Below are 72,089 nucleotides of genomic sequence, written 5' to 3' on the forward strand. Positions count from 1 at the left end.
ACCCCCTTCACAGGTTGAAGCCAGGCCGACAGTGGCTCAAGCTACCACTGATGCTGTCAAGTCTGCGACAGCAGCCAATGTTGCTGTCAAAAACGCGACTGCAGCGCCTGCTGATGCGCCGGATGCTACCTCTACAACCTCAACCCCTTTTTTCTTAAATCATCCTCGAAAATCATCTACAGAAAATCTGAAAATAGGTGGCACGAATGCTGTTTTTATTGAAACTTGTTCTCCTAAGGACCAGGCACATAGTAGACCGTTGGGTTTTTCTGGAGGTTATGGACGAGTCTCGGGATTTAATTGTTCTGAAGATGATTTATCGCATCCCCCGGGCTTCTCGAATCAGCGGGTTTCGTTTTCGGGGAACAATCAAAGCATTTCAGGTGGCATTGAAAAAAATAATTCATTCCTAAATGAACTACAAAAAACTATTGCTGTGGGAGAATCATTGGGGTATAACATGGATGGATGTATGGATCGTGTTACAAAGATTTTAATATGGCACGTTGAGAGGCAAATTCCAAAATGAATTGTTTATCAATAAATATCCAAGGGGTGGGCTCCAGTGACAAGAGGAGTTGGATAAAAAAACTATGTACTCATCATAAAATTAATTTTTTAGTTATTCAAGAAACTAAGTTAGAGAGCATCAACTTAGTTACGGCTAGATCTTTTTGAGGTAATTCTTCCTTTATGCATGCTTTTTCTCCCTCTAGTGGAGCTTCTGGGGGTATTCTTGCTATTTGGGATGTGGATTTGATTTCTCAAAATCGGATTTCCATTCATGATGGATTTGTTGTTATTGAAGCGGTTTGGGTTCGTTCGGGTCTCCTTGTAAATTTTATAGTTGTCTATGCTCCTCAAGGGATAAGTAATAAAAGACTTCTTTGGAATGATATTTATAATTTTATCTCTAACTCTATGGGGGAATGTATCGTTATGGGGGATTTCAATGAAGTTAGAGACGAGTCTGAGAGATTGGGTTCGAATTTTAATATGTCTTTTGCGAGAGTGTTTTAATAATTTTATTAATTCTCTTGATCTTGTTAATGTTCCTTTGGGTGGCCCTCGTTTTAGTTGGAGCGATAAATGGGGCTTCAAATTTAGCAAAATTGATAGATTTTTGGTAACGGAAGGTCTTTTGGAATTTTTTCCTCATCTTTCAGCTATGGTCTTGGAAAAGAATATTCCTGATCACCGTCCTATTCTTCTCTTGGAGCATCGAGTAGATTATGGCCCAACTCATTTTCGTTTGTTTCATTCTTGGTTTGATATGGAGGGGTTTGATAACATTGTTGGGGAGGCTTGGGCTACCAATTTGGTTGCGATGGAGTGGACTAACCCTTGGGTTATTTTTAAGAAAAAACTTCAGTTTCTTAAATCTAAACTTAGGGAGTGGAACTCTAATCATCGGGATATGGTGGGTAGTAAAAGGAAGAAATTGCAAGATTTATTAGTCTATTGATATTAAGCTCATGGAGGATGAATCATTTTGTTCAAGTTGATCTTGCTCAAAAAGCTAAAATTCAGTGGGGCATTGAAGGGGATGAGAACTCTAAATTTTTCCATGGTATGCTTAATCGTAAAAGGAGACAAATTGTTATTCGTGGTTTGATGATCGATGGGGTGTGGGTGGATAATCCAGTCATGGTTAAAGAGGGGTTTCACAATTATTTTCAATCTTTATTTCAGAAGAGTTTTTCGTGGAGACCGGTAACAGATGGTGCTTTTTTTAGTACCTTATCGCAAGTGCAGGTTGATTATTTGCAGTCTCCTTTTTCCTGTGAGGAGATAAAAAGGGCAATTTGGGACCGTGGCTCTAGTAAAGCCCCTTTCCCTGATGGGTTTACTTTCAGGTTTTTAAAGAGATATTGGGACCTTGTTGCAACTGATGTTGAGGCTTTTGTTCATCACTTTTTCCATCATTCTATCATTCCTAAGGGGTGTAATGCTTCGTTTTTCACTATTATTCCAAAAGTGAGAGATGGTGATCCTCTATCCCCTTTTCTGTTTATTTTGGCTATGGAGGGTCTTCATATCGCTTTGATGAGGGCCTGTGCTGGGAATGCTCTCAGAAGGGTTTCGATTTCAGGAATGGAGATTTCTCATCTCCTTTATGCTGATGATGTCATGTTGGTCACTCCTTGGGATTCTGAGAATGCTAATTGTCTCCTTCGTATCCTTAGATGTTTTTACTTCGCTTCTGGGCTTAAAATCAATTTACTCAAAAGTAAATTGATTGGTGTTCGAATTTCTTTTTCCAATGTTCTTATGGTGGCTTACAGGATTGGTTGTGCAACTTCTATGCTTATGTTTTTTCATCTTGGTATCCCGGTGGGTCAGCCTATGACTCGAAAGTCCTCTTAGGTTTCTATGATTGATAGATTTCATTTTAATCTCTCAAACTGGAAGGCTAAGTGTCTCTCGTTTGGAGGTCATCTTACTTTGGAGAAGTCTGTCTTGGGCTCATTAGGGAGTTACTTGATGTCTGTTTTCCTTGCTCTTATTTCGGTTTTGAAGGACCTTGAAGGTTTGAGGGCGACATTATTTTGGGGTGCAGATAGTGATGAACGTCGTATGCATTGGGTTAGATGGGATAGATTCTTAGCCTCCAGGGATGAAGGAGGTTTGGGGATTGGCAATCTTTTCTCTTTCAATAGAGCTATGATTTTTCGGTGGTGGTGGAGGTTTTATCACTGCCCTGATCTTCTGTGGGTTAGAGTCATAAAATCTATATATGCTCGGATAGTGCTTGCAGGAATTTGTGATACCATAATTCTGGCCAAGGACCTTGGGGAGGGTCGTTCGCATGTTCTCTCAGTTACGCCAGAATGATATTGATCTTCAATATCTTTGCCCTATTAGAGTTGGTGATGTTACTCGCACCTCTTTTTGGCATGATGTTTGGAGAGATGATATGCCTCTGTCTGTCTCTTTCCCTAGAATCTATGCGCTAGATTTACATAGACATGATTCTATTACCGACAGGGTATCCTTGGGATTGGGGGTTAATACTCTTAGACATAATCCTAGAGGTGGAGCGGAACAGGAGAAGTGGAATAAACTTATTTGTCTTATGCAGGATTTCCAACTCATGCCAGTCCCAGATAGACTGGGTTGGGTTATCGATGTGTCAAACAATTTTTCTATTTCTTCAGCTCGAAAATTTTTCAATTGTTTTATGCTTAGTAACGAAGGTATTTCTACTCGTTTGAATAATTGGGTTCCAATTAAGATTAATATTCTTATTTAGAGGATTAGATTGTCTAGTATCCCTACTAGAGAGCGCTTATCTTATAGGGGTATCATGGTGGATTCTATTATTTGCCTTGTTTGTTCTTCTAGTGTGGAGACTGTTGACCATATTTTTGCTGAGTGTGCTGATTTGAGTGTTTTATGGTCATGTATTGCGATTTGGTGGGGTGTTAATTGTTCTTCTCAGTTGACTGTGGATTCTCTTTTCAAATGGGCTGATACTACCATCTGGTGAATTGGTCAGCGGAAAGCTTTTGATGATGTGATCTTGACTGCCTTCTGGTGCATTTGGAACTTCAGGAACGGTGTGATTTTCAGAGCGGATACGCCTAAGAAATCTATGATTTTTGATGATGTTGTTCATAAATCTTATGTTTGGATTTCTATTAGGTGTAGTAAAGCAAAGATTAGTTGGTCCTCTTGGCTTCATAATCCTTTTTCTGCTACTATTTTCATGGAACTCTTTTTCTAACTTCTCGCTAGCTTAATATTATTCTACCGTTCCAAAAAAAAAATAAACTATATTTCCTCTCTTTACCGATCTTTATATCTTTATTTTTACTATTTGTTGTTAAAAAAAAGATAACATTTACAATTCTTTTTTTTTTTTTTTCCATCCTTCGTTATTCTTCCACTAGTGACCATAGAAAGTTGTCACTAGTTTATCCAATTAGCGACCATAAAATGTTGTCACCGGTTTATCCAAATAGTGACCATAACAAGTTGTCACTAATTAGTATCCATAAAATGTCGTCGCTAATTTTTATTGCTATTTAGTGTATTTAACCCTATTAACTAACAATCATGGAACTTAGTCAATGTAAGATACACTATGATCCATTGATCACAATATGTCTCGTCAAAAGATAAATATAATTTGTTCTCAAATTAAACGAACCCACGATATATAAATTGTTTTCAAATAATAAAACCACAACATAAAAGCATCATTACAGATAATTATTAATGTCGAAATAATATTCAGATGGAGAATCATGTGCCAGTTGTACGATCTCAAACACGTACTCAAAACAAAGTAAAGAAGAAATTATACAAAATTAAAATAGCAACAAAAAATAAATTTTGGCCTTCAACAAAAAAAAAACACTCACCAAAGATCAATTGTCATTTGTTGCCACATGAATACAATAACAATGCCTCCTCCTTCTGATCTTATAAATATCTAAAAAACTGAACTTTATAAAACCATATGGGACAACAATTTGCAAATTCAAAGATATTAAGTTATCATCATTCGTTGTCCCTTCTGCAAAAAATGAGAATCCCACATCACATCAGAAATTAGCATTAAATTAGCCATAAGATGTTGAGGACATTAAGAAGTAACAGAAAGCAGTTGTTTATTTAACGAAATGATGAACCTTAACCATTAACAGGAACATCATCTTGAATGACCGAAACAAGATCCCATGCCTTGATTGCAACTCAACAGATCCCACGAATATGTACCTAGACGTTAAAACTTCCAAAATTATCCATAATTGCTGTCAAAACCCTAGTTAGATCAATTTAAATACCAACCTTACTGATATGACATGCCAAAATTGGAAATCTATGTAGATCCAAAGTCATACCTAAAACTAACAACACCGCTCCGACATTCGAGCTCCCAATAACCAAGGATAGTTGCCAAACCCTGGCCCGCTACGAACAATAGTTCCATAACCAACAATTGAGGGTACACATACCTAGAAACCAAGATATACAACATATAGAACTCGGCAAAAGGTTGATGCATCCATTGTACTTTCAACCGATACAAATCAAAACCTTTGAACAACCATAATTGTTGACAATGATCCAGCAAACTACTAAATAAAGCCTATATGGAACTACACATACCAAACTCAGAAGCTGATTGGCCGATTGACACCTGCCCATCCTAGACTAAAGATATCAATCCATAAAATGAGCTGACAAATCCCTCGACAATCGATACTCAACCTGAGCGGCTCAAATTCCACCTCCCTAATAAGATCCAAGGCACTTCTAAGAGACTACTGAATGCAATGAGTTCCTTGCCAAATGGCTTTCTGAGGTGAGAACATCACATGCATCCTTGAAGACATAAACCTGATGGCAACTTGTTTTGCACCCCTGTCTTGATCAATCTTAAACCAAAATCTGGCATACTCGAACTGCAGATTCATGTGACCTATTGCACCGAAACGATAAAATCAAACAATCTGTTCATCCTCTGGTCAGAGTACTCAGTTGTTCCGCACTTAGCATTCGAACCACCTTTAAGTGTCGTTTGCAAACAAATATCAAAACAACTCAACTAGTACATACTACCCTTGACTCTCAGAATACTTAACACAACATAAAATACTCCTAATCTCAGATGGAGACCCTAAAATTTCCCCAACACTACCACCTTGAACATTACACTTCCCATGTAGAGGCACAACCAATAACTCTGACAGGCCTATCACAACACCAAATCTACAACTAGCATCCAATGGACTAACCACCCATGTAGCCATCAATTTCTCATCAAGAAACCCATTGTAAGAATTAAAAAGAAAATAAGAGGCCTCATTCTCATAGTCGAGATACATCAAATTAAATGGAAATTTCCACTCCCGACTCGCTTCTCCTAATTACCTGAAACAACCAACTAGAACGTGACCTAACTAATTTTAAAGAAAGTAGAACCTTGATCTCATCCTATTACAGGCTCAATAATAATGACTCTCTTGCCCAAATCTAAAATATCTCAAGGCATCCATACCACAATAATCATCTTGTGAATTGTCAAACTTGCTGCCAAAAACCTAAACTATCTAGTCCCATGTTGTGTCTACATCCTATGTCTAAAAATCATATGCCCGCTCTCTACTTCCTCCAAACATGGAAAGCTGGAAGAACATAATCCCTATCCTCGATAATGACATCCTAATCCATCAGCCGATCACTCGGCCTCAGGCTGCAACCCTCGATCCAATCATCATAATTGCTTCCTTCTTGAGTTCGGCGACTTAACTAGCACTACTTTGAATAAGGCCCTTGAGACCTTAGATTCAACTAACTCACTCAGTTCGGCACCATTCAGACCCAAACTGCCACGACCACTAGGACTCAAATAATTGCGAAACTCATCATCAATCCGAACATCCAGAACCGAAGGGTCGATAAAGATCAGATCTACACTCAACCAGCTACATAGAAACCTTTTCGACTCTTGTTGGTCCTAGTATAGGTCCCATGCTTTTAGTAGTACGATCCCATACTACCTTTCACACCTAGCTATATTTGTCCCAAGAATTGTATCAAGATTCTAAAGGCACTACTTAGGTCCTCGATTGACCAAACTAACCACATATACCCGCTCTCAAACAAATATACACTGCTAATTTAGGATCTATCTTATGTAAGTGCTCATACAAGCACATTCTAACATTCTTCCTAGGTTACTAGGAATTCTCACCGCACCCTGCTATCAGCTGTAAAGGAAACTTCAACCAACGTAAACTAATTATGTTACAAATACAATCACATGCAACATATATTAAATAATCTTTCGACTGAAATATCCTTTACTACAACGGTTGGACTCAAACAAGAGCTGTGTAATAGAGCTGAATCAAACATTCTAAAACTATTTAATCTTTGTGGCATGCAACCTAACATATTCACTTAATAGTTAATTAACATCAATATAGGTTTCACATAGCACAAAGAAAGCAACATTTGAGCAACAAATCTATCAGGAAATAAGGCATCATAAAGATTTGGCAATTCTAGCATGTAATACCTAAAAATATCCTTGTACTCGGCGAGTAGGTCTCTTAAACACGTGGACTAACCCACTGCTACTCGGCGATTCAGGCAACCAACTCGTCAAGTAGACCTTGGAATCATGAGAATTTATAACCATAAATTGATAGTCGAGAAATCGGGGCGTTACACTACCTCTAGCATATATATCATACCATATCATATATATCATATCAACATGTGTGGGTATTCTCATAATCACTTACTCGAGCTAGCTTGATTGAATGCATCACACCCCTTTTCTTTATAAAATCATTTTAGAAAATCATTTTCTTTTAAAATATTTTAGAAATTCTCAGTTTGAGTTCAGACACACTTGGAAATATGTCTGAATCCTTCCAACCAAAGCTCTAATGCCAACTTGTAACGTCCCAAAAATATTAATTAAATATTTCGTTGTAGATCAACCATAACCATTCATTCATTTGTTTCAAAAGATAATTAGAGTAAAAGAATTATCAAAACATAATAGTAAAATCATAAACATTCAACGCATAATACATTTCCAGAGGATGCAGTTCAATCAAGCCATGCGTTTCCTTTTGAAATCAAAAGTACCTGAAATTTTTTTAAGCATAAATGATAATCACAAAGCTTAGTGAGTTTCCCAGAATACTACATAACCATACGGGCCTCGCCCAACAAAATAATGGGTCTCACCTAATAGGCCTCGCCCAACGTACATAGCGGGTCTCACCCAACAGGCCACGCCCATCATACATAATTGGCCTTGCCCATAATACAAGACGGGCCTCGCCCAACATACATAATGGGCCTTGTCCAACATACATAATAGGCCTTGTCCAACATACATGCTATAGTTACCCAAACCATCTATCATCTAATAGTATAGTGAAAAGACTCACTTGAACTACTCAACAGCTACCTCAACAACAAAATAGCCAACCCAAGCTTCCTAAAGCCAAACTGAGACCGGTCCTTAGTTAAATGCTCAATTCTACCTAAGTTTGACCAAAAGTCAAGATGGTCAAAAACTTAAAGGTCAAAGTAAATCGATGACCCACACTTCGTGGAAATTCCTTTTCCATGTTGTGTCACATCTAAATAAAATAGACGTGTTTCAGCGCACCACCATATCGTGGGACTTCCTTGGCCACGTCGTGGTTACATCTAGAAAAAAATTTCTTTCATTATGAGCTTAATCCTTAAAAACAAAAATTGACATCTTTAGATCTGGCTCTTAATATCTTCATAATGGATAAATTTTCTAGCTTTATCCATTAGGATGGTCTAAACAACCACGATCTAGTCTTTAAGTCTCAAAGGGACCAAAAATGCATCTTTCTCAACTTAATCCATTAAGTAAAAGTATCCAACCTTCAAATTTGAATCAACATGATGTTTAGATGGATAAATTTTCCAACTTTATCCATAAAAATGTCACAAACTTCCAAGATCTAAACATTAGTACACTAAAATCACCTAAAGGACCAAGATAAATTATATAGATAAAAGGGAAGGAAAAAGATCACAACTTTCATAGTGCATGAGGTCCAAGAAGAATTCCAAACTGATCAAAAGATGTCATAGTCCACTCAACTCCAACATCACCCATAAAATGGACCAAAAGTGCTAAAACCCGCTAATGAAGAGATCTAAAGAACAAAATAGCACGATGAGAATTATACTTACAATAGTCTATAAATGAAGTAAATTTGATGGATCCAAACTTGCAACAACATTCCTTGCAACTAAAAGAACCTTCTTGATCTTCAAGTTTCATCAAAACATAAGCAAAAGCATCCAAAAGAGGATATAAGAGATATAAGGAGCTCAAATCTTGAAGATGGAGGCTAGGGTTTCTCCCAAGGAGTTCTAGGTGTGATGATGGCTAAGAAATCACCCTAAAATGTGAATCCTTATAGTTAAATAACTTGGAAACCCTAAAAATTCATGGGTTAGGGCTACACAAATTGCCACCTCGTGGCAACCTATTTTCTACCTCGTGGCTAAACAAATGAGTCTTTGTTGGTTTGTCGTCACCGATGAGAAGTTTTTCAACATATAACAATGTATTTACTCTGACTGATGAAGATTCCTGTAGGAAACTGCTTATTGTAAAGACATAATAAAATGCTCAGCTCACTCATCATACTCATCTCAAACTTTTTTGGGCATAACATCAACAAAATCTTTGCTCATTTCTTCATTTATAGAACAAAAAATGATGTCATCAACATACTTGATCAAGAATAAATATGATCCTGATTTCTTGTTGAATATGGTGTTGTTGATATCAACCCTATTGTATCCATTTTGAAGTACATAGGTAGGTACTCAACGTATCATACTAGGCCCTGGAAGCTTGGTTCACTCAATAAATAGCTTTATCCAGCCTATAAACATGATCAGGAAAATCTTACTGTCGAAACCAAGGGTTGTTTGAGAAAAAATTCTTGTTCGATATCTCCATGTAGAAATGCACTATTAACATCCATGTGAAAAACTTTAAAATTCAAGAAAAATGCATAAGCAAGAAAAAGTCTAATAGGTAACTCTAACGAGACCACCAGAGGAGAGGGGATAGGTAACTCCAATGAGAGTGAAGGAGAAAGTGTCTGAAATTGGATGTGAAAAGTGATGGTTCCAAGCCTTCTGTTTATAGTAATTTCTCTAGGGAACACACCACACCATGTATAAGAGCGCTCCGTGCTTTTGCGCTATAGCTCCACCCGAGAGTCGACACGTATCACTTCCTTATGCAGTCATGCCTGCAGATCTTCTAAGAATCTGGTTACATGGGGGCCACATGGCCCGATTTGAGTGTTCCATGTTGCCTCCTACCCCTTATTTTTCTATATTTTAAAAAAATTGTATCTTTTACATACGAGCTCCATTTTTGACGTTCAGTATATGCATGCGTTTATATCGGCGAGTACTACAACTTTCCTTTAGATTTCATGAGCTAATTTTAACTTTATTTTTAGCTCATTTTCTTGTAAGGGGTGTAGCCTAAATGATTTTGCAAAAATCATAATTCTCTCATACGAACTCCATTTTTAGCTTTCTTCATCTTACTATCTTTATATTGAGGAGTAATATGATTCTCCTCTTCGATGTTTTGGATAGAACTCAGCCAATCTCCTTTTAAAAGTTTATGACATTTTTTTATCCTAGGGCTAAATTATTAACTTTGAAAAATCATAACTTGTCTATACGAAGGCAGATTCTCATAAAGTTTATATTTTTGAAATCTTGTTCATGTGTACTATTGGAATATATTAATATTTGTATAAACTACTACAACTTTTTTCACGCTAAATTCTTGGTTTTCTTACAACGCAATTGATTTTACTTGTATATTGAATTACGTAATATTGCAATTTGACTAAAAGTAGACAAATATTACATTTTTAGCCTATTATATTTGACGATTCCCACTATTCCTATATCCGGTTGGTGATTTATTTTCCGCGGTTGTTACAATACAACTTGTCAGCATTACATGGGTCGCGTTTTCCAAAACACGGTCATGTTTTTCCTTAAATGACCCAAAATAGCAATATAATTTATTAAAACATGTTTTAAACACTTAAAATACATTCCACGGGTCATGTGTTACAATACATGGTCGTGTTTTGCTTTAAAATGCACAATTACAAAATGTGCTTTCATGAAATTAAGCCTAATTCAACCTTCAACTTCATCGGTGTATATCTTTCACACATGGACTTTGTTTTAGCCAATTCTTTTGCTAATGTGTTCTATATTGTCTTAGACACTTCAAGATCAATAATTAGTCATTAGGACCTTATTAGATTTAAATTTCAAAGTCACAAACATTAACTATCGGGCAACAATTTTGTTAGAACCAACAACAAGTTCTTTTCCCAAAATAACACCACCTTCTCAATACATTAATTTACCAACATTAAAATGGCCTCACATTGGTGTTTTAACATCTGATTAGTTTTGTAGATATGGGGCTATAAAGCTTTGTTATTTGTGACATCCCCAAAATCTCGGCCAGAAAAGACCGATTTTCATTTATGCTTTTAAAATAATTTCAGAGTAAATCCTTTTGATTTGAAAGAGTTGCGGAATTTGTTCCCAAAAACAAAACATGATAAAACAATGTTTACCAAAGCATTTCATAAAAGAAATGTATTTTCATTATATAATCAAAACTCGGGGTGTCATGTTCCGATACAGACCAATAAGCATAAACGATAACATTACAAGTCATCCAACAAATATATACATATACAGACTTGTAAACAAAACAACTTGATGGTTCGTCCATCTTACTCCCTTGCGCCACTTCCTATAATACAAATAAAACTGAGTGGGTCAGGCTTGGGAGCCTGGTGAGCATATAGGGTTTTCAACCCACAATAAATAATTAAATTAATTATTATCAATCAACAATAACCCAATTACCCATTCCCGTTATTCTCACTTTATGTCCCTAAAATAACTAACACAAGGGACCTAGTCTAAGAATATTTCATCGGGGTGACAACACATGCTTCGGGGGTTCCTTAGCAATATAAGTCAAATAAGGCAACCATGAGGGGGATGGAATACAATGAATGAACACCCAATTTCATTAACACCTACATGTTATGAGCCTGCTAGCGTTCCACTGGACTGTCTAGAAAAGTCCGTGGTCGTCATCTAAATTCCGCTAGATGACTGGATCAAAACAACATCGAGGCCTCTCATCTGTTTATTACACACCAACTATCTACCCATGTTCTACCCAACATATTAGTAGATAAAAATATATATATTTTTATACATAGTTTAAAACCTGCATAGCATTCTCATTCAATACATATTCCAAAACAACAGATGAGACACATACACATAACACATATTTAATAGAGAATGAATCATATCTATGAGATAGAAGAAAGTGAATATACTTTCACGCATATAACAACAAAATATACACATAACACGTATTTTGTATTAAATACTTGATAATTATGCGTTAGAAGAAAGTAACCACACACTCACACATATAAACAACAATATACTTAGTACACTCAAATCATACTTGTATTATTATTGTGTTTATGAAAGGTAGTGTACACTCACTTGATCAGAAGATGACCGGACAACACTAAGACTTGCAATAGTAGTAATCCTCAGCAGATCTGGAAGATCTTTACAAAAATCGAACTTCTCGTGGGCAGAGCTTCGGCTCAGAAACCGCACTTCTCGGTATCTTCGGGATCTCGGGACTTGCTTCGGGACTCAGGAATATTACCGGGGCTTCGGGGTGGCTTCGGGGGTAAAAACGTAGAGCTTCGGCACAAAATGGAGGAGAAATGAGCAATTATGCCCGGACCCCTCGCATCCTATTTATAGGAGGCTGGGAGCCTCATTTACGTGGGGCGTACAGCAGTACGCGGGGCGTACTGGCGTCCGAAATCGTCACTGCATGCGTCATCTGAAGTGTCGACACTCTTCGCTGTACGTGGGGCGTACTAGAGTACGCGGGGCATACTCCGGATGAGCCCGGTGACTCGCCTTCAGATAAGGCCGGATTTAATAATTAAATTTAATTATTAATTATTTAATAACTTCGGAAATTCATATCTTCTTCATACGAACTCCGTTTTCGACGTTCTTTATATCCACGCGAAGGTCAGACTACGCTCTACAACTTTCATTTAGACTCCGTCGGCTAATTTTGAATTTATTTTTAATAGGCCGGGACAGAAAATTTCGTTATAAATTCATAACTTCTTCGTTTGACGTCCGTTCTCGCCTAACTTTTTATCGCTTTGATACTAACAACGAGATCTTCGATTCTCATTTAGATCACTAAGGCTAACTATCGCTCTAACGTAAATTTCACTTTTTTCGTCATTCAGCGTTGCCGGTTCTGTCGTGAAACTTGGACAGGTCATAACTTCCTCGTTATAACTCGGACTTCGGCATTCTTTATATTTTCGGAAACCTTGTTTCAACTACTACAACATTATGTAAAGATATAAAGTTTATTTTACACTTAAATTTTGATGCTTATTTTTATTCTTAATTAACCAAACCACATAATTAAGCAATTAAGCAGAAAACACATAATAAATAATACACTTCTATTATTTCAAAACGGGTTACAAAGGTTAACCTAGACTATTACATTGCTAAAAATGGCAAGTCCAGAAACACAGGCGTTACAATTGTCCCCACCTTAGGATGATTCTGTCCCCAGAATCACACCTCAACAAACAAATGCGGATAGCGACCCATCATGTCACTCTCCGTCTCCCAGGTGAGATTCGGCCCATTCGTGTGTTTCCATCGGACAAGCACTAACTCGACCATCTTACGTCGCAACTTCTTAGTCTTTCGGTCAACAATTGCCTCTGGTTCTTCAATCAACTTTTTTTTCTCATCGATTCTCACCTCCGAAAGTGGAATCATGTCGGGAACTTCCCCCGTGAACTTCCGTAAATAACACACATGAAAATTGTTATGAATTCCATTCAGTTCTTCTGGTAGTTCGAGCTTGTACGCTTGGTTCCCAATCCTCTGAAGAACTTTAAACGGTCCAATAAACCTTGGACTCAACTTTCCCCTTTTACCAAATCTTATAAGTCCCTTCCACGGCGAGACTTTAAGCAAAACCGAATCCCCAACTTCAAAAGTCATCGGTCTTTGCTTTTTGTCAGCATAGCTCTTTTGACGATCCTGAGCCGCTAACATTCTTCCACTAATTATTTTCAACTTTTCAGCAGTTTGATGAACCATCTCCGGTCCCATAAACTGCTTTTCCCCAGCCTCAAGCCAACAAGACGGTGTACGACACTTTTGTCCATACAAAGCTTGGTAAGGTGCCATCTAAATGCTCGAGTGAAAACAATTGTTATAGGAAAATTCTACCAATGGTAAATGTTCATCCCAATTACCTAGGAATTCCAAGGTGCATGCTCTCAGCATATCTTCAAGTGTTTGTATCGTTCTTTCACTCTGACCATCAGTCTGCGGATGGTAAGCCGTACTTAAACATAACTTGGTACCCATTTCCTCTTGTAGACTTTTCCAAAACCTTGAGGTGAAACGACTATCACGATCCGACACAATTGTTAGCGGAACACCGTGAAGTCTCACAATTTCCTTCACATAAGAATTCGCAAGCTTTTCCATAGACCATTTCTCCCTGGCTGCTATGAAATGCGCACTCTTAGTGAATCGATCGACGACCACCCAAATCATGTCGTGACCATTCTTTGTTCTGGGAAGTTTAGTGACAAAATCCATAGCAATGTCTTCCCACTTACCCATAGGCACAGGTAAAGGTTCTAAACTCCCATACGGTTTCTGATGTTGTGTCTTGACTCTTGCACAAGTCACACACTCTGCCACATACTTCGCAATGTCAAGCTTCATTGTCGGCCACCAGTAGTGGGGTTTCAGGTCCCTATACATTTTAGTGCTACCGGGATGAATCGAGTACATGGTTTTGTGAGCTTCTTCCATCAGAAGATCTCTGATTCCTCCTGTCTTAGGTATCCAAATCCGATCTTGGAACACCTTCAGTCCGTGACCGTTTACACCAAACACCAACGTTTTGCCCAAACGTTCCTCCTTTCGGTCATTCTTCTCAAAAGCTTCCTCTTGAGCTTTCTTTATACTTTCCACAATGGTCGAGACAACTTCAATTTTCAACGCTCTTGGCCTTTTCCTCTCAAGATTGACTTTCCGACTGAGAGCATCAACGACAACATTGGCTTTACCGGGATGGTAAAGTATCTCACAGTCGTAGTCCTTGAGTAATTCCAGCCAGCGTCGTTGCCTCATATTCAATTCCTTCTGATTAAAGAGATATTGGAGACTCTTATGATTAGTGAAAAGTTTGCACTTCGTGCCATAGAGGTAATGCCTCCATATATTCAGAGCGAAAACTACCGCTGCCAACTCCAAATCATGAGTCGGGTAATTCTTTTCATGCTCCTTCAGCTGTCGAGACGCATATGCTATCACCTTTTCTCTTTGGGTCAAAACACAACCCAATCCAACACCAGACGCATCGCTATAAACAGCGAAGTCTTCGACTCCATCGGGTAGAGAAAGTATCGGTGCCTCGCATAGTTTCTTCTTTAGCCTCTCGAATGCTTCTTTATGCTTCTCACTCCAAGCATAAGTAGCTCCTTTGTGGGTCAAAGCTGTCAATGGAGTAGCAATCGAAGAAAAGCCTTGGATAAACCTTCGGTAATATCCGGCTAATCCTAAAAAGTTTCGGATCTCCGTGGGACTTTTTGGTTGTTCCCACTTCATTACAGCTTCAACCTTTGCTGGATCAACCATTATCCCTTCTTGGTTGACCATGTGACCCAAGAATTGGACTTCACGAATCCAAAAATCACATTTGGAGAACTTAGCATACAGCTTCTCCTTCTTCAAGACTTTTAACACTTCTCGCAAGTGTCTGCCATGCTCCTCCTGGCTTTTTGAGTAAATTAGAATGTCATCTATGAACACTATCACAGATTTATCAAGGAACGGATTACAAACCCTGTTCATTAAATCCATGAATGCTGTCGGAGCATTGGTTAGTCCAAACGACATAACCAAGAACTCGTAGTGTCCATAGCTAGTTTTGAATGCAGTCTTCTCGATATCTTGCTCTCTTACTTTTAGCTGATGATATCCTAACCTTAGATCGATCTTCGAGAAATAGCTCGAACCTTGCAATTGATCAAACAGGTCATCAATCCTTGGCAACGGATATCTATTCTTTATTGTTATCTTGTTCAGCTCTCTGTAATCAATGCACATTCTCATACTTCCATCTTTCTTCTTCACGAATAACACCGGAGCTCCCCAGGGTGATGAACTAGGTCTAATGAAACCTTTGTCCAACAACTCCTGAAGTTGCATGATCAGCTCCTTCATCTCCGTCAGTGCTAATCGATAAGGTGCTTTTGCAATTGGCGTTGTTCCTGGTAACAAGTCAATTCTGAACTCCACTTGTCTATCAGGTGGTAATCCAGGAAGATCTTCGGGAAATACTTTCGGATAATCACACACCATTGGAATACAACAACATCACCTTCTTTTCCTTCTTAGCATCAATCACGAATGCTAAATATAATGTACATCCCTTGGTCAAACACTTTCTGGCTTTCATTAGGGAAATGATTCCAGAATTCACTCGGCGTTTGTCCCCATATACCATAAACGAATCTTTTCCATATGGGTTTACTTTAACTATCTTCTTCTTGCATAAAATTTTGGCATCATTGGCGCTAAGCCAATCCATTCCCAACACGATGTCGAAACCATTAAGTTCGATAGGTAATAATTCTTCGTGAAACTTATTCCCATTAAGGTCAATTAAGATGTTTTTCATACGATGGCTAACAGGTACAAACTTGCCACTAGCAACTTCGACTAATAAAGCGTTATCTAGTCTATCAACAGGCAGAGCTAGTTTTCTACCAAATTCATGCGATATAAAGGAGTAGTTGGCTCCAGAATCAAATAAAATTTGGGCAGGCAAATTGTTAACGAGAAAGGTACCTGAAGCGACATCAGCTTCATCTTGAGCAGCTTCCAGTGTCATCTGGAATGCTCTCGCCTTTGGCTTTGGTGGAATGTTGGGCTTAGCTGCCTCCTTCTTCTTCGGACAGTCTTTCAAAATGTGCCCATCTTCATTACAACCAAAACACATCCTTTTGTTGTTCGGACATTCATTGGCAAAATGTCCAACCTTCCCACACTTGTAGCAGGTTACATCCTCGCTACATTTCCCAAAGTGCTTTTTCTTACACTTTTCACACCACTTCGCTTCGCCTCCTTTTCCTCCAAAATTTTTCGACTCAAATTTCGAAAATTTGCCTTTCTTACCGGAACCAGATATTCCCTCAAACTTTCTCTTCTCACCAACCTCAACCTTGTTGGTGGTTCTCCCCTTTATCATGTTCTCAACAGACTTGGCAGCCTAGATAGCTGCCTCTAGAGTATGTGCCTGACGTACTGGCACCTCGTACTCCCATGGGAGTCCCTTCGCATACCGGTCCACCTTTGTCAGCTCGTCTGGAACGATACGCAAGGCAAACTCCATCTTATCGGTGAAGTTATTGGTGTATTCATCAACTGACATGCTGCCTTTCGTCAATGTCAGAAACTTGTTCTCTAGTTCCAATAGATTTTGAGCCGAGCAGAACTTGCGCTTGAACTGCGCCAAGAACTCTGCCCATGTCAATTGCAGTGGCTCATTTGGGCTTAAAGTCTTCCCTAGAGTGTTCCACTAACGAACGGCTCCACCTCGGAATTGACGCACTACATAGATAGTCTGCAACTTGCCTCTGCAGCCACAAGTCATGAAGGCTAAATCCATTTCAAAGATCCAATCCATCACTCCTATCGGATCCTCCTTTCCATTGAAGGTCGATGGTTTTCAAGTTAGAAAGTCCTTGTACTTGCATCCCATTCCATCATTCCTTCCATCATGGTTGTCTCACCTAACTATCGGCGGGTTGGCTTGACCAACTGATCCACTGAAGTTTCCACCTTCCGAGTGCCCTTCATTTAATTCAGGCTCTTCCACACGAATTGACAGTTCTTCACGATTTTGTTGAAGCAACCGTCTAGTTTCATCCATCTGACGATCCAACATTGTTTGAATCATCATTTGCACACCAGCCATGGTTATTGGCTCAGGTGCTGCTGCTACGACAGTTCTTTGCTCAATCACCGGTGGTTGATTCCTATTTTCATCAGCATTTCCAACTCCACTTCTTGTTCTCACCATTTTTGATCTACACACCGAATAAGGTGAAATTAGATCCTCATTCACGATAGATATTCAAATCATCCGTATCACTCTGAAACGTTTATATGCTAGTTCTAATATCGTAGATGTACACTTAGAATCGTACACACATAAAGTTTCTAGATCCGGTCGGCAACAGACCATAGATCCGAACAAATAATATCATATATGGCAACATATAACATTTAGCACATAAAGCATTTTAGGCAACTTTCCTAAAATAGACTAGTACTCGTGTCTAAAATATAACAGACACACATCTAAAAATTTCACTTAGCATTCTAAGTTTAAGTCTAGAAATCCTACAAATTCCTAGTTCGCTTAAACTAATGCTCTGATACCAACTGTGACATCCCCAAAATCTCGGCCAGGAAAAACCGATTTTCATTTATGCTTTTAAAATAATTTCAGAGTAAATCCTTTTGATTTGAAAGAGTTGCGGAATTTGTTCCCAAAAACAAAACATGATAAAACAATGTTTACCAAAGCATTTCATAAAGGAAATGTATTTTCATTATATAATCAAAACTCGGGGTGTCATGTTCCGATACAGACCAATAAGCATAAACGATAACATTACAAGTCATCCAACAAATATATACATATACAGACTTGTAAACAAAACAACTTGATGGTTCGTCCATCTTACGCCCTTGCGCCACTTCCTGTAATACAAATAAAACTGAGTGGGTCAGGCTTGGGAGCCTGGTGAGCATATAGGGTTTTCAACCCACAATAAATAATTAAATTAATTATTATCAACCAACAATAACCCAATTACCCATTCCTGTTATTCTCACTTTATGTCCCTAAAATAACTAACACAAGGGACCTAGTCTAAGAATATTTCATCGGGGTGACAACACATGCTTCGGGGGTTCCTTAGCAATATAAGTCAAATAAGGCAACCATGAGGGGGATGGAATACAGCGAATGAACACCCAAGTTCATTAACACCTACATGTTATGAGCCTGCTAGCGTTCCACTGGACTGTCTAGAAAAGTCCGTGGTCGTCATCTAAATTCCGCTAGATGATTGGATCAAAACAACATCGAGGCCTCTCATCTGTTTATTACACACCAACTATCTACCCATGTTCTACCCAACATATTAGTAGATAAATATATATATATTTTTATACATAGTTTAAAACCTGCATAGCATTCTCATTCAATACATATTCCAAAACAACAGATGAGACACATACACATAACACGTATTTCATAGAGAATGAATCATATCTATGAGATAGAAGAAAGTGAATATACTTTCACGTATATAACAACAAAATATACACATAACACGTATTTTGTATTAAATACTTGATAATTATGCGTTAGAAGAAAGTAACCACACACTCACACATATAAACAACAATATACTTAGTACACTCAAATCATACTTGTATTATTATCGTGTTTATGAAAGGTAGTATACATTCACTTGATCAGAAGATGATCGGACAACACTACGACTTGCAACAGTAGTAATCCTTAGCAGATCTGGAAGATCTCTACAAAAATCGAACTTCTTGCAGGCAGAGCTTCGGCTCAGAAACCGCACTTCTCGGGATCTTCGGGATCTCGGGACTTGCTTCGGGACTCGGGAATATTACCGGGGCTTCGGGGTGGATTCGGGGGTAAAAACGTAGAGCTTTGGCACAAAATGGAGGAGAAATGAGCAATTATGCCCGGACCCCTCGCATCCTATTTATAGGAGGCTGGGAGCCTCATTTACGCGGGGCGTACAACAGTACGCGGGGTGTATTGGCGTCCGAAATCGTCACTGCATGCGTCATCCGAAGTGTTGACACTCTTCGCTGTACGCGGGGCGTACTCCGGATGAGCCCGGTGACTCGCCTTCGGATAAGGCCGGATTTAATAATTAAATTTAATTATTAATTATTTAATAACTTCGGAAATTCATATCTTCTTCATACGAACTCCGTTTTCGACGTTCTTTATATCCACACGAAGGTCAGACTACGCTCTACAACTTTCGTTTAGACTCCGTCGGCTAATTTTGACTTTATTTTTATTATTTATTTTTAATAGACCGGGACAGAAAATTTCGTTATAAATTCATAACTTCTTCGTTTGACGTCCGTTCTCGCCTAACTTTTTATCGCTTTGATACTAACAACGAGATCTTCGATTCTCATTTATATCACTAAGGCTAACTATCGCTCTAACGTAAATTTCACTTTTTACGTCATTCAGCGTTGTCGGTTCTGTCGCGAAACTTGGACAAGTCATAATTTCCTCGTTATAACTCGGATTTCGGCATTCTTTATATTTTTGGAAACCTTGTTTCAACTACTACAACATTATCTAAAGATATAAAGTTTATTTTACACTTAAATTTTGACGCTTATTTTTATTCTTAATTAATCAAACCACATAATTAAGCAATTAAGCACAAAACACATAATAAATAATACACTTCTATTATTTCAAAACGGGTTACAAAGGTTAACCTAGACTATTACATTGCTAAAAATGGCAAGCCCAGAAACACAGACGTTACATTATTACATAATGTTTGGGTCAACATGCCAACCCCAATCACATTTGTTTTGGTAACTTTCAAAACTACAACCCTTGAAGATGGAATTAAAAGAAGATGTAGCCATGGATGCATAGTCTCAAATATAGATTTGGAATTTTACAAGTAGGGGTTGCAGGTTTTTACTTTGATTTCATGTGATTTAATGAACCAAAAAGAATATCGAAATGATGCTCATACCATAATCGGTTTATGGGTTTTATTTTTCTTTTTCTTTTTAATATATTTTATGATTCAGTAAATGTTGAATGGACACTAAAAAACAAGCTTAAGTTTTTAAATTTTGCATCTAGTTTCCATTTTATGATTTTACATAAGGTATTAATACCATTTTGGATCATCCCTTTGTATTTTCTAACAATCATATTCTCCCAAAATATTATCAAAACATAAAGGAGTATGGTAGTGGGTGTGGCAGTAGTAGGTAGAGGCGGACCCAAAAAAAATTAATCAGGGGTAGCACTATCACACCCTTGGCTGAGGTGGCGGAACACGCCGGGTTGTGCGACTAAGTTCATGGATCACAGATAAACTGAATATATAGCACAAGTACAACAATAAATAAAACAACATTTATATTCTATCATGGTGTTGAATACATGGTTCTTATAGATAATAGTATAATATATGAATTGCCTTGAATAGGTAGGTGGACATAACATAAAATAGTAAAGTAAATTGCCTGAGATCCCTGAGTATTCGTCGTCTGAATTTGCTCGATTACTGATTTCCTAAGAATACATGTAATTTTGAGGGTTAACACAAGGTTAGTAAGGGTCACCGACTTTTCGCTAGCAACAGTAATGATACTTTTAAAAGTGTTCAAAAAGTATTTTCTTTATAAGTAAACAATATTTAAATAAGACTTAAAAAATCCAAATAATTTCGTGATATATGTAACTTCATGCTTAAAATGGCCTTTAAATGAACCAAGTTTATGATTTGTAGTAAGAGAGAGAGAGACAGAGAGAGAGAGAGAGAGAGAGAGTGAGAGATTTGAGTTAGCGTTTATAGTGAGTCCTATAACCAAGCTATGTGACTAAGTGTACCCTGCTACAACGCTTCATTTGATGTTGTAATAATAATTGTAGACGCTTATCACCTGATTCGATCGATCGGTCTACATTGTAGCTAGCAACCGCAAGTGGGGATGTTAACCCCGTATAAATCTATACATATGTGTCTCACTCCGAAGATTAACAGTTATAGTAGTGTGGGTATGCTAAGTGTTTAGACTCAGCTAATGAATAATGTCTCATTAAAAAGCTCTTAACTAAAAGTTTGTGAATAACTCTCAGCCCTAACTTAATTATGGGTAACTTTTAGGCATAATGAATTTCATGGTATCAAGTTTATAAATGTCGAGTATGTTTGACATGTATGTAAAGTATAAGACACTAAATTTTATAACAAAGTATGTTTCCTCTATAAACTCCATAGTAAAAGGCATATGTGATTTCAATAGTTGGATTATTCTAGCAACATAACATACTAGGATATTGAAGTTTAAAATGATATTTTTTACTTATAATATTATAAGTGTTAAAAAATGTTTTGTAACTACTATATACAAATGAGGGCTAGACATGAAACACCAGAGCGTATGATCATTTTAGCAATTAAGCCGTTCTGAAATCCAACAACCCAAGCGACCCTTCAAACCAGATTCCACGTACCGTAAGCAGTGAAAATGTAGTGTAATAATATTTTGTATATAATTTATAATACTTAATACATGTATTCTTCCCCAAAATAAGTAAATACAAAAGAGGGGGCGTAACACGCACCTTAAAGTGTGATTGTGGGGTTGTTTCGAGTATTTGATGCGAGGAACTGAGATGTGGCGCTTCTAAAACGAGCCGTAAGGATTAATTTAGTTTCCTAGGAAATTTCGATATAAATTAATAAGTATGGGTTGTTTGGTAATTTAACTAAATTATAGGGCACATTTACTAATTTAAATAAATTGAATGGGACTAAATTTGTTAATCGTTTCCAGATAAGGGACTAAAACGGTTTATTCAAATTCCCAATTTGAGTTTTGGACTTATTTTGTAAATAATTTCTCGAGGGAGTGTTCAAAATAATTAAAATGAAATGGAAATTGAGAATTTGGGATCTATTTTGAAAACAATTTTCAGGGAGGGGGTTGTTTGGAATAAAACAAATCAAGGTTTGAGGGATAACAACCGTTTTTGTAAGAACTTTTTAACAGAGGGTGTTATGAATTAATTTGTAATGTAAGTTTGAAGGATATATACTTTTTGTAAAGGTATTTCACGAGGGCTTATAAAACAAGATGAATATTGTGAAATGTTCTGTGTATTGAAACAGCCGATGTACAGGGGATATATACACAAAGATGAAGGGTAAATAAGGAAACTAGAATACAAAAAAAGCATGTAATCAATCAACTACAATCAAGGACTGCAATCAAATAAATACAATCAATCTAAACTAAAATAGAAGATTATAAAGAAATCTCAATACCCTCACGCAAGCTCATGGTCGATTACAAACAAGCAGCTTGTATCATAAATTTTTGAAACGAGTAGAACTAACAGCTTTGGTAAAAATGTCGAAAATTTGATCGACTGATTAGATATGAAGAACAATTAACTCACCAGACTGCACTTGTTCTCGAACAAAGTGGTAATCAACTTTAATGTGCTTGGAGCATTGGTGAAAAACCGGGTTAGTTGTGAGAAAGGTTGCACTGAGATTGTCGCACAGGAGAAGAGGTGGTCCATCTAAAGGAGTTGTCATCTTTTTTAGGAGTTGTTGAAGCCAAATAAGTTTTATGGAGGCAAAGGCAATGGCTTTGTATTTAACCTTGGTACTAGAACGAGCTACAACTTTTTGCTTTTGGGATGCCTAACTGACCAAGTTATCTCCAAAATAAATGGAGAAACCATGTTGAGAATGAAAGTCATCCGGATCTGATACCCAATCGGCATCAGTAAAACATACCAACCTTGAGTCTTCGGATGGATGAAAGATCAATCCGGTATCAATGGTTCCCTTGAGAAACGCAAAATGCATTTTATTGCAGCCCAATGGCTCTCAGAGGGGTTGTGTATAAACTGACAAACTCGATTGAGATAATAAGCAATTTCAGGGCGAGTAATGGTCACATATTGCAATGCACCAACAGTGCTACGATATAATTGTGTATCACTCAATGGATCACCTCCGATATGTAATCTGGAACCAGGTTCTGCAGGAGAGGCTATATGTTTGGCTCTTAACATTTTGCTTCGTTCAAGAAGATCCAATATATGTTTTCTTTGTGACAACAAAAGTGAGGATGAGGACCGATGTACTTCAATGCCCAAGAAGAAAGTAAAAGCACGTAAATCCATTAGAGAGAACATAGAGTTGAGATATTTGACAAAATCATAAATGTAGTAGGAATTGGAGCCTCTAATGATAAGGTCATCAACATAAATGAGATCAGAAACAACATCATTGCCCTATCGTTTTATGAAGAGATATGTGTCTGGGAAATACAAGGTTTGAACCCATGTTAAATCAAGACTGTTGTAGCTTTTTAAACCAAGCTATTGGAGCTTGTATAAGGCCCAAAAATATCCTTTTTAAGTTTGCACACATATGAGGAACGATCAGAAGCAACAAATCCTTGTGGTTGTTCCATGTAAACGATTTCAGACAAGACCCCATTCATAAAAGTGTTATTGACATCTACGTGACGAAGAGGCCAATTACGAGTGACTACAATACTTAGAACAAGTCTGATTATTGCGGGCTTAATAACAGGGATGAATGTTTCAAAATAATCAACACCCTCTTCCTGATTAAATCCTCTTGCCACTAATCGAGCTTTGTAGCATTCAACGGTTCCATTTGGATTCTTCTTAACTCTATAAATCCACTTACAACCCACAATATTAGCAACATGGGGCCTGGGAAAAAGTTCCTAAGTCCTGTTAGATATTAAAGCATCAAATTCTAACTGCATTGCATGTTGCTAATTATGACTTTTTTGTGGCTTGTAAGAAGGTTTTTGGTTTAGTATCAGAAGTGTCATGTGACAGATGATACCTAGTAGTAGTAAAAGATTTTGGCTTCAAAGACTTGGTAGAAGCTCGAGTTACCATAATATGATCTGAATTTGCTGAAGGACGGAAATATGAGGGTGCGTTAAGGTATGTATTAGTCGTAGGAATGACATGTGGTGGTGGTGAATCTACTAGGGGAGAGTTAGGTGGAGAAACGACAGAATTATATTCAAATGATGTGGAATCAGAAGTGGTTGGCGATATGGTGTCAGGGGAGTTAGAAGAAGAGCTGATAAATGATGTATTGGTTGATATAGATTTAGAATTGATTGGTGATGTGGAACATGATTCAGTGGAAGGGATGGAAGTGCCAGTGATTATTGGAGAGGAGAAGGATGATGAAGAGGCACTAAGGGACCCAATCAGAGAGGCTTCATGAAGAGTATGAAGGGGAATTTCAGAATGAATATGATGTTCTGAATTTTATTTAAATTATGGTCAGGAAAAGGAAAAGACGATTCATCGAATACTACATGTTGAGCAACATAGGTATGAGATGAGGAACATGAAAACAAATATAACCTTTATGTTTGGCACTATAACCTAAAAAAATGCAAGAAATGGGTCGGAATTCCAGTTTATTACTGTTATGTGGTCTAATATAAGGACAACATAAACAACCAAAAGATTTGAGAAAGTGGTAATTAGGTTGCCAATTATATAACACTCATAAGATGATTCATGTTTAAGTATCGGAGTAATGGTTTTGTTATTTGTGTAAATGGTGGTATGAAAAGCTTCTTCCCAAAAGGTAGCAGGAAGCTTAGAGTGTGCTAAAAGATCAAGACCTTTTTCAACAATAACACGACTATGTCTTTCAGAACCACCATTTTGTTCTGGGGTGTGAACGCATGAAACACAATGGTCAATTCCATGTGTCTGAAGAAAAGACGAGACATTACGATATTCAACCCCCTCCCCCACTTTGAACAATGAAAAATCAGAAAACACTTGAGATTTATTGGTAAGAAAGTAAACCCATATAAATTTCGTGCAATCATCAATAAAAAGAACAAAATAACGATTACCATTCAAAAAAGATATACGAGGAGTGCCCCAAACATCTGAGTAAATTAAATCAAAAGGTTGTTTTGAAGTAACATGACATGATGGTAAATGAAGTCTTTGACTTTTACCTAGTTGACAAGTGGTACAAATAGGTAACAATTTATTTGTAGAAATAGGTAAATTATAATCAGAAAAGGAGATGACGTAAGATAGATTCATGATGATGAGTTAAGTGATGGTGCCAACATGCGAGAGAAGCTCGTTCACCCACAAAAACACGAGGAGGATTGGAAACAGATGGACTGATAGGAAGCCGATATAAACCATTCTCAACAACCCCCATTAGTATTATCTGCCCCTGCAAATTCTTAACATAGAAAAGATTAGGATGAAGTTACAAAAAGACATTATTATCCTTGCATAATTGAGAAACACTCAAAAGATTTTTGGAAATTTTTGGAAGAACAAGGATGTTTTTGAGATATAAAGAATTTGAATCATGTGTAGTTGTTAAATGCGATTGACCAATATGAGTAATAGGGGGGGGGGGGGGGACTGTCCATTTCCAAAAACTAGGTTACTAGTACCCGTATACTCCGATTGAATGCTTAAACTGCTAAGATTAGTTGTAACATGATTCGTGGCACTAGAGTCAACAACCCAAGGATTAGTTAGAGATGAAGGACTGTTGCCATAAACCGCATGTGCCTGTTTAGAGATGTGAGATGGCTGGTTGTTTTTGGCGTTGACGATCACCAGATTTTCGATTTGTAGCAGGAACATAAACAAATTAAGGTGTTGATGGCCGTTGCATGCCTCATGATAAGTCTTATTGAAAATCTGACAAATGGACTAAGGGTGTTCAGATGGAGGTGTTAAGGTTGGACCAGAAGCTGAACGTCCAATCGAGAGCCTCTTTGTTGTGATGTTGGCAGAAAATATTGAGGTATGATGGTTATCATCTTCAAGGTGTTGCTCTTCATGAAGAAGGAGACCAATTAAATCATTGGAAGTGATAGGCTAGACTCGAATGCTTAGAGCTGATTTAAAGGCCTCGTATTCTGGACCAAGACCAAACAAAAGAAAGGATATAAAGTCCTCATCTGGAACAACCGTTAAACATTTAGCTAATGAATCAGAAATTGCACGTTTCTTCTCAAGATACTCGAGAATTGACATTGAACCCTTAGAAAGAGACTAAAGTTGCTGTTTGAGATGCATTTGATGTGCCCTAATTTGAGAATGAAACATTTGCTCGAGCATAAGCAAAACTTCAGAGGTAGTAGTAGCAGGAGCAACATGACCAAGTAATGGATTTGTGAGTGTTGAACGAAATTATAGCATGACAAGTCTATCCTGGCGTTTCCATACCACAAAGGCTGGGTTGGGATCAGCAATGGTGGAGCCTTCTTTGGGTGCTAAAGTTGGTGATGGAGCTGTAGCAGAAGTCAGGAAGGAGTTGAGTTCATAAGCCTCAAGGGCGGAGCGAATAGTTCCACGCCAAAATGAATAGTTGTATCAGTCTAGACGAACAGGAAATGTTGGAAATTGAAGAGTGGCAGAACCACCTCTAGCAATAGTGAATAGAATCTGAGATGTAGAAGAATTAGAGTTTTGACTATCAGAAGACATGATTGAGGATGCAAGAAGCTCTGATACCATATAAAACAAGAAGAATATTGTGAAAATTTATATGTATTGAAAAAGCCGATGTACAAGGGATATATACACAAAGATGAAGGGTAAACAAGGAAACTAGAATACAAAAAATAAAAGAGAATGCAATCAATTAACTACAATCAAGGACTGCAATCAAATAAATACAATCAATCTAAAGTAAAATAGAAGATTATAAAGATATCTCAATAGGGCTAAGATTCGATTACTTTAAAATGAAGTTTCAACAATAGAGGACTTGATCAGCTCCGGTGATTAAAGTCCTCATGCAACAAAAAAATAATATATGTATATAGGAATGGATCTTTGGCTGTTTTGTGATTGACGGAACTAAAAAAAACATAGTAATAATAAAACTGAGGTGTGGATTTCTTACTAAGCAGCACAACAACAGCCTAGGTGGTGGTAGTCGGTGATCTTCGCAGTGGCAGCAGGGCGTCCGGTGGTGGAAGGAGGGCTCCGGTAGCCTCCTCCTACCCGTTTTTGCTTCTTTTGTTTCAAAAAAATGAATAGGTAGGAGGTAAAGGAGTGGGGCTTAAGGAGGGGTTATAAGGTGGTGGTATGGTGGCTTTTAAGTGGTGGAATGGTGGTGTGTTGGTGGGGTTATGTAGTTATACCGACAGAGAGATTTTAGAGAGAGAGAGAGAGAGATTGAAGAGAGGTAGAAGAGAAGCTGGAGGTTGTGGTGTGTTGTGAGTCCCTTATGCACTCTATTTATAGTGCCAACCCACACACACTCTTGTTTGAGCCGTACCTCAAACCCCCCATGCTTGTACTCTTTTGATGTTATGTGTAAGAAATGTGGAGAGGGAAAAGAAGTGTACACATGGGAATGGACAAGGTATGGAGGCCAAAATGTGATCATTTAGCTTCTTGAATCATATGTGGGCCCCATATGAGGTTATACCCTCATTAAGTGCTCAAAAACACCCATAATCGGGTGAATCGGAATTTGAATATCGAGAAAATTTATTTCAATGTGCCATTAGATAGAGTTTAATTCAATGATTTAAAAAACTCAAACGAATTAATTTTTTGAGTTACAGAACTTCAAGATATCGCATTTAAAGTTCTGCGTCTAAATAACGCTCGATTTTTCGATTTTCATGAACATTTTTGCTAAAAATATTTTGAGTATTAAATTAAATATTAGGTTATAGCTTGAGCCTAAAACCGCTCTCGGAATTTCCATCGGAGGTGTGTAAATGCCTTAATGGATCGATTTTGTTTTACGTGATTAAAGAAATTCAATGTTTTACTATGTGTTTCTTAAAATTGTCGTATATTTTGCATACGAACTCTATTTTGGATGTTCTTTATATTTATGGAAATATGGTAATATGTAATATAATATTTTAATGGTTTCCTTTCTCGAAACTGCTTAACATGAAATTTCAGTTTTTTAGATGCATTAATCAGTGTTGTAGTTTGAGTGGTTTGATTCGGTTGACAGTTTACATATTTGGAAGTAAGGTGTCATCTAACATCTTATAATATTTGGAATGAACACATTTATTTTACTTTTGATGAACTAAAACTGAATAAGTTCAATTATAAAAAAGATTTATTGTAATTTAGGCGTTCACAGTCTATGCCCTAAATTCTGGGATGTCACAAGCACCAAAAAAAAATTCCTAATAAGATATAACTAGATAATTGGATAAAAAACCATTGAAAATTATGATTTTGTTAGATATAACAAAATAATGTGTGTGTATATATATATATATATATATATATATATATATATATATATATATATATATATATATATATATATATATATATATATATATTTAAAGTTATTGTAACCCCCCAAAAATTTTTCAAAGTTAAAATGTTGTGATTTTAAAACATTTGGGTGTTAACCCACATTTAATAAAAACTCTGTCCCATAAAAAAACCTTTATAATAAAAACATTGGATGTTACCATTAAGAACCATACAAACCATAGCATGCAAATGAGAATTACATTAATACAATAATTAAGTAACTTAAGAAGTTCCACTCCATTCTGTATCTCTTGACTTCTAACGTCTACTATCATCCTCTCTCCTTAACTGTAACCTGAGATACATGACATTAAGGGAGACATGTAAGACAATAATGTCACTTGCGCTATGTGGGTTTATGACCCCAAACATTTATCACATTTAGACCATAAAACATTTTCAAGCATTTCAAGGAAAACTCTTTTCATACGCATCATAAATACCATTTCACAATTTATCATTTCATTTCAAAAGACATCTTTCTAAATTTCGTTCTCTTTTATCAAGGGTTAATTTTGGTATTAAACCATTGCTGATTTTTATAATTAGGGTACCCCCCCCCCCCCCAAGTCTAGACCAAGGTGGAAAGAACAAATCAATCCACCAAGACATTGTGCTAACTAGGATATCTACTTTGCGAAGGGAAGGCGCCACCCGATCCCTCTAGACCTCATACAAGTCATCATGGCCTGGGGATCTTTCATTCTTTCCTTACTTTCTAGTTTTTGTCATTACTTTCGTTTCTTATCATTACTTTCCATGTTATGCAAATTTCATACTTTAGCATCACAAGACTTATTTCAAAAGCAAGACATCTATACTTCAAACAATCCAAACATGTTATCAAAAACATTCTTTCTTTCAAAAATGTACTTTGATTTTAAAACATGTTTCCTTCAAGACATTCTTTCAAAATACTTTTTCCAAAACATTTACAAATTTCTTTTCAATACATTTCACATATCAAAACATTGCATTTCATTATCAGAAAATCATTTTGCCATGTACAATAAAGTGGGAAAAATGCCAACATGTACTCACTTAGTTCTATAATGTATATTAGCTAATCCTCTTCTAGTTCCTTTTCTTAGAGCAACACTTCTCAAGCACCACCTATATAACATAAATGTGAAGGTCAAAAAAATGACCAAAATACCCTTTTAAGTTTTTTAACAGCTAGATATCCCTTATTAGCTTATATACTTCCTAGTAGCTTATATATAAAGTTCGAAGGCAAACGGAGGTCATTTACCAGGTTTTCAAAGAAAAGAATACATTTACTAGACTATTTGACATGTCCCCGTGTCAAATCTACAGGTCACGATTTTGTGCAGAATTTTGCTAAAAACTTTCTAACTTGTTTTCTAGACCTCCAATGGCTACCAAACTTCACCAAAAGGTTTTTAAGGACATAATAAGGACTATCAACTTCTAAAATACTCGATTAACCCCTATCATAATGATGACTTAATCATTTATAAAATTATCATAATGTTAAGCTGATAATGCTTTTAATCAGTAAAAAGAAATGGTTCAGAGCTCATGTTGATTAGGAACACTCTTTATCCAATATGACTCATTCCCAAATAATTTAATACATCATTAGGTGTTGTCAAGTACATAAAACCATAACCAATATCATTATAGGTACCTAATGTAACTATGGAACCCTCAATTCCATTCCATGTTCCCAATTACCCTTGGGCCAAAACAACCACTAGAGCTAGAACTTCACTAGCATTCCTTCATGTTAATGTTCAAATAACATATATAGGGTGTCAATTCCTGTTCACGAATGTCATTCACTTCTTATCTGTTTATAAACATATTTCCCAAAATACCCTTTTAATCGGTAACACCTTTTATCAATCTAGGAATCAAGTAACACCTTATGTTTTGATTTCAAATCATTACAAGAATACTCATTCATAATTATCAAATTCCTTTACACATTAGTCTCACAACTAAAAAGGACTCCATTGGTTTCATCATATTGTCCCCAAATCCATTTCAACCGTAACTTATACATGATTCTACCATCATTGATGTGGTTAAGAATTCTAATCGGATCCAGTGTTACTAAACAACATCTAGGTATTGTAACGCTTGGTTCATGTAATATTTCTTTTTCAAGTTTTAGGGTTTTGTACCGCAACTCGACGAGTTAGGGAGCTCCAACTCGTCGTGTAGAGATTTTTTTGGACGCGTGTTAAGGACCTTACTCGACAAGTTCGGAGCCCCAACTTGACAAGTAGGCGTTGGAAAGGAAAACCCTAATTTTTTGGGTTTTTGCACCCTATATAAAGAACTTATGGATCATTGTGGCTTCCCTTATCATCTCTACAGTCTAGAAGCAAGCCCTAATCAAGATAACCCTCCATATTGAGTGTGTGCAAGTCTAAAGAGTGTGTTTGGTACATTATTTATGAAGAACTCAAGGAATCAAGAGCTTGGAACAAGAAGGGGCTTAAAGATCCAGCATATAAATGGTGGTAGCAACCATTTGAAGGTAAAAAGCCATTACCTTGATCTTTCTTTGGTTAGATCTCTCCATTCAAGAGATTAGAGCCTTTTTTGCCCATGTTGGACCAATCTTTAGAAGTTGGGAATGAATAGAAGTTGTAACTTCAGATCTGAACTCTTCTAGGCTCTTATAATCATAAAGTAATTGACCTTATCAAGCTTTGGCCTTTCATCATGCCCTAAACCTATTATCAAGTTTGGTTTTAGCATTTTTAGCCCCTTGAAGCCTTGCATGCGTGTAAAGTTGGCAACTTTACGTGGTAACTACACCCTAGGGGACGGGATCTATAGTTTGGAGCTTTAGATTCAACTAAAAAGGGCTGAATAGGTTTAGACTAGGGAAAACTCAATGAGTTGCCCTGGAAACTTGTCGAGTTGGATCGACTTACCCCGCTTTCTGAATATTGGGTGAACTCGACGAGTTGATGAGATAACTCAGTAAGTTAGCTAGGGTTTTTCCAGGTCTTCTGAATACTGGAGGAACTCGACGAGTTGGGGTCAACATGGATTGTTAACCATAACTGTGGACTTTGACCTTGTCCATGGTTGACCAAGTTTGACTTTAAGGGTATTTTTGGTATTTCAAGATTTTCACAAAGTTAATTACATAATGGTTGTAGACATTTGAGTTGGAGCTGTAAGTTGGGACTTATCTTATCAGTTCATCATTTCTTGAGAGGTGAGTCTTCTAACCATACCTATGGGTCCAAGGCACTAAGACCCGCCCATTACATGATATATGGATTGTTAGTTGATTATGTTATATGTCGGTATGACATTTGTTCAAGCTTTGGCACTTCTTCATGCCCTAAACCTATTATCAAGTTTGGTTTTAGCATTTTTAGCCCCTTAAAGCCTTGCATGCATGTAAAGTTGGCAACTTTACATGGTAACTACACCCTAAGGGACTGGATCTGTAGTTTGGAGCTTTACATTCGACTAAAAAGGGTTGAATAGGTTTAGACTGGGGAAAACTCGATGATTTTCCTTGGCAACTCGCTGAATTGGATCGAGTTACCCCTCTTTCTGAATGCTGAGTGAACTCGACGAGTTAATGAGACAACTCGGTGTGTTGGCTAGGTTTTTTCCAGGTCTTCTGAACACTGAAGGAACTTGACGATTTGCTAGATGCACTCGACGAGTTGGGGTCAACATGAACTGTTGACCTTGACTATGGAATTTGACCTTGTCCATGGTTGACCAAGTTTGACTTTAAGGGCATTTTTTGGTATTTCAGGATTTTGACAAAGTTATCACATGATGGTTGTAGACATTTGAGTTAGATTTGCAAGTTGGAACTTATCTTATCAGTTCAACATTTCTTGAGAGGTGAGTGTTCTCACCATACCTATGGGTCGAAGGCACTAAGGTCGGCCCATTACATGATATATGGATTGTTAGTTGTATGGAAGTCCGCCCCCCCCCCCCCCCCCCCGGGGGGGGGGGGGGGTCCCATGGCAGTAGATTAGGACCATGAGGAGGTTCCTATGGCATTTGGTATAAGTTATTAGAGGGTTTCCACAGCTTCCTAGTATGTATATATGTTTATCTTGTATGTTATTTCTATGGTTAGTGAAGAATGTGTTGAGGTTCCCTCGACATGTAGCCAAGACCACATGGGGGTTCCAGTGGCAGCTAGCAAAGACCATGTGGGGGGTTCCCATGGCAGATAGTTAAGACCACGTTGGGTTTCCAGTGACACTTAGTATAAGACCTTGGAAGGTTTCCATGGCAGGCTTATATGTTTATATGCGTGGCTTATGTATTATGAATAGCTTATAGAGCTAATATGGATTATGTGATTATGTGGATTTTGTGGGGTATGCTCTAGGGAACTCACTTAGCATTAACTTACGGTTTGTTTTTATATTTCAGGTACTTCAGTGCCTAAGGCAAGGGCCTGGCTTGATGGTACAATGGGTACTCTCTCTAGCATTTCATATGGGTACACTTTGATATTTGAAATAAAATGTTGATGTTATGGATTTTGAAAAAAATTGTCATTGAGATTTCATGTTTTCTGGGAATGTTTTGATTATTTAAAAATGAAAATTTTGTTTGGAAATATGGCTCATTACAAGTTGGTATCAGAGCCTTGGTTTGAGGGATTCATACACACTCTCAAGTGTATCAGGCTCAAACTAAGGAAATGGTAAAATTGTTTTCAAAAATCAAAGTTAAAACTTCTTAAATTGGAAAAGGGAGACTGCAATACGTGTAATCGGCCATGATCAAGTAAGTAGTTCCCCAGTATGTTACAAAGAGGAATCAAGAATTGTTGAGATCGTTAAATCAAGAAAATGAATCATACTTTTTTCCAAAATCAAGTCTTAGAGTCATACTCCAAGATTGTACATTGAGTGACATATCTTAAGTAGGTTTATAATGCCTCATGAAATGTGGAGTAGAAATGTTTCTCATTCTTGCACATTTGAAATTGGTATTTGTGATGTTTTGGACAAAACAAAGATCAACTAAGACTAATTACATGAAGTGTTATCTTGATATGATCTCACACTTTTAAATATTTGATTGTCAAGGAATGTTTCTTGACAAGAGAACCTTATATGTCAAGAGGTTAGTGGGAGTCTAAGTGGCCTTGAAAAGTTTCAAGAACTAATCAAGAATAAAGCTTTAGTTATCACTAGCACAAGACTAAGGTTAATAACCTATCATGTTGACATATTCTTGTTTCTATGTGTATTCTAGTTAATTTGACTATGCATGTGAATTGTATGAGTTCATATTTGAATGCGTAAGGCAAAGCACCTTTATTAGTGGAAAGTACATTGATTTGTATAGGTGAGCTGCTCAATAACCTGGAAGAAATGGCAGGACCGTTGTACTACCAGATGGCAAGAAATTAAGATTAAGCAAGTTCAGTCCATATGAGTTTGAATTTGTCATAAACCTTGTCGTGAGATAGTGGTTGAAAAATACAGATTTATATGGATAGGAACATATACACCATAAAATCTAAGTGGCAAAAGGTTTCTCTCCAATTCATGAAAATGATTGTGAAGAAACGCTTTCACTAAGTTGATTTTAAAGGATTAGAGTTAGCAGTTGTGATAATTGTGGCATCCCTCTTCATAGTTCGAATTGTGAGAAATGAAAAATAGTTTGAACATTCGAGATTTATTATTTTAAGTTATGTAAGGTTCAAACACACACTTGTGCTATTTTATTTGAAAGGTGTATGAGCTTGAGAAGTCTGGAAAAGACTTATCAATGCACCAAGTATCAGAAATCTGAACTTTTGTATGAAAATCAATAAGTATTGATTTCTTGAAGTCTAGATAATTTCTGGATACATGTCAAGGCTAGTGGGAGCTAAGGGTTGTGCTAAAGTAAGCAAAATTTTTGTGCTAGAAAGAGTATAGTTGTTAAGCTAGTGGGAGTGCAACTATTATACTAAGTATTACAAGGTTGTAATACTATTTATAGGAAACAAAGGTTACAAGTTTGGATATTTTTTTGCTATAGTAAGTCATAGGGAGAATATACTCATACTTCATTTTGAATCAAAAAGTTTAGATTGAAATTTTAACTTAGTCATCGAAACATTTGAATATTATGTTGAAATGATTCAGCATAAGGAAATTATATATATTGAAATATTATAGCAAGTGACTGATAAATATTATGTCTTTATGTAAGACATTATGTATCGAATCCTTGGTATATAGGATATATTACATATGCTATAATATTAATCTGTTCTAATTTCCCAAATGCCTAGGGCATTAAGTGGGAAAACGGACTAGAACTAGATAGGAATAAAATGGTTAAACAATTGTCGAGGACAATCTGAGGTTTACCAAAGATTGGTTGCTTATGGACAGTTGGGAATATAATATAATTTTGATAGGACCATATAGACATGTTCTAAAAAGAGGTAACTTTTGTTTAGAAGTGATAGTCGAAATGGGTATATGGAAATCTTTCCATAAGTGGAAGTTAATAATAAAATATGTGTAAGATTAGAAACCTTAATGCAAGAAGGATGTTCAAAGGAATGTACTGTGAATGTGAGACTTCGTTTCCATGGAATTGATCTCCTTCGAAATACTTTGTAATATATTTTGCCAAGTCTCTGTGAATTTTGTGCATAGTCATTACAAAATGGTCATTTCATATAAGCTTAGAATCTAACAGATTATAGTAAATGGCAAGAATTTGGGATTCTTACATTTACGATGAGGATTTGGAATTGTGAAAAGAGTAATATTGGAAATGTTCCAATTGATCCATTTCACAAAGAAAGGACCATAGGTAAACATAGTGTGCATGCTTGGAGCATGGATAACTATTGTTTTAATTCAAGTATTAAGTTAATTAGTTGAAACATTATATAACGAATAATGTGTAATTGATATGGTGATTAAATAATAAGTGTTTTATTTATATTTAAAATTTTTGAAACCATATTGGATTCAATTATTCTTGTGTTTCACTTTGCATGTTTTACTTTCCAGATAACAAGGTTATTCAAACATCGACATTCAATTATACTTTGGAAGTAAGTAATGAGGTAAGACTGTCATGGATCTGACTGTAGATTGTCTAAGTGTTTACAAATAGCACAAGTTTGCTGCAGTGTTCATGAGTACTCCTGTAATAAGATTTGATTATTGGATTAAACCCATGCTCATCTAAATTACATCATGGATTTCATCACGAGTAATTGTGAGACGATAATACCTTATATTCTTGAAACCAAGACATGTGAGTTCTAGTTTACAAGTCGGTTGCACATTGATAATGTGTAAACGCACCAGTAACTAGGTGTTATAAAACACATTGTTGTGTGATTTGATAAGTAAGTAGAGCAAGCATATGAGTCGAAGCTTATCCGTTCCTTTTACCTAATGTGGGATAAAAGCGATATGTGTGGGCCCCTCGACGATTTAGTGATGACAAACCCAGAACGCTTGACAAGCCTAGACTGATTTGATTTGTTCAATTGGTCAGTTGTCATAAATTGGAAATCGGGAAACAACACATGAACAGAGAGAATGATTATAATCCATGTCTTAGTTCATATAATATTTTGTAGAATGGAGGAATATATGATCCTTTGTCTAATGGATCCATTAGAGTTCGACAATGGATTTTGAGTGCTACAATTGCTGGTCGGTTTTTCAAGTCGTACTTGCAGTTATAATTATTAGACTTATCCAAGTGGGTGACTGTTTTATTAGGTGTATAAGCCCATAACTATAATTGGTATGTCCTTAACCCGATAGTAGCATGGTCCATTTTAGGTTGCGTTCACCAAAGCAATTTGATAGGAAGGACATTTGAGAAAGACATTATTTGTGATTCATTAATATATTATAAGTATAATCTATTATTTGAGAAATCATACTATTTAATTGGTATTGATCAAGAATTAATTTGGAATTAATTTAGTGATCAAAGGAGAATAAATAAATTTGCAGGGATTGATTAGGTAAATCAGTGATATTTATAGTTTGGGCTAGTGATCCATGTTGATTAGAATTAGACTAAATCTTTATGAGAGCCCATGAAGAGTTAGTACAAAAGGCTAATGAGTTATTAGTCCAAAATCCCAAGTGAATTAGGGTTTACAAGTTTAAAACCTAAGGATTCCAAACTATAAATAGAGCCCCTAGCTTGCTAAAATCGGTCCATATGAGTTCCAAGAAGATCCTAGTCGATTTGTATCTCCTAAACCTCTCTCTCATCATCCTCCATTTGCTTATGGTGTCTTGTGACTTGTTTAAGGCATCACACTTGTGGTGATATGCTCTTGAAAGGCCAAATTTAACAAGCTACAACAAAGAGGTAATCATCTAACTAGTGTTTTATGTTGTATATCTCAAATTGTATGCTAGTTAGGTTTAATGCTTTGGAAAATGAAAGTTGGATGTATAACTAGAGAAAAATTAGATCCAAAGCATTAGGGTTGTATGTGCACCATAGGAGTGTTATAGTACTTAAAACCCAATAGCTAGGGGGACCAGGATCAGGATCTGGGCCGAGCTACGCTATTGAGCCCATTGATGAGAGGTTGCATAAGCTTACCGTAGCCGAGGTTACGAGGGGAATCCTTGACGCTACCCTAGTGATTTTTAGGATAGTCAAGGAATGGATGACGGAGATCATGGAGGAGTGGCTCAGGTCTTTATGAGCCGAGGTTGTTGCGAGGCAGGTTGGGGCCCAGACTTCCTCGTTCAGGGAGTTCAAGGCGTATGGAGTGCCTGAGTTTTTCGGGGTCAAGGACCCCATATCTAGTCGGCGCTAAGTGGCAAACATGGAGAATGCCCAACGCACAAGCTTTTTCCCCGATGTGGAAAAGGTAAGGTTCGCCTCATGTATGCTGAGGGACTGGTGAGAGGAGGTGACTAGACAGGTGGCAGCAGTCGGGGTGGCTAAAATGACATGGGTAGAGTTTGTCAGATGCTTTGATCTGGAGTTTGCACCATCTAGTGAGATGCAACAGTTAGTGAGGGAGTTTCAGGAGCTCCAACAGACCACTGTGACTGTGGCAGAGATCAGTGCAAAGTTTTGGGAACGAGCGCTATTGATCCCGCAGTATGTTGTGGATGAGGATACGAGGAGGACGAGGTATCATTCCATGTCGAGGGATGATATCCGTGAGTTCGTGAGCTTTATAGGGTGCAAGACCCTGAATAGAATGGTGGAGAAGGCCCGAGAGCGGGAGATGGAGTTGGAGCTTCTCACTAAGCGGAAGACAGAGCATGTTAAGGCAGTTGTGGGTCAGGCTAAAAAGCCTAAGACCGTTGATTCTTTGCGTAGGGGCCAGCAGGGTCGTGGACGGTGTGCCAAGTGCGGGAAACCGCACAGTAGAGTTTGTTGAGGGACGGGCCCAGTATGTTATACATGTGGCTAGCCGGGCCACAAAAGCAAGGACTGCCCCAAGAAGGGCATGATATGTTTCCACTACAACCAGGATGACCATAAAAGGCCGATTGTCTGAGGCTGCAAGGAGGAGGAGGAGCAGTGGTGGCACCTGTGCCCGTTACGATGAGGATCACACATGGCCGCCCTGCCAAAGCGGATACTTCTATGGTGAAGAGCCGTGCATTTCAGTTAACTACCGAGGAGGCTTGGGCAGCGCCAGACATCATGGCTGGTATGTATTTTATTTTTCATGCTTGACATTGATGTGTATTGCTTGTGTGTGTTTGTGTGACTATATATATATATATATATATATATATATATATATATATATATTTATATATATATATATATTTGTGTGGTCCTGTATAGGGACCTTTTTAGTTAATGGTATGTCGACTCACATTCTTTTTGATTCAAGAGCTACCTAATCGTTCATGTCCCTTGTGCTTAGCAAGAAATTTTGGGATCCTCTGGGGACTTTGGATTCCCCGCTTGAGGTTAAGATAGCAGATGATTACACTATGAGTGTTGCGAGGTTTTATCAGGACTATGTCTTGAATGTTCTTGGGGAGAGGTTCCGTGTCGACTTGGTTTTGATACCTTTATGAGGGTTGAAGTTGATCGTTGGGATGGACCGATTAGGGGTGAACAGCACCATGATAGATTGTGAGCGCCAACTGGTGAGAGTTCTAACCCCAAGTGGGGGAGAACTAGTTATTCATGGAGAAAGTCCTTGCGGGAGCCAACCCTTTGTTTAGCTGCGAGGGCTAGGAGACTTCTTCATCAGGGTTGTTCAGGAGTCTTGCTGTAAGTCTCAGATATGAGGTTTGAGGCCCCAACAGATTTCGGAAGTGTACTGGTTGTAAAGGATTATCGGGATGTCTTTCCCAAGGAGTTGCCTTGGGTGCCCCCTGAGAGGCAACTAGAGGTTCGCATTGATTTGGTGTCAGGTGCCACTCCGATAGATAAGGCACCATATCGGCTAGCTCCACCTGGGATACAAGAGTTGTGCATGCAGCTTTAGGAGCTGCTAGATCGAGGGTTCATTCATCCGAGTAATTCCTTGTAGGGAGCACCGATCCTGTTCGTGAAAAAGAAGGATGGGCCACACAAGATGTGTATCGATTATAGGGATCTGAGCAAGCTAACGGTAAAAAACCGTTATCTTCTCTTGAATATTGATGATCTGTTCAATCAGTTGCAGGGTGCGTCTTGATTTTCCAAGATTGATCTATGGGTTATGAGTATAACATCATTCCTATGGTGTTCATGCAACCCTAAATGCTTTGATCTTGGTTGGTGCGGATTCTTATCAAGACAACACTTCACACAATTGGTCTTAGTCGGTCTTTCCCATATCCAATACATCATAACTTACCAATTTCAAATGTGTAGGGATAAGAAAACTTTTCCTACTCCACACTTGATGAGTGTTTTAAACTTAATGAAGACGTATCTAGTGCACTAAGATTTACTTAGTGGATCAATTGTGATATGGTTTCATAATCAATGAGACAATCATAAAACATGATACTAAAGTACTCTCCCATCTTTTCAAATTGGGGAAACTTTTATCTTTCTGCCCAATTGATTCTTCTTATTTGTTCTGCCATTCATTGAAACCTTTCAATGATTCAGAATTACACTTAATCTTGTAAGCATAACCATAAACTCTTAGAAAATCATGATGAATAATCTTATTGTTATTTGTGATGGACTTGAGCAGTGCACAACATTGCGTACCAGATCTCCTAGTCTTTCACTTGACTCACATACTTATGTGAACAAGGAATTCGTCTTAATTTCCTAAGTACCAAGATTTCCATACATCACATCACTCAAATCAGATGATTCCAAGCTTTTGTCCAATTGAAACTTGGGCAATGGGAATCTTTTCTTACTTAGAAAATTATGACACTACCATAAATTGCATAACTAAGAATCACATCCATTTAATTAAGAATCACATCCACTTAATATTTCTTATAATAGAAACACACAAGCATCAATTTCACAAATGACATTGTAAGGAGATATAAATAAGACAAAACTCAAAATTTATTTTACTTATAAAAAGGTGCAGAAAAATTATCCTCAAAACACAAATTCAAATGAAAATTATTCTATTACATATTCCTAAGCAATCTATCGTAACTCTAAACAGCAGCTCAAAAATCCGATCATCGAATCATGCGATCGAAATTCATTTCTTCGTGATCAAACTCAGCTCACTTCTTCCTTTAAGCTTCCTTTCTTTTCTTTTATTCTACAACACATCAAAATACAATCTTATCACTGAAGGGTTTTGAGCATTCTAACACTCCTAAGGTGTACATGCAACCCTAGAAACCTTGGATCTATGTTTTACTAAGATACATGAAAAAATGATTTTCCAAGGTTCTTAACTTAACTAGCATGGCATGGGGAGCTTTAAAACATAATTGCTAGTAGAAGAACATACCTTTTAGTTGTTTGGATTCCTTGAAAACCTTGTGAGCCTAGCACCTCAAGTGTGATGCCTCAAATGTCTCACACAACACCACAACACTTAGAATAAATTTGAGAGAAGTACACTTACACCTCAAAATTGGCTAGCCCTCTATTACTTGCTTGTAGTGGTTGATTTTGCTAGACATGGGGTCTTTATATAGTTGTGACACAAGTAGGGCTACACCATGTAAACCCTAATTGTCATGGCTTTTCATATTCCATGATCCATGTGTTTCTAACCTCCATGGACTATCCATGGAGCATCTTATGGGTTTTAACCCAATCCATACAAACCATGGATCATTAGCCCAACTATGCAAGAATAGATGATTTACACAATCAACCCCATATATTTAATTAGGCTCTTTTTGATAACTTAATTAATTCTAAATTAATTATTGATCAATACTAATTAAATAATATTATTAATATATTAGAACTTATAATATATTAATAAACCTTAAGTGTTATTTCTCTCATTTAGTCTATCCAATTGTTGGCTTGTTGCAATGCCATGCAACCCCAAATGGACCATGCTAACCGGGTCGAGTACATTCCAGGAATAGTTATGAGCTTAAACACCTAATCTAACAGTCTCCCACTTGGATAACTCTAATAACTATAACTGCAACAATGACTTCAGGAACCGACCAGGAATCGTAGGTCTTTCAAGGTCTCGCGGAACTGAGATGATGATGATACGCCATTTAAGATAAGTGATCATATAGTCCTCTGTTCTAGATATCAGCCGGACAAATACATGGAACATTGTCTTGTTTATTGTCCAACAGTTTGTTTCCCGATATCCGATTTGTTTGACATAGAACTTAATCGAACACATCAATTTAGTTCTGACCGGGCCCGGTACATAGGTCAAAACAAAATCATCGAGGGGCCCAGATATCGCTTCTAATCCAAGAAGGAACAGATAAACTTCGACTCATATGCTCGTTCTACTACTTGTTGAATTATACACAAAGGCATGTTTTATAACTCGAAACATCGAGTTACCAATGTGTTTTCGTACAATCAATGTATAACCAAATCATAGTCAACAACTCATATCTCTAGGTTTGAAGACTTATATGATATTACCGTCTCACGATCACTCGAGATAAATTCCATGAAGTGATACAAGTGAGCATGGGTTGAATCCAATACTCAGAACTTATGAGCACTCATGAGTGTTGCAGCACCTATTTGCTATGTCCAACAACTTAGACATCTACAAGCAAACTCATGACAGTCTTGATTCATATCTACTTCCAACATATGACCGACTATGGTGAATTTGAATAATATGATATACCATAACATAATTATTCTGGAAGTCAAAACATGCAAAATGAAATTATAGTACACGATTGACAAAAGATAGAAACACTTATACTTATAAATAAACAACAACTTTTATTTATCATCAACTGTCAATTACACTTTACGAATTTCAAAGCTATCTAACTACTAAAACTAATATCATCCTTCAGCCCTATGCGCCTCGCATGCTGGAGATGCTTAACCCTACCCAGTCCCTTCGTGAGGGGATCTCTTGGGTTCTCATCCGATGATACCATATTTGTCACGAGGAGTCCTTCTTCTATTTGATGTCTGATGAAATGATATTTTCTGTTGATGTGTTTGGATCTCCCGTGATCCCTTGGTTCCTTGGCTAAGGCAACTGCACTTTCACTATCACAGAAAATTTCCATGGGCTCCTTTATAGTTGGTACAACTCCAACGTCTCTAATGAAGTTCTTTAGCCATATTTCCTCCTTCGCTGCCTCGCTTGCCGCTATATACTTTGATTTGCAGGTTAAATCAGTCACTGTCTCATGCTTGGAAGTTTTCCAAGTAATTGCTCCTCCGTTTAAGGTAAAGACCCAACCTGACTGAGAGCAGACATTATCCCTATCAGTCTGGAAGCTAGCATCACTATACCTTACTACTCTCAAGTCATCACTCCCACTGAGGGTAAGGACCCAATCCTTAGTCATCCATGGGTACTTGAGAATGTTCTTTACCGCAGTCCAATGAGCCTTGCCAGGGTTCCCTTGATATTTGTTGACCATGCTCAATGCGAAGGCCACATCAGGACGAGTACAAGTTATAGCATACAAGATTAAGCCTACAACTGAAGCATACGGTACTCGACTCATCTCATCTATCTCAGCCTGTGTACTCGGGCTCTGAGTTTCACTCAATCTGGCGTTACTATGGATTGGTAACTCTCCTTTCTTGGAGTCTGGCATGTTGAACCTATTCAGCACCTTATCCAAGTAGGTACTCTGACTAAGTCCAATTAGTCTTATAATCTTGTCTCTCAAAATTCTTATCCCTAGGATATAGGCAGGACTTCAGTTCTTGCAAGGTTGGGATGTCATTTCCTATGAGTAGTATGACATCCACATACAATACCAAAAAGCTAACTATACTCCCACTAGCCTTGACATATACACAAGATTCATCTTCACTCCTCGAAAAACCAAACTCATTGACATTCTCATTTAAACAAAGATTTCATCTGCGAGGTGCTTGTTTCAATCCATAGATGGATTTATCAAGCTTACACACTCTATTAGGGTATTGTGTACTGACAAAACCCTCTCACTGACAAATGTAAACATCTTCAGCCAAACTTCCATTATGAAGGCGGTTTAACATCCATTTGCCATATTTCATAATCATGAAATTCAGCAATGGATAACAGGACTCTAATAGACTTAATCTTTGCTACTGGTGAAAGGGTCTCATCATAATCAACTCCCAGAGTTTGAGAAAAGCCCTTTGCAACCAGCCGTACCTTATAAGTGTGTACATTACCATCCATGTCGGTCTTCTTCTTGAAGATCCATTTGCACCCAACTGTCTTACGATCTAGCATATTGTCAACCAAGTTCCAAAATTAATTTTCATACATGGACTGTATCTCGCTGTCCATTGCGTCTTTCCATTTAGTAAACTCGAGGCCTGCCATGGATTCCGTGTAGCTGTTAGGTTCATCCAGACCTATCATTGTGTTATCACTGATAAGTATATCACCTTCCGCAGTAATATGGAAGCTATAGTAATGCTCAGGTGCATTCCTAACTCTCGTGGAACACCTCAGAGGTATAGACTCATCAGTTAGATCAACAGGACTTTCCTCCTTAGGTTGATTGCTAGGGTTTGAGGTTCCTTCACCACTAGACTCTTGAATTTCTTCAAGGTCAATTTTCCTCCCACTGTTTCCTTGGCTTATGAACTCTCTCTCTCTCTCTCACTCGAAAGACTCCCCTCCTTTCATTAAAGACCACATTATCATTGGCTCTGTAGAAGAGGTAACTAAAGGATTTTTGTAGGTATCCAATGAAAATACACCTCTCACTTCAGGGTTCGACCTTATCATGAGTCCCACGCCTCATAAAATCCTTGCAACCCCAAATCTTGATGTGATCCAGATTGGGAACTTTTCCGGTCCACATCTCATGAGGTGTTTTGGCAACCTTTTTTATAGGGACTACATTAAGAATATAGGCGGCAGTCTCTAAGGCATACCCCCAAAATGAGATTGGTAGCGAAGCTCGACTCATCATGGAACGAACCATGTCCAAGAAGGTTCGATTATGCCTCTCAGCCACACCATTAAGTTGTGGTGTCTTGGGAGGTGTCAATAGTGAGACAATCCTACATTCCTTAAGATAGTCAAGGAACTATGTACTAAGATACTCACCACCTCAATCGGATCGAAGCATCTTAATGTTCCTACCCAATTGATTCCCTACTTCCTGCTTAAACTCTTTGAAGTTTTCAAAGGTTTCTGAATTATGCTTGATTAAGTAGACATATCCGTATCTACTAAAATCATCAGTAAAAGTGACATAGAAGCGGTTAGCATCCCTTGAGGTGGTTTTGAAGGGTCCACACACATCAGTGTGTACCAGATCCAACAAACCTTCACCCCTAGCACAAGAACCAGTGAAGGGTGATTTTGTCATTTTTCCAAGTAGACAAGATTCACAACTATCATCCGACTTTAGATCAAATGACTCGAAGACACCATCCTTTTGGATTTGGCCTATGCGTTTCTTGCTTACATGTCGAAGACGACAATGCCATAATGGTGCTTTATCCAAGTTGGTGGAAGAATCAATACACAACACATTATTTCTTAGGTTATCTACAACATACACAACTTCATACACACCATCAGAAGGTAATGCTTTAAAATAAAGAACATTATTAAAGAAAGCATTAATACTACCATATTCATTATCAAAAGAAAAGGTAAACCATTGTTTGTACAAAGCATGAAAAGAAATAATATTCCTCGCCATTTCAGACGAGTAACAACATTTGTTCAACTCTAATGTTAACCCATTACTTAGCACCAAAGTATAAACTCCAATCTTGGTGACAAGTGATATTTTCCTATTCCCCATGATTAAGCTTATTTTCCCATGCTCCACATCCTTCCTTCTTCTTAGTCCATGCAAGTCAGAACAACTATGAATACCACAACCGGTATCAAGGATCCAAGAATTAGAATGGGGTGAGTTATTAGACAATATAGTGTAAGTACCTGCATGGCTGGGTTTCACTTTCCCATCCTTCACATCTTGTAGATACTTTAGGCAGTTTTGCTTCCAGTGCGACTATCCGTGGCAATAGAAGCATTCAGCCTCTTTAGGGTTAGCAGAAGGGGTGACGGAAGCTTTCTTGGTTCCACTTGAAGAGGATCCATCAAGGGACTTTCCCTTGGTACCCTTCGAAGGGACTTTACCTTTTCCTACCCGTTCGGCTAATGACTCTCCACCAGTCAAGGAAGTGGTGGGTGAGAGTGGACACTCATTAATGAGGCCTACTAACGGTAAAACAACTTTTAGTTCATATATATATATATATATATATATATATATATATATATATATATATATATATATATATATATATAGAGAGAGAGAGAGAGAGAGTCAAAATCAAATAAGAAGGAAATTTTGGTAGGAAGGCAAGAAATTTTTTATATGCAGATTTTCTTAGCAAAAAAATGAAATGAATCCTTAGATGACTTAAAAGTAAGATGATTCACAAGAAAAAATTCCAAAAAAAACACCTTCATGATTCATTTCTAGGTAAATCAAGAAAAAAAAATTCACTTTTATGACAATTTTAATGAATATCAAAAAAATCATCATAAAAATGAATCATCGAAATGTTTTTTTGGGATTTTTTTGGTGAATCATGTTATCATTGATTCATTTGTTTTGTTTGCCAAAAAAATAAGTCGAAAAAATATTTCTTACCTTCCTATCAAAAAAAATTCTTACCGGATCTATCTATATATATATATATATAATATTATAAAGTATAAGGGGTTAAATTTTAACTTTTAAAATTCTAGGGGTTGAAACTAAAGTTTTTAAAGGGACTTTTCAAGTTCCAAAACTTGAGGGCAAGTTTTGTAACTTTCAAAACTTTTCATATTTCATAACTTATGAGTTAATGGATTAATAAAATGAAAGACTTTTCATTTTATGTAACCTATGTGTTTAATAATTGACTTTAAAAGTGTGACTTTTGGTAATCCATAACTTGAGGAAAAATTATGGATTCCATTAAAGCACATCAAGATCAAGAATTAAACTACAAAACAAGTTACAAATAATTCCTATGATCTTCTAAACTCAAAAGTTCATGAATGGTCATATCAACAATTTCAAGAATCTTAAATAAACCATACAAAACTTGAAATTATGATATTAGCCATTGAAAATGAATTAGCACACCCATTACACCATCTAAAACAAGTCGTACAACACCAAAATAGTTTAGGGTAATGTTTTTAGTCCATTTCCAGCAGCAAAAGTCGCAAAACTGCACTCTAACAAGCCAACTCGTCGAGTGCACAAACTGACTCGCCGAGTTGGTTGAACAAAGACATGGACTCATCGAGTCCTCCCATGGACTCGGCGAGTTCACCCAGGCAGAAAATAGTTTTGTCGACTTTTTTAACAAGTTTGCATCAAGTATCAAATAAACAAGCCTAGGCTCTGATACCATTAAAGGGTTTTGAGCATCCTAACACTCCTAAGGTGTATATGCAACCCTAGAAAAATTGGATCTATGTTTTACTAAGATACATGCAAAAATGATTTTCCAAGGTTCTTAACTTAACTAGCATGGCATGGGGAACTTTATAACATAATTGCTAGTAGAAGAACATACCTTTTAGTTTTTTGGATTCCTTGAAAAACTTGTGAGCCTAGAACCCCAAGTGTGATGCCTCAAATGTCTCACACAACACCACAACACTTAGAATAACTTTGAGAGAACTATACTTACACCTCAAAATCGGCTAGCCATCTATTACTTGCTTGTAGTGGCTGATTTTCCTAGACATGGGGTCTTTATATAGTTGTGACACAATTAGGGTTACACCATGTAAACCCTAATTGTCATGGCTTTTCATATTCCATGATCCATGGGTTTGTAACAGATATGTGCATATTTAGCCATATGTTTAGTATAGATTTTTATCAACTATTAGCCAATTATTTGCATAATATGGACAAAAGTTACTTAATAATGTCTAATTATATTTTTAGTCCAGAAGACATGCTTGGAAGCAAAAAGAAAGAAGGAGAAGCAATTAGAAGCTGGAGAATGAACAAAGAAGAAGAAACCTGGAGCTACTCGGCGAGTCCAAAAGCTACTCGGCGAGTTCCAATGAATGTTCATGAAGTAATGTCCAGAATCCTTGCCATACACATATTTCTCAAAGGAACTCGGCGAGTTGGATACCTACTCGCCAAGTTGCCCCTGTTTTGAGAAAATTATAAATAGGAGATCTAATTCAGAGTTGAAGAGTTTTTTTGGCTTCTCTGGAGAATAACTTGCGACTGAGGAAAACCTTGGAGACCTAAAGAACCCTAATCTTTGATCTTTAGAAGACTCAAGGCGAATTAGGTTAAACTGTACACTTATTCATAGAAGTGAATCATGTTTAGATCAAATAATTTTGTTTTTAGCTTCTCTTATACTGTAATCATGAGCTGAATTTTCGTAGTTTCTGTTTAGGAAAGACCGAATTACTCCTATGGTTTGATTCATACTTTGATTGATTGATTATTGGTAATTTTATTAAATTAAGTTTGTTAAACACCCTTATGCATTAACCATAACTATTTTCTGTTAATTGGGAGACAATTAGGCTGCATGAACATCTCTTAATTGTTAATCTCATATTATGTATGTGAACACTTTATTATATGCCTAGGATTAGTGAATATGAAACTAGGATTAATTAGAGAATGGGTAAATTAATGTGTGAGCTTGTTTGAGAAACCAACAAACAAGAGGTTAGTTGAATTACTAATTTGATTAACCAATTACAATTCTTATTTAATCTAAATATTTGAACTAGGGAATTAATTAGTTTAAACACTTGATCACTGCTTGAATTGATTAATTTTCTAAGGGTTGGTAATAGCGAATGTGAATCTAATCACTATACTTGGTAACCAATAACAATTAATTTATTACTTTATCATAAAATTAACCATATGAGTGAATTGGTTGGACCTAAACAGAAACCCTTTTATTAAATTTGGTGAATTTTTACTTGCTTTAGTTGATTAGTTAATTATGTGTTAGGTGGTGTGTTTAAGTTTCTAGTCTTGTAAAACTAAAGAAAACCCTTTACTTTTATTACTTGTTTAGTTAAAATTAGTTATTAGTTTAATTTTCGTTCCCTGAGTTCATCACCCTACTTATTCTACTATACCACTAAAAGACAGGTTCACTTCCTTTGTGTGCTAAATCTGTATTTTTAGAGTAGGAATAAACCAATGTATTTTACATACATCAAGTTTTTGGCGCCGTTGCCAGGGAACGGTTCAAAAATTAAATCTAATTCCTAGTTTTATCGATCCTTTGTGTGGCTGCATTGCTGATTGGCAGTTTAGTTTTTTTTTCGTTTTGTTTCATTTTTTTTGTTCTTTTTACTCGTTTTTCTTTTTTTTGTTGTAGAATTTTCATGACCAAAGGATCCAACACTCCCCTGGTTCCCCCTTTTGAAGACCCAGAATCCGTGTTGAGGAAAAACAAAGGCAAAGACTTTGAAAGCTCGAATACACCTAAGAATTCATTTTTGACTAGCTTGAAGACAGTTTTTGGGAAGAAGAAGAAGAACAAGAAACCAGGAGAGACCAGCAGTAGAAAGAGCGAAGAAAGTAAGCTAGAAGATATTGAAGACAATCCAAAAGAAGCCAAATTTGAATACGACTACGAAACCGAATACGAAGAGGAAAGCGATCAAGAAGGAGACTTGGACAACACCATGTACAACATCGATGAAGTCCCCATGGGCAAATGGAAGAAGATCATACGAGATGATACCAGCCCGGGACTTGTGCAACCCGCAATTCCCGCAACTGCCACTTTTGAGCTTAAGGGTCACATACTTTCTCAACTCAAAGAGATCCCCTTCTATGGAAAAGACCAAGAAGATGCTTACAAACACTTGGATGAAGTCAATATGTAGCTGATTATTTTAATGTTTCAAACGTGCCTCACGAAACTCAGCTGCTTCGCATGCTTCCGGTTACATTGAAGAGTGCTGTAAAGGATTGGCTCAAGTCACTTCCCCCCAGATCCATCACTAGTTTATTGATCAATTTTTCCCACCCTCCAAGATATCTAAGTTAAAGAAATCCATAGCCAACTTTGAACAACAAGCTGGAGAGTCACTTCATGAGGCTTGGGAGAGGTAAAAAAGTTTACTAAGGAATTGCCCACATCATGATCTTAATGGTCAACAAGAAGTCTCCATTTTATATGATAGAGTGAATTTTATAACAAGGCAATTACTTGAATCGCAAGGTCCACTCACAAAGAAAGCACCCCGGTGATAAAAAAATTAATTGAAGAATTCTCTAGGCATTCTAGAGAATACCACAATCCAAGGAATGATGTGACGAGGGGATCAGCTTATGCAGCTTCAGAAGATTTGTCAGTAGTTATGGCTATGTTGAAAAACATAGATAGGAGGATGGATAAAATGGATCAAACAATACATGCTATTCGGGTGGGTTGTGAGAATTGCAATGGACCTCATCTTACTAGAGATTGTGACTTGGACGAGAACAGGAATAAGAAGGTACAAATGTGCTATTCAAGTGGTGACAAATATGATGATGATTGGCAAAAACCCAAGAAAGAATGGCTCCCATATGATGAGTACAAGAAGGCTAAGGAGGAGAAGTATAAACAAAAAGGAAGAGGTTTTTACCAAAAGGAGGAGCCGGCGCAAGAAAGAAAACCAAGTTTGTAGGAAATGCTTACTAAATTTGTAGCTGCTTCAGAAAAGAGACACAATGACCATGATGCGGCAATACAGAAGACAAGAACAATACTTAAAAATCAACAAGCATCTATCCACAAGATTGAGACGAAGCTCGGGCAACTTGCCCAACAAATTAATCAAAGATCACCGGGAGAACTTCCTAGTAAAACCGAAAACAACCCCCAAGGCGCACATATAAATATCATGACAACTACAAGTGGGAAGATAATTACCCCTCTGGCCCCTATTCAGAATGAAGAACCCAAGAAGTTACAAAAGGAGGATGCAGAAAAACAGAGCCAAAATAAAAATTAGCTGAACCCAGAACCTACTCGCCGAGTCCAGAATATGGACTCGACGATTCTGATGCCTGATCAGAAAAATCAGCCTCCTGCAAAGCCATATCAGCCTCCATTGCCATATCCAGTCCGAGCTAAGCAAGAAAAGAATGAAGAAGACTACCAAAAGTTTCTAGACCACATAAAATCTCTTTAGATTAATATACCATTCATCGAAGCAGTTGCATAAATGCCGAAATACGCCAAATTCCTCAAGGAGCTTCTAACCAATACAAGGAAGATGGAAGAAGTGAAGGAAGTGGTTCTTAATGAGAATTGCTCAGCTACCATGTTGAACAAATTACCAAAGAAGAAGGGTGACCCAGGAAGCTTAACATTTCCTTGCCAATTTGGGAATTTGGCCACCATTCATGCTTTGGCCGATTCGGGAGCAAGTGAAAATCTCATGCCATATTCATTTTTCAAGAAGTTAGATCTCCCGGAGCCGTGGCCAATTCGAATGGCAATCCAATTAGCAAATAAAACGGTTAGATTCCCAAGAGGAATATGTGAAGATATATTGGTGAAGGTTGATATGTTCGAATTCCCCGCGGACTTTATAATTTTAGACATGGAAGCGGATCCTCAAGTCCCGATCATCCTTGGAAGACCTTTCTTAACACCGCAAGCGCTATAGTTGACATGCGAGATTCAACACTTACTCTATGGGCGGGAGATGAATCAGTCACTTTCGGGGTTGATCAAGCCTTGAAGAATGCAAGGAATAGTGATGACACGACATTTTCGATAGATATGTTGGATGAATTAACGGAGGAATGGAATAATGAAGAGCCAAACAAGTCCACCATCACCTTTGATGAAGAACTTGATGCTAAAAGAGACCTACTAGAAATAGAGAGATTGCTAGAAGAAGCTGATTATAATGAATTAATAAAGACCACTGAACAGCCTACTCGCAAAGTAGCCCCGACCTACCCGCCGAGTCCATATGAAGACCCTAAAGTTATCGCGAATTCTGCCCAAGACTCGATGAGTCCTTTCACTGGAATCGACGTGTTCACCATGCAGAACACGAAAATTAAGCTGAAATCGCGACCAGATCACTTAGAGTACGCATTTCTTGAAGAAGGCCAAACAAAACCTGTAATTATAGCTGCTGATTTGGCCAAACATGAAAAAGAAAGTCTTGTGGATGCACTAAAGAAGAGGCAAGGTGCTATAGCATGGAAGATTACCGACATCAAAGGAATTAGTCCAGCCTGTTGTTCTCATAAAATTAACTTTGAAGAGGGGGCTAAACCTATAGTTCAACACCAAATAAGACTAAACCCGAACATGCAAGAAGTTGTGAAAAAGGAGGTGGTGAAATTACTAGATGTCGGGATTATTTATCTGATTTCCGATATCCCATGGGTGAGCCCGGTGCAAGTTGTACCAAAGAAAGAAGGAATGACGGTAGTGGCAAACAAAAATGACGAATTAATTCCAACAAGAACGGTTACCGGGTGGCGTGTTTGCATCGACTATCGAAAACTAAATGATGTCACATGCAAGGACCATTTTCCGTTACTACTTATTGATTAAATGCTCGAGAGGCTGTCCGAGCATCTTTATTATTGTTTTCTTGATGGTTTTTCAGGTTATTTTCAAATCCCAATCGACCCACAAGATCAAGAGAAGACCACTTTTACATGCCCAAGTGGAACATTCGCATATAGACGCATGCCCTTTGGGTTATGCAATGCACCAGCTACCTTCCAAAGGTGCATGATGGCCATCTTCCATGACATGATCGAGAAATTTATGGAGGTTTTCATGGATGACTTCTCAGTTTTTGGGTCCTCCTTTGAAGATTATTTGTCCAACTTGGATTTAATGCTAGCAAGATGTGAGAAGACCAACCTTGTCCTTAATTGGGAGAAATGTCATTTTATGGTAAAGGAAGGAATTGTGCTATGACACAAGGTATCGAGAATGGGGATAGAGGTGGATAGAGCAAAGGTAGACACTATAGCCAAACTACCACCTCCAAAAAATGTCAATGGGCTAAGAAGTTTTCTAGGCCACGCGGGGTTTTTTATGCGCTTTATTAAAGACTTTGCGAAGATTACAAGGCCCTTGACTCAACTACTTTTGAAGGATGCACCATTCAACTTTTCTAAAGAATGTCATGAAGCATTTTATCTACTAAAGGAAAGATTAACTACTACTCCTATTATGATAGCACCAAATTGGAATCTTCCTTTCGAACTCATGTGCGATGCTAGTGACTTTGCTGTTGGAGATGTTTTGGGGCAAAGAATTGACAAACATTTTCAACCTATCTATTATGCAATTAAGACCTTGATCCCAACACAAGAGAACTACACTACTACAGAAAAGGAGCTACTAGCAGTGGTCTTTGCATTTGATAAATTTCGCTCATATTTGGTTTTGTCAAAAACCATAGTTTTTACCGATCATTCTACCCTTAAATATCTCTTTACTAAACAAGATCCAAAGCCCCGATTGATACGATGACTCCTACTTTTACAAGAATTTGATATTGAAATACGCAATAAAAAGGGAATGGAGAATGTAGCGGCCGACCACTTATCAAGACTAGAAAACCCACATTTGGAAGAATCGGAAGAAGATAAAATTGGAGATGACTTTCCGAACGAGTACATTTTAGTGACCACGGGGGAGGAGCCATGGTTTGCAGATATAGCTAATTACTTAGCTACCAAGTATATCCCAAAAGATTTTACCCGCCAACAAAAGAAGAAATTCTTTTCAGAAATAAAATACTACTTTTGGGACGAGCCATTTCTTTTTCGAAGTTGCGCGGATGTGATCATAAGGAGATGTGTATTTGGGAAGGAAAGCCAAGAAATTTTGGAGCATTTCCATAGCGAGCCCACTGGTGGACATCATGGAGCACATTACATGGCTAAGAAGATAGTTGATATTGGGTTTTATTGGCCCACAATTTTTAAAGATGCAACCCAATATGTCAAAGAGTATGATGCATGCCAAAGAGCGGGAAACATATCATCCCGAAACGAGATGTCGTAACATAGTATTCCAGTGTGTGAAGTGTTTGATGTGTAGGGGATCAATTTCATGGGACCATTTCCAATGTCAAAAGGGAACAAATATATTTTGGTGGCAGTTGATTATGTATCCAAATGGGCAGAGGCACAAGCTTTACCAACTAATGATTCTCGGGTGGTGGTGCGCTTTCTAAAAAAGTTATTCTCAAGATTTGGAGTTCCTAAAGCTCTTATTAGTGACTGGGGCACTCACTTTTCCAATTATCAATTAGAAAAAGTGTTAAGAAAATATGGGGTAACCCATAAATTCTCTACATCTTACCATCCACAAACTAGTGGGCAAACTGAAGTGACGAATAGAGCATTAAAAAGAATTTTGGAGAGATTGGTGGGTAGCAATCGAAATGAATGGTCGGATAGATTAGATGATGCACTTTGGGCCTTCCGAACAGCTTTCAAAACACCTATTGGTACTACACCATATTGGCTAGTTTATTGGAAGCAATATCATTTACCGGTAGAAATAGAGCATAAAGCTTTTTGGGCTTTAAAAATGTGCAGTTTTGATGTAGCTGAACTTAGAACCAACCGGTTGATGCAAGTGAATGCTCTTGAAGAACTTAGGAGTGAGGCTTACACTAGCTCCTTGATATACAAAGAAAAAACCAAGAATTGGCATGACAAAAGAATCAAGGGTAATAAGGACTTTCACGAAGGGCAAAAAGTGTTACTTTTTAATTCAAGGCTCAAACTCTTTCCGGGCAAGCTAAAGTCATGATGGGATGGTCCATTTATAGTGAAGAAAATTTTTCCACATGGAGCTATCGAGTTATTATCAAGAGATGGAACTCCCTTCAAAGTTAATGGACATAGGGTGAAAACATATGAGGAAGGAATCCTGAGGAATGTAGAACTTGAAGAAGGGCTGCTGCTGGAAGGTATGGCAGAAACGTAGAGCGGGAAGGAGTCCAGCTAACGACTCCTTAAAAAGAAGCGCTTCCGAGAGGGAACCCGAGTTTAGAGTTTGCATTTCTTTTCCCTTTATTTTTATTTTTTGTTTTTCACTTTTAGGATCTTTTTCTTTTTTTTCAATCTTCTTCTGAAATTATGCATAAAATGATTGCTTGAGTGAAAGCAATGCTCAAAGTGTGGGGTGCTGGCTTAAAAGATCAAGTTTTTTTTCAAACTGAATGATGAACTCACCGAGTTCATAAATTACTCGGCGAGTATTTTTTGAAATCCACGAAAAATCGCAAACTCGCATGTCTACTCGGCGAGTAGGTGTTCCTACTCGACGAGTCCAAGTATTTAATTGAATTTTTTCTACAATCTGTAAATAAGGGTTTCTTTTACCCTAATCATTTTCACCAGTCGCCTCCCAAGCATACTCGCCGAGCACTATGTTTTCTCTCAAGCAACTTCTTTGATTTCTTGCTGAATCTTCATCTACAAAGCCAAAGGTAGGATTTTTCCTTCAGATTCTTGCTAAAGGTCACAACTTTAACAGTTTTTAGTGCTTATTTTGCTAAAATCCGGATTTGGGGGATTACTCTAATTTTAGGGTTTTGATTTTAGGATAAATTAAGAGGATATGGACAAAATTTCTTGTGAATTTATGCTTAAAGGACTTAGAACAGCAAACCCCTGTGCAATTTTCTATGTTTTGTTGACACAATCTAGACCGAGAGGGGAACTGCACTCGCAGTTCATACTACTCGTCGAGTAGTTCATGAACTCGGCGAGTTGATGTCATGTTGGATCTGTTATGGTTAATTTAATTATCTTGGTTTTTGTTTGTTGTTTTCTTGATGTTGTTCTGCAGAAATCATGTCTAGAAGAGGCCAGAGCTCTAGAGGAGGAGGTTATGGAGACATTCCATGACTTCCTTTCCCACAAATCACTTCAAGGTCTTCGCAAGCTCGGGCGAAAAACAAATTGGAGACGCTGAAGCAGAAAGAGATTTACCTCCCCAATGCAATTAATTAGGATAGGCTAAGTCAAACCGGGTTGGAAGAGGAGTGAACACCCTATTTGGTGAAATCTTTTGACGTGAGAGGAACAACAATAATCCGTGATGGGTGGATGCGGCTTTTCAAAATACAAGAACCCATATTTACAGAACTGTGTTGGGAATTCTTTGCTACTATCTCATTCCCAGGTGGTAGTGAATACTATAACCCAAATGCTATCACTTTTTGCCTTGCAGGGGAGCTGCGCCAGTGCAGCATAGCAGAACTTGCTTGGAGGGTAGGTCTTTATGATCAAAACGTCATTATGTCGGAGGACTTTGAAACATATTTGGAGCAATGTCATAAGAATCTTCCCGAGGAAGTCGTTACCTCCACATGGTGGAATAGTATTGCAAATCGGGTTTATATTCCCTCTTCTGCTTAGGAAGGCCATATCCGTTCTCCGACCCATCGTCTCATCTACCGCCTCATTGCTAGCACCATCAACATGAGTAAGGATGATGTCAAAGTTCCTACTCTCGACATTTTCTACTTGTGGAGCATAATCACCGCGGAAGTTTTTTGCAACTTGCCTTATTGTTTGGCAAAATATCTTGCGGATGGAGCGGTGAAGGAAAATATTACCTCCAAAATTAATGGGGGTATGTTTGTAACAAGACTAGCAAGATCGTATGGGATTTTGGATATGCAAGAGGCGAAGGCATTAATAGTGATTTCTCCTCCTCCATTTAGCATTACATTATTTCGGAGGGAGAGGATTGTGGAAAATTTTGGAATTTCATTTGCAATCCCACTTGAAGATGAGGTGATTGTTCCCGAGGAGCTGAGAAGAAGAGTTAGGAATAGGAGGGAACGGGCCCGAGAAGACCCACTGGTTATCCCAGTGGAAAACAAGAATGAGGGGTGGAATAATGTGGAGTATAGGAGATATTTGGATGATATTGGACAAGGTGTTAACTATAATAATGAGTCATTCACCTATCTCTTTCAACAAATGAACATTGCTCCAAGGCTCGGGCCCAAATATCCATACATAATGAGTTGGGAGGAGCGTATGCAAAGGAGGAACAACCAAGCAAGTGGAAGTGGAGCAGGAGGAGAGGACATGGAAGAAGAAACTTGAAATTTGTTTTTATTTGGTTTTTTTTATTTTTATTTTGTTTTGTTTGATGTTTGAACTTTGATGTACTCGAATATTAATTAGGATCTTGTTTGTTTTCTTTCACTTGTGGTTGTTTGTTTTTCAGGTTTGAAGATTAGGATGCATTCAGGAGTCTCATTGGTCAAGGCTAAAGTGAGGGTTGGTTTAGATGAGAATGTGAAATGTTACATTTAAGGTTGAGTCCATTAGGAATAAGAGTGACAAAATACGTTATTACTGAAGAAAATAAAAGAAGAGTCACTGAAGTGTCTTGTTTCAGCATATCAGCCAAGGATAAACAGAAAAATTAATTTTCGACTCAGCGTCGTACTCGCCGAGTGCACCTACGGTACTCGTCGAGTTTATGTGCAATTCCACGATTTTCTATTGGAGGCCGGTCTACTCGCCAAGTTCACGGTTAACTCGTCGAGTCCCTCAACGTTTCACTTTCTATATCTGTTTTGGGCACATTCACTGCAGCTTTTGTCCATATTTTCGTGAAGATTCATTCTTGGAAGATTTCTGAGAGCCTTATCCTAAAAAATTGGAGCTATTTAGATGTTTACCACACGCGACATGATACCCAAGGCATGGATGAGTTGTTTCTATGTCTAAAGTCCTTCGAATTTGGAGCTTTACATGAAGAGTATCAACCTTGCGACTACTATCCCAGGGGAGTTTGTTCCAATTCCCTCTATATTTTATGTTTTTCCTTTTCATGCATAACATGCAATGGGGACATTGCATAAATTAAGTGTGGGGTAGGGGGTTGGTTACATTTAGTCAACTTAGAATCCTAATTTAGGCTTAATTTTTTCAAAAATCTTGCATAAAAGAAATTGCTTAGGACCTAACTTAGAAAACTATGGTAAATGTAATTAGGATTCCATGTTAGAATTATGTTGATGATTGCATGAAGACCCAAATGTTTAGTTGAGACTATATACGTTCTAGTGCATTTGTGGCCTCCTTGTTCTAGTGAAATCATGGGACAAAAACACGACCTTGCTTAGTTTGAAGGATGCAATATGTTTAGCATCGTGTACCAGAAATGTATCCAGAAAAATTTATCTTTAACCAATAAAGGTTGAAGTTGAGCACCCCTGCTTAAGCATGTAGGTTTTTGAGTGATAAAAAAGTGAGGTACATGTAAAAAAAGAGAGAATTACAAGAAAAAGTTTGAAGAATTTTTGGAGCATCAAAGTCAAAGTATGAAGATCAAAGATAAAAAATTCTGAAGAAATTCAAAAATTGAAGATACCCGAAAATCAAAGATCAAATTGTCAAAGAAGTGAAGAATTCCAAAGAGCTCCATAGTGGTATCATAAATTGTAATTTTCTAGATTATGTATGCTTGGGTTGCTCAACCAAAAATACCTTGAGGTTAGGAAGTTTTCTGCGGATGGATTCGGAGGTATACTTAAAATGAGCATTGTTCGGAATAAGTGGGCGAATGTTTATGAGGATTGTGAGTATTTAGAGTATTGGGGGGGTCTTTAGGAAAATTTTAGACACAAATGCATGCGTTGCGGTCTTTGCATAATGGCTGGGTTCAATTGGAATTGTCTTATGTGATTCTAGTATGCTAATATTCGGTTTTGCTTGGGGGAAAGCAAAAGTCAAGTGTGGGGTATTTTGATATGTGCATATTTAGCCTATGTTTAGTATAGAAAATTTTCAATTATTAGCTAATTATTTGCATAATATGGACAAAAGGTACTTAATAATGTCTAAATTATATTTTCAGTCCAAAAGACATCGTTGGAAGCAAAAAGAAAGAAAGAGAAGCAATTAGAAGCTGGAGAAAGAAGAAAGAAGAACAAACCTGAAGCTACTCAGCGAGTCCATAAGCTACTCGGCGAGTTCCAATGAATGTTCACGAAGTAATGACCAGAATCCTTGCCATACACGTATTTCTCAAAGGAACTCGGCGAGTTGGATACCTACTCGCCGAGTTGCCCTTGTTTTGAGAAAATTATAAATAGGAGATCTATTTCCGAATTGAAGAGCTTTTTTGGCTTCTCTGGAGAATAACTTGCGACTGAGGAAAACCTTGGAGACCTGAAGAACCCTAATCTTTGATCTTTAGAAGACGCAAGGCGAATTAGGTTAAATTTTCCACTTGTTCTTAGAAGTGAATCATGTTTAGATCAACTAAATTCGTTTTTAGCTTCTCTTATACTGTAATCATGAGCTGAATTTTCGTAGTTTCTGTTTAGGAAAGACCAAATTACTCCTATGGTTTGATTCATACTTTGATTGATTGATTATTGGTGATTTTATTAAATTAAGTTTGTTAAAGACGCTTATGCATTAACCATAACTATTTTCTGTTAATTGGAAGACAATTAGGCTGCATGAACATCTCTTAATTGTTAAACTCATATGATTTATGTGAACACTTTATTATATGGCTAGGATTAGTGAATATGAAACTAGGATTAATTATAGAATGGGTAAATTAATGTGTGAGCTTGTTTGAGAAACCAACAAACAAGAGGTTAGTTGAATTACTAGTTTGATTAACCAATTACAACTCTTATTTAATCCAAATAATTGAACTAGGGAATTAATTAGTTTAAACACTTGATCACTGCTTGAATTGATTAATTTTCTAAGGGTTGGTAATAGCGAATGCGAATCTAATCACTATACTTGGTAACCAATAACAATTAATTTATTACTTTATCATAAAATTAACCATAGGAGTGAACTGGTTGAACCTAAATAGAAACCCTTTTATTAAATTTGGTGAATTTTTACTTGCTTTAGTTGATTAGTTAATTACATGTTAGGTGGTGTGTTTAAGTTTCTAGTCTTGTAAAACTAGAGAAAACCCTTTAATTTTATTACTTGTTTAGTTAAAATTAGTTACTAGTTTAATTTCCATTCCCTGAGTTCGACACCCTATTTATTCAACTATACCACAAAAAGACAGGTTCACTGCCTTTGTGTGCTAAATCTATATTTTTAGAGTTGGAATAAAACCAGTGCATTTTACACACATCAGTAACCTCCATTGACTATCAATGGAGCATCTTATGGGTTTTAACCCAATCCATACAAACCATGGATCATTAGCCTAACTATGCAAGAATAGATGATTTACATAATCAACCCCATACATTTAATTAGTCTCTTTTTGATCACTTAATTAATTCTAAATTAATTCTTGATTAATACTAATTAAATAATATTATTAATATATCAGAACTTATAATATATTAATAAACCTTAAGTGTTATTTTTCTCATTTAGTCTATCCAAGTGTTGCAATGCCATGCAACCCAAATGAACCTTGCTAACCGGGTTAAGTAAATTCCAGGAATAGTTATGAACTTAGACACCGAATCCAACAATCACATCATGTATTAAGAATCTCCAAATAGGAACTTAATAGAGTTAGATAGTGGATTTACTTGAAGCAGAGTCATACATCTTGACTCTCCCGTCTTCGCGATCTCTTAGGTAAATATGGCAGATTCAAATCCAATGCCCCTTCTCTTGGCAATAGAGACGAATGGACTCTTTTGGAATGGTACACGGGACAATCTCAGACTTAGCCTTTCTCTTGCGTAGAGAAAACTTTTCTCGACTTCCAAAGTTTCCATTGTCCATGGAAGTATGGGAGGTTGATTGTCACACCCCGAAAACCGAAGGCGGAAACATTTCTGGGGTTGACTCCACGTTGAGTATCAAATCCAATGCACATAGTAAGTAAAGTAAAGCAACCATTACATTACATAAGAAAAGTTTTACAGTTGTTTCAAAAGTAAAGTTTGTACATTTGTGATACATAGTATATATAAACAAAATGAAACAGGTCTTCGTGTACTCCGTCTTCTGACCAAAAAGGAATCTTAAGGTACCTGTTCTAATGCTGACCTGAGAACACAAGCGGTTTAAAAATCAGCGTAAAGCTGGTGAGTTCATAAGCGGTTTTTTTGTTTGTGAAAATGTTTCTAGTTTCCTTTAAATTTATGAAATGTTATGTATACTAAGAAAATCCCGTATTTCCTTAAAAGTTGGTTATTGTTTCACCGACATAAAGTATGGTAAATTTGTACACTAAAAACATGTCTACTCATGTGAAAATGTATAGTTGGTTATCCGACTTGTTAAACTGTTCTGTTTACTTATCATGTATTCCCAGGAAAGTCCCATACTTTCCTTGTTGTATATTACCAATTGTAAAAGATGTAATGTTATCAGTTTATTACTCTTTCTAGTTATGTAAGTGTTACCCAGAAAAGCCCCATGCTTTCCTGCATGTTGGTTTCCAATGTGAGTGATGTAAAAGATGTAAAAGATGTAAACGTGGTTAGGTTCCATGTTTTCACCAGGAAAGTCCCATACTTTCCTGAATGTTGATTACTGTACGTGAAAGATGTAAAAGATGTAAAAGATGTATAAGTGGTTTATTATTACTATAAGTAAATCTCTGTTATCCTAATTGTGAGTTCCATAACCATACGATAGACTAAACCTGTGGCAATAAGTAGTCCACATGTGGCAATAAGTAGTCCACATACTTATGACTTTCGTCACCCTTGAACCATTTCGGTTTGGTTGTAGCTAGCAGCCAGGTGTGGGGTAGTCAGCCCCGTATAGATCTATACACTCAAGTCACGCTCTCTAAATCCCAGAGATTCTGGTTATGGGTGTAGTCCTCCACTCGCGTATCTCGGTGGAGTGTTCGCCGAGGACGTGTCTCCAATCATACTGGATTAACAAATTTACTAGTAATAATATGATAGTCCTCCACTCGCGTATATGTGTGGAGTGTTACCGAGGACAAAACAGTGTATAGGAATTATATTCAAATGTCTAATGTCATGCTTTTAACTGATAAAATGTGAAAAGTCATTTGTGAAATATATGTAAAACATAACAGTTTAAAGACCCATTTCACAAATATATGTTACGTGATTCGCATGTTCAAACGGTTAACAGTTGTGGTAATCAGTATTAAAAGCATATGGAATATGAAACACACATTTGAAAACAAGTTTCGAGTACAAGAATTCCCTTGTACTTTGCTTGTGTTCCCCCCTGAAAACAGTGAAAACATTGAAAAAGGGTAGAAATTTATACTCTCTTATACCCATGAAAAGTTAGTTTTTGATGCTTAAAACAATCACATGTGATTCTAGAAATTTATGCAAGCCATTTGAGTGGATTTGATGCATCCTTTAACAAGTTTTATGAGTTTACGGCCAAGGGTATGTTCCTAGGCCGTAAACTCCTATAAATGACATTTTTGATATGTTTCAAACCCTTAAACTATTTTTAGATGCAGCTAGATTTTACCACAAGGCCATTGGTTGAGTTTCAAGGCATTTGGACATGTTTAAAGGCTCAAAATCCCCATTTAAGAGGAGTTTACGGCCCAAGAATGTGTCTTGGCCATAAACTCTCTTTTGTCCCCCAAAATTCATGTTTAAAGTGTTCCAAGTCTAGATTAGCAAGCCTTAAGGTCATATCTAAGTCCCAACTATGATTTGGAAGGGTAATTTTGCTCAAAAACCCCATGTTGAGGAGTTTACGGCCCAAGCATGATCCTTGGCCGTAAACTCATGTTTTTGGCCCCAAAACTAAGTTTAAACATCAATTTGAAGGCTAAAGAGGTTGGATAACAAGTTAGGGGTGTTACCTCTTTGATCTGGAGCCTTAAATCTTTGTTTTTGGACCTTTGATTATGGATGAGGAGAGAGGTTGTGAGAGTTCTATGATAAAATGGCCAAAGGATTCAAATGGAGTCCTAAAACACTTTATATAGTGTCTAAGTTTTGGACACGATGGAATTCTACCCGATACCGGCGTTAGACGAGGCTTTCGGTCGTACCCGATTAGGTTGCCGTAACCCGATATGGTAAATTCTAGAAATATTCCGATCACTAAAGTTGGGTGTTAAAATGATTTCTAAATGTATTAAGACACCCATTAAGTCATTTTAAATACGTACAAGTTAATGACTTAATTAAACGGAAGATCGGAAATCGAATTTGGAAACGACGATTGGTTGCGCGAATTGTACTATGAAAGAGTTACAAGAAATGATATGGAAATTTCGGGTTGTTACATTATCCCCCCGTTAAAGGGAATTTCGTCCCGAAATTCAAAGTTTAACACAAGACAAGATACAAATCATGGATCTGGAAAGAGTTGTGGATACTTCTGTTTCATTGAGTCTTCCCGCTCCCAAGTGAATTCCGGTCCTCGCTTGGCATTCCAGCGAACCTTCACTAACGGGATGCGACTTTGCTTTGTACGTTTGACATCTCGATCCATGATTTCGATCGGTTCCTCAACAAAGTTGAGGTTTTCATCGATCTCAATCTCGTCTAAAGGAATCGCTAGGGTTTCGTCGGATAGGCACTTTTTGAGATTTGAGACATGGAAGACAGGATGTATGTTACTGAGTTCGTGAGGTAAACGAAGTTTATAAGCAACCGGACCGATCTTGGAGAGGATCTCGAAGGGTCCAATGTACCTTGGGTTAAGTTTCCCACGCTTACCAAAGCGTACAGTGCCTTTCCAGGGCGAGACTTTCAACAGGACACGGTCTCCAACCTGGAATTCTAGTGGTTTCCGACGATTATCAACGTAACTCTTTTGGCGATCTCATGAGGCTTTCAGTCGGTTACGGATTTGAATGATCTTTTCGGTGGTTTCGCGGATGATTTCAGGACTAGTGAGAGCACTGTCGAGGACTCGACTCCTGGCTAACTGTGTATCCCCCAACTCGGCCCAGCACAGAGGGGATCTGCACTTACGACCGTATAGGGCTTCAAACGGAGCAGCCCTAATGCTGGTGTGGTAACTGTTGTTGTACGAGAATTCGATCAACGATAGATGTGTGTCCCACGACTTTCCAAAGTCAATGACACATGCCCTAAGCATGTCCTCCAGGGTTTGGATTGTTCTCTCACTCTGTCCATCGGTCTGAGGATGATACGCTGTGCTCATATCTAGTTTGGTTCCAAGGGCTTTCTGGAGGGACTGCCAAAATTGGGAGGTAAACCTGCTATCTCGATCAGAGATAATGGACACAGGTACACCGTGCAGTCAGACTACCTCTTGGATGTAGGTTCGTGCGAGTCTTTCCATCTTGTATGATTCTTTGATCGGAACGAAGTGAGCGGATTTTGTCAAACGATCGACAATTACCCAAATGGTATCGTACCCACTAGAACACTTGGGCAGTTTGGTGATGAAGTCCATGGTAATCATCTCCCATTTCCACTCGGGAATCTCGGGCTGCTGGAGCAGACCTGAGGGTTTCTGATGTTCAACTTTGACTTTGGCGCAAGTCAGACACTTGCCCACTAATGTAGCTATCTCAGCCTTCATGTTTGGCCACCAGTATTGCTTCTTGAGATCCAGGTACATCTTGTCAGAACCTGGGTGAACAGAGTATTTGGTTCTGTGCGCTTCCTCCATGACTATTTCCCTAAATCCTCCGGACTTGGGAATCCAGATTCGATTCATGAAACAGTGAACTCCGTCACCTCTGATCTCAAGTTTCTTTTCCATTCCTCTCATGGCTTGATTTGACATGTTCTCGGGTTTGAGGGCTGTTAGCTGGGCTTCTCGGATTTGTATGGGTAAGTTGGAATGGATAGTTATCGTTTGGTTCTTCACTTTGTGGCCCGCACTATTCTTTCAGCTAAGGGCATCTGCTACCACATTGGCCTTGTCGGGGTGGTAACGGATTTCACACTCATAATCAATGAGTAATTCTACCCATCGCCGTTGCCTCATGTTTAAGTCTTTCTGATTAAAGATGTGCTGCAGGCTCTTGTGATCAGTGAAGATCGTGCACTTGGTTCCGTAAAGATAATGTCTCCAAATCTTCAATGCAAAGACTACGGCTCCTAGTTCCAAGTCATGTAAGGTATAGTTGACCTCGTGTGCTTTCAGCTGTCTTGAGGCATAAGCAATCACCTTTCCTCTTTGCATAAGCACACAGCCTAAACCTTGATTAGACGCATCGCAGTAAACAACGAAGTCCTCTGTTCCTTCAGGCAAAGACAGAACAGGCGCGCTGCATAGGGCTCTCTTCAACGTTTGGAATGCAGTTTCTTGTTTATCACTCCAACAAAAGGGTACACCTTTCTATGTTAAAGTGGTTAAAGGTTTGGCAATTTTGGAAAAATTCTGAATGAATCTTCGATAGTAGCCGGCGAGACCCAAGAATTGACGAATTTCTGTGGGTGTCTTTGGTGCCGACCAATTCTCTATCGCTTTAATCTTGGAAGGATCTACGTGAATACCCTCCTCGCTTACTACGTGACCGAGGAAAGTTACCTTCCTTATTCAGAATTCACACTTGGAGAATTTCGCGTATAGCTTTTCGGATCTAAGGGTCTCCAATACTAACCTCAAGTGTTGCTTGTGGTCTTCTTCGCTTCGGGAGTAGACGAGGATGTCGTCAATGAACACGATGACGAACTTGTCTAAGAAGGGACGACACACCCGGTTCATCAGGTCCATGAACACAGCCGGTGCATTGGTTAGACCGAAGGGCATCACTACGAACTCGTAGTGTCCATACCGAGTCCTAAAAGCTGTTTTGGAAACATCATTCCCCTGGACTCGTAACTGATGGTACCCTGACCATAGGTCTATCTTTGAGAAATAGCTGGCTCCCTGGAGTTGATCGAAGAGGTCGTCTATTTGTGGAAGATGATATCGGTTCTTAACGGTCAACTTGTTCAGCTCGCGGTAGTCAATACACATCCGAAAGGATCCATCTTTCTTCTTGACAAACAGTACCGGAGCTCCCCAGGGTGAGGAACTCGGTCTAATGAATCCTTTACTGAGAAACTCATTGAGTTAACTGGATAACTCCTACATTTCTGCTGGAGCTAATCGATACGGAGACTTTGCTACGGGGGTAGCTCCGGGAATTAGGTCAATACGGAACTCGACCTGACGCTCGGGAGGAATTCCTGGAAGCTCTTCGGGAAACACATCTGGAAAGTTACAGACTTCGGGGATGCTCGCAAGGTCTCTAACTTCTTGTTTCTCGTTAATCACATGGGCTAAGAATGCAATGCACTCCTTTTGTAGGAGCTTTCGAGCTTTGATGCAGGAAATGATACGAAGATTGGAACTGGGTTTATCACCATAGATTACGAGAGTTTGATCCGAAGGAAGGTTGAGACGGATGGCTTTTTCGTAGCAAAGGATATCAGCATGATTGGGACTCAACCAATCCATGCCAATGATAACATCAAAGCTCTTAATGGAAATGGGCATGAGATCTATAAGAAATGAGTGATCATTTAGGGTAAGCGTACAACCTATGAATACGTCGCTAGCGCTTTCTTTCTCACCGTTAGCCATCTCGACGGTAAACGTTTCAGTTAATGGTTGGGGATTACATTTTAGATTATGTTTGAATGAATGACTAACAAAACTCCTTTCAGCACCCGAATCAAAAAGAATACTAGCATATGAGTTGTCGAGAAGAAACGTACCCGAAACAACAGTGGGATCAGCGACTGCTTCCTCCCGTCCCATGGTTAGAACTCTTCCAGTGTTATCAGCAGTTGACTTCTTGGGATAGTTCCTTTTAAAGTGCCCAACTTGTCCACAGTTGTAGCAGGCTTGACTAACACCTGCTCCAGATGATTGGTTGGCTGATTGGGTAGGAGTTTTGCAGAATCGAACTGTGTGCCCTTTCTTACCACAGTTGGTACAGGATAGTTCTCGGCAGGGGCCAGGATGATGATGGTATTTGCACTTGTCACACAGAGGAAGATTACCAGCATATTTACTGGTAGGAGTTGGAGCTGTGGATCCCACAACAGAAGCAGCAGCAACAGGAGTACTAGCAGCATGGGCTGCTACTGTCTGCTGTTTCTTGGAAGATCCTTGAGAAGATTGACCCTTCTTTTTCTTCCAGAATTTTCTCTTCTCGCCACTCCTTTGAGTCGGCTCAGAAGTGGTAATGATTTCCTTAACGTCATTGTTGTGATCAATCAGAGTTTGAGCTAAAGTTTTGGCACTATCATAGGTATCTGGACGGGCAGCCAAAACATGACTCTTTGTTGGCTGGGATAACCCCCAAATGAACCTTTCAATCTTCTTGTTCTCAGGAGTGACTAATCCCGGGCAGAGAAGTGCGATATCATCGAATCGGGAAGTGTATGTAGCAATGTCGGAACCTTTCATCTCCAGGTTCCAGAGCTCGTGCTCTAGCTTCTGCATTTCACCATGGGGGTAGTACTCGGCAAGAAGGAGTTCTTTCATGGCTTCCCAGCCCATGGCATTGGCTACGGGTAGGGTCAAGGATTTGACTCGGCCGTTCCACCAAGTCAATGCTTTATCAAGGAAGGTACAAGCTGCGAACTTGACCGTATCGGATTCAGCACAAGCACAGATTTCGAAGATGGATTCGATTCTCTCGAACCATCGGGACAAGGAAATGACACCGCCAGTGCCATCGAAGAATGAAGGCTTCGCGTTCATGAATTCCTTGTAGGAACCCACCTTACGATGCTCCTGGTTACTTTCTTGATTCTGGTTACTACCTCCTGAACCACCGGAACCACCGGTGTTTAGTTGGGACATGGCAGCTGCCACTGCAGCGGTAACTGTTGTCTGGAATAACACAGGGTCGATTTCAAGAGGAGGTGGAGGCGGAGGGTTGTTGGAGCTGGATCTCCGTCGGGGAGGCATATTGATCTAATAAGATCAGGAAAGAGATAATGATAAGCCCTCCAAATTGAATCAAGAGATATGACAGTTATATGTTCCGAATAAGCGATAAAGCAGGGAAGAATTATCGAAACAGATAATTTATCGCTAAGAATAATCACAGAAAGTCATTCGAATAAAGATTTCTACAGAGGATTGAGATCGAGAAATACTCCCATAGTATTTCATGAATTGATTACGACAATGGTTCGATGTTTGGGATATTAGGGTAAGTTTTAGGCATGCCGCATACCACAGTCACTCCCAAGCACATGTTGGTCGTGTCTCGAATGAATATAGTTGGCCAGGCTATATTGATCCTAGACACGACTACATAACTGCCCAGGTTTAACCGAAGTACACAACACCCATTTACTTATGTTCTGTTCTACTTCTAGTTATGGATCGCGACGATTCGGTATACTTGTATACTTTTGAAAATACTTGTAGTTTGAAGATACTTTTAATTCAGAGCACTTAGGCCCTTTAGTGTTTATAGTTTTATACCATGTAAGGTCTGGTATACTTCATTCACTATAAACAAGGGCTCTGATACCAATCTGTCACACCCCGAAAACTGAAGGCGGAAACATTTCCGGGGTTGACTCCATGTTGAGTATCAAATCCAATGCACATAGTAAGTAAAGTAAAGCAACCATTACATTACATAAGAAAAGTTTTACAGTTGTTTCAAAAGTAAAGTTTGTACAGTTGTGATACATAGTATATATAAACAAAATTAAACAGGTCTTCGTGTACTCCGTCTTCTGACCAAAAAGGAATCTTCAGGTACCTGTTCTAACGCTGACCTAAGAACACAAGCAGTTTAAAAATCAGCATAAAGCTGGTGAGTTCATAAGCGGTTTTTGTTTGTGAAAATGTTTCCAGTTTCCTTTCTGTTTCTGAAATGTTATGTATACCAAGAAAATCCCGTATTTTCTTAAAAGTTGGTTATTGTTTCACCGACGTAAAGTATGGTAAATTTGTACACTGAAAACATGTCTACTCATGTGAAAATGTATAGTTGGTTATCCGACTTGTTAAACTGTTCTGTTTACTTATCATGTATTCCCAGGAAAGTCCCATACTTTCCTTATTGTATATTACCAATTGTAAAAGATGTAATGTTATCAGTTTATTACTCTTTCTAGTTATGTAAGTGTTACCCAGGAAAGCCCCATGCTTTCCTGCATGTTGGTTTCCAATGTGAGTGATGTAAAAGATGTAAAAGATGTAAACGTGGTTAGGTTCCATGTTTTCCCCAGGAAAGTCCCATACTTTCCTGAATGCTGATTACTATACGTGAAAGATGTAAAAGATGTATAAGTGGTTTATTATTACTATAAGTAAATCTGTGTTATCCTAATTGCGAGTTCCATAACCATACGATAGACTAAACCTGTGGCAATAAGTAGTCCACATGTGGCAATAAGTAGTCCACATACTTATGACTTTCGTCACCCTTGAACCATTTTGGTTCGGCTGTAGCTAGCAGCCAGGTGTGGGGTAGTCAGCCCCGTATAGATCTATACACTCAAGTCACGCTCTCGAAATCCCAGAGATTCTGGTTATGGGTGTAGTCCTCCACTCGCATATCTCGGTGGAGTGTTCGCCGAGGACGTGTCTCCAATCATACAGGATTAACAAATTTACTAGTAATAATATGATAGTCCTCCACTCGCGTATATGTGTGGAGTGTTACCGAGGACAAAACAGCGTAGAGGAATTATATTCAAATGTCTAATGTCATGCTTTTAACTGATAAAATGTGAAAAGTCATTTGTGAAATATATGTAAAACATAACAGTTTAAAGACCCATTTCACAAATATATGTTACGTGATTCGCATGTTCAAACGGTTAACAGTTGTGGTAATCAGTATTAAAAGCATATGGAATATGAAACACACATTTGAAAACATGTTTTGAGTACAAGAATTCCCTTGTACTTTGCTTGTGTTCCCCCCTGAAAACAGTGAAAACAGTGAAAAAGGGTAGGGGTATGAACTCACCGGACTCAGAAATGCGTCGGTATTGGATACTAGATGTTGGTTCGGGGTTTGATTATTCGTGATGTCCCTATGTAAAATGAAATAATGTCCATATATATATATACAATTAGAGATACATTCACTAATCATATGGAACATTACACTCCAACGAGGTTAAACACCTCAAAACGAGCGTTTGGAGTGACCCGGGTGACATCTTCGGACGTGTAATGGCACTAGGGACTTGGGACTTGAGTTTACTCCCCAAAAGTAACCATTTTAAGGAGTTTACAGCCATAGAACACACACATACATGAGTTTACGGCCGTAAACTCATGTGGGTGTGATTTTGAGTGTTTAATGGCTTCAATGGACATGGGGATTGTTGGAATGGATTTCTAAAATGCCTTGGGGGTTGATTGAATGGAATTATAACACTTAAAAGGGAGTCTACAGCCACACCATAAGAGTTTACGACTGTAAACTCACCCATGGCCAAGAAAAATTGATTTGAGCTACAAAGGACAATCACATGTGATTCTAGTTAATTTTCCAAGCCTTGTTATGAATTTAGAACATCATTTAACATACTTTTAGGAGTTTACGGCCTAGAGGCATGTTCTAAGGCCGTAAACTCTCTTATACCCATGAAAAGTTAGTTTTTGATGCTTAAAACAATCACATGTGATTCTAGAAATTTATGCAAGCCATTTGAGTGGATTTGATGCATCCTTTAACAAGTTTTATGAGTTTACGGCCAAGGGTATGTTCCTAGGCCGTAAACTCCTATAAATGACATTTTTGATATGTTTCAAACCCTTAAACTATTTTTAGATGCATCTAGATTTTACCACAAGGCCATTGGTTGAGTTTCAAGGCATTTGGACATGTTTAAAGGCTCAAATCCCCATTTAAGAGGAGTTTACGGCCCAAGAATGTGTCTTGGCCATAAACTCTCTTTTGTCCCCCAAAATTCATGTTTAAAGTGTTCCAAATCTAGATTAGCAAGCCTTAAGGTCATATCTAAGTCCCAACTATGATTTGGAAGGGTAACTTGGCTCAAAAACCCCATGTTGAGGAGTTTACGGCCCAAGCATGATCCTTGGCCGTAAACTCATGTTTTTGGCCCCAAAACTAAGTTTAAACATCAATTTGAAGGCTAAAGAGGTTGGATAACAAGTTAGGGGCGTTACCTCTTTGATTTGGAGCCTTAAATCTTTGTTTTTGGACCTTTGATTATGGATGAGGAGAGAGGTTGTGAGAGTTCTATGAGAAAATGGCCAAAGGCTTCAAATGGAGTCCTAAAACACTTTATATAGTGTCTAAGTTTTGGACACGGTGGAATTCTACCCGATACCGGCGTTAGACGAGGCTTTTGGTCGTACCCGATTAGGTTGTCGTAACCCGATATGGTAAATTCTAGAAATATTCCGATCACTAAAGTTGGGTGTTAAAATGATTTCTAAATGTATTAAGACACCCATTAAGTCATTTTAAATACGTACAAGTTAATGACTTAATTAAACGGAAGATCGGAAATCGAATTTGGAAACGACGATTGGTTGCGCGAATTGTACTATGAAAGAGTTACAAGAAATGATATGGAAATTTCGGGTTGTCACATTGATCTACCAGACAAATTTGCTTGAACAGTGTGCCAAATCATTGATGATTGTGCAGCAATAAGCAAACAGGTAAGATCAATGAGGGTCACGTCATGGACCATCATATAGTACTCTCTAATGAACTCACTATATGATTCGGGAAATTATTGAAGAACTAAGTCAAGAAGTTATTGAAGAACTAAGTCAACAACAAACTTCCTTGAGACAATGACACCCAACATTCCCAACTTGTCAATGTGTGACTTTATCTCCAAGACGTGTGACACACATACTTTCCATTTTCGTGTTTACTTGCCAATAGGGCTTGAGTGAACTTGAACTTTTGAAGTCTTTGAACACGAGGGTCAGGGAAAATTATTGGAGGAGGTGGAGGAAGTGAAGCATGATTTCCTTTTCCACAATCCAATCGTGGAACATCATCTTCATGTGGAAAACTTTTTTCCAAAGGATTCAGGAAGATCATAGTCATTTCACATCTACAAAACGGGAGAAAATTCAAGTTAGTTGATTGAGTCATTAATAAAACACCTAAAGGAGATATTAAGGCTAAGATCCAACACAATATTCTACAACTCGGAAGAGGGATGCCGTAATCCAACTACAGAATATTTGAAGGTAGGTAAATGATGATTTACTAATTTCCACCATGAAAAACGAAAAGAAAATTAGGTTTTATATGAATTGAAACTCCTAGATCTTTTGATATTCATTGAACTTTTCAATAGCATGTTTCATCTCGATTATGCCCTTCAAGTTTGTGATTAGGATGCCGAGGATCACAAACAAGGTGTGGATAACCATGCAAAGTAGCTTAGTACTCTCGAAGAAGTCATCACCTAATCAATGAGTTGGTTAACCACACACGCTCCATTGATCTATGATAACCTACGAGCTACCCATTTCCATCCTTCATTAGTCCTATATTAGTGTGCCGGTTAACCACACACGCTCCACTAATGATCAACAAGGTGTAATGTGCAATTTCATGGATTAGCACCAAATCCACATTTTTCCTAAAGTAACTAAGATTTGGTAATTTATAAAAGTGTTTAGTTACTTCGTATTTCATTATACTTATAATGGAAGGTTATGTCCTATCCTATCCATTTTGCTAACGACCCTCCACTAGTCAAGAGTGCGGTGGGTAAGAGTGGATACCCAATGGCGGACATTTTATAGGTCGC

At 37.9% G+C, this 72,089-nt stretch overlaps 1 protein-coding gene and 1 non-coding gene across 2 annotated transcripts; one reads left to right on the forward strand and one right to left on the reverse strand.

The window, feature by feature from the left end:
* Positions 1–49,494: 49,494 nt before the first annotated feature.
* On the reverse strand, positions 49,495–49,601 carry LOC111895091 (small nucleolar RNA R71). Its single transcript, XR_002851417.1, has one exon. It is a non-coding gene; the product is annotated as a small nucleolar RNA R71 (small nucleolar RNA).
* Positions 49,602–50,666: 1,065 nt separating this feature from the next.
* On the forward strand, positions 50,667–51,113 carry LOC111895065 (uncharacterized). Its single transcript, XM_023891184.1, has one exon. The coding sequence runs from the start codon at positions 50,667–50,669 to the stop codon at positions 51,111–51,113; it is 447 nt and encodes a 148-aa protein (XP_023746952.1).
* The last annotated feature ends 20,976 nt before the right edge of the window (positions 51,114–72,089 follow it).

This window comes from Lactuca sativa, chromosome 1, assembly GCF_002870075.4.
Source record: "Lactuca sativa cultivar Salinas chromosome 1, Lsat_Salinas_v11, whole genome shotgun sequence".
NCBI classification, from domain to species: Eukaryota; Viridiplantae; Streptophyta; class Magnoliopsida; order Asterales; family Asteraceae; genus Lactuca; species Lactuca sativa.

What these genes read in the sequence shown, in the direction of transcription:
- LOC111895065 (XM_023891184.1), top strand. Translation starts at nt 50,667, where the DNA reads ATGCCGAAATACGCCAAATTCCTCAAGGAGCTTCTAACCAATACAAGG.